At 41.7% G+C, this 72,089-nt stretch overlaps 1 protein-coding gene across 1 annotated transcript; it reads right to left on the reverse strand.

Moving 5' to 3' along the window:
- Nucleotides 1-3,783: 3,783 nt before the first annotated feature.
- On the reverse strand, nucleotides 3,784-48,689 carry PER2 (period circadian regulator 2). Its single transcript, XM_066620196.1, has 25 exons — nucleotides 48,543-48,689; nucleotides 36,952-37,005; nucleotides 35,630-35,791; nucleotides 33,518-33,726; nucleotides 28,785-29,208; nucleotides 25,758-25,912; nucleotides 24,794-24,912; nucleotides 23,116-23,317; nucleotides 22,066-22,117; nucleotides 21,156-21,298; nucleotides 20,412-20,490; nucleotides 19,122-19,228; nucleotides 17,607-17,760; nucleotides 16,570-16,675; nucleotides 15,125-15,259; nucleotides 14,813-14,921; nucleotides 14,344-14,509; nucleotides 14,116-14,243; nucleotides 11,344-11,547; nucleotides 10,855-11,115; nucleotides 9,328-10,184; nucleotides 6,966-7,152; nucleotides 6,629-6,818; nucleotides 5,013-5,163; nucleotides 3,784-4,768 (listed from the first exon to the last, which is right to left on the reverse strand). The coding sequence occupies exons 5-25, from the start codon at nucleotides 29,018-29,020 to the stop codon at nucleotides 4,622-4,624; spliced, it is 3,888 nt and encodes a 1,295-aa protein (XP_066476293.1). The 5' UTR covers nucleotides 29,021-29,208; nucleotides 33,518-33,726; nucleotides 35,630-35,791; nucleotides 36,952-37,005; nucleotides 48,543-48,689; the 3' UTR covers nucleotides 3,784-4,621.
- Nucleotides 48,690-72,089: the final 23,400 nt, after the last annotated feature.

Here is a 72,089-nt window from a genome sequence, read left to right on the forward strand (position 1 = left end):
AAATGGTGCCCTGAGCTCCTAAGGGGAAAGGTAGGATATAAATGCAATAGACGCATGACTCTTGATGTATAACTTTCCAAATGTTTTTTTGCTTTCTGAGTCCAGATTAGAGGGAATTTAGTTCTTGATGCAAATCCTGCATGCAAAACATGGCTCTACAGACAAGCACAGTTAAACTCCAGCTCTCAATGAAAAAACTCAAAGAAATTGAGGTACTTCCAAGTGTGCATAAATAGTGACACCTACAGGCCAAAAAGAGGTGAGGGACAAGTCTATGATCAGTGTTGTGGTAATCCAGGATGCCTGAAGTTAAATTTGGTACCTTAAAAAGGAATACATATATACATTTCTCAAAGTAAAATTTAAATCTGAATATAAATTTATTAAATGAATGCTAGAATGCGATAACCCGGGAGATCTGAGCTCAAATTCTTGCTCAGCTCCAAATTTCACTGGCTGACCTTGGTCAAGCCATTATCTTAGCCTAACCTCCCGACTATGGAGGACTAAAATAGGGCAAGGGAGGGCACAACCACAGACACTGTCCTAAACTACTTGGAAGAAGGGTAGGATAAAAGTCTAAAGCAGCACATTTTAAAAATAGCAGTAGGAGATGGATGTTTTATGGTAGATGGTAAGGTGATGCTAGCTATAACACATAAGAGTGTATTCTAAAATGAAGTATGTATTTCAGAATTTTTATCAATAAGCAAGTTTAAGTGTTTTTCAGTTGATTAAGGCCACAGTCCTATGCACTTACCTGGGAGAAAGCACTCTTGAACAGAATGAGACTTCTGAGCAAACAGGATAGGATTGTGCTGCAAACTCTTTTTAACCGAGTGATAACTGTCCTATATACATATAATAACCAGTCCTGACATTACATCAAGAAATTCTTCTTAGACTTGAAGAGGAGATTCCATGGCTTTTGTTCTATCAGAACAGGGGGACAAACATCCAAGACAGCCTTTCTTGCTTCTAAATTAGAGTCTACGCATTTGTTTTTCCTTTGGGAAACAATAATAAAATGGAAGAAAGCAAAGACAAATCTAAGTGTGATCCCTCCAGATATTTTTCTGTATTTCTCTTGTTGGGCCAAGGGTCAGTTTCCCCATTAGTCACAAGCAGGGAAAACAAAGTATTTTGCAATTGTCCCCACATCTATTACACTTGCAATGGGCTCATGGATCTCAACTTCATCAAACAAACACTAATCTTTCCTGGGCAGCACTCTCTTTCAATGCAGTCTCTTTCTTCCTTGTCTTTTTTTATAACTGGGAGGTGAAAATTAACATGCACATCATTCAACATGTGCCTCAGCCCTCCACTAAATGGGTCAGTTGCAAAAAGAGGGCAAAGTTTTCCTTTTGGGGGAGACAAGAGGGAAAGATTCAGAACTCAGGGCTGAAACAATTAGATAAATATTTCATTTAAAGTTATTGCGCTGAAAAATTTGTCTCATTACTAGGTTTCTTTGCACATTAGAATATATTTTAACCTAACATGACAAGGAAAAACAAGACAGCTAAAAATAAATTTGATTTATTTACCAATTTTCTAAAAAGCAAGTAAAAATTAGTCACAAGTGACAAAAGCCAATATATTGCACAGTATGCAGAAAACATTGTTTGCGGATGGGAAAGCCACATATTAACAAATTTCTCTCATATTGACAAAGTATCATCAAGCTATAACACTCTACAACAAATTTGAAGTTAGTTTTCAGAATATTGTCTACTAATAGAGGCTTGCAATTTTAAAAAAGTTACAGGAAAATATTTTAATACTACACTGTACATAAAAATACACTTTAAACAGATGTAGATATTTTTAGTAAAACATCCATTAAAGACTTTAAATTCAATTTTCCCTCTCTCAATTAAGCAGCTCTTATTGTGTGAGCAGTGACCTCACACAATATATCAATGTGGAAATGTCTACAAAAATAATTTACCTCTGTAAGATGCCACTCAAAACACTAAACCATGTGTCACAATCCAGCAAGCTTCAGAGGGGGACTTGGAGCCCAATCCTGAGCTCTTCAAGTGGCAGTGGTACAAAAAAATAGCCAGCGCAGACTTGAGAAGCCCCATTGCAGGGCTTGGGGCTTTCCCCAGGGGAAAGGGGACAAAAGTTTCCCTTACCTTAAAGCAACCTCTGGTGGCTGCCATGGGGCCGCAGGATGCAGTGGTGGTCTGGTGCCTCTGCACCCTGCGGCAGTGCCACCTTTAGGATTAGGTTGTCCATAGGCCTGATGAGACTTCCAACTTTATAGAGAGCAGACTCTCTATTTTACAAAACTGCTTTTGAAGTTTCCAAAGCTATTTCACCATGCAACATAGTACCTGGCTGTTTTGAAAACATAGCCTATAGGACTAAAGCTCTGCTGAGTGCAAAAATCATCATATTGATATTGGCATCATTTTTAGTATTGAATACTATCCATGTAATATAAAGCCTGTGCTTAAGTGATTGAAGAATCAGAGTTTAAGTGTACATCATCAGAAAAAAGTTTAAGTTGTCAGACTGGCTCTGGTTAACTTAAAATAACCATTTTATGTGTAACAGAATATACACCATGTACCTGTAATATCTATTTATATGCACATAATTATGAAGACTTAAAATACACCTAGGAAAAGTTACTTCAGGCTCATATTTACATGCATGCAAGTTTGATTCTTAAATTTCACAAGATGACGTGAGAGAAGGGTGCAGGACAAGTGCTCACTGAGGCATTCTTCACCCCTTTCCTACAATACAAAAGGGCACCTGAAGAAATTCACAGAAGCAATTTTAACACAAGGAAACTTATTCTGTACCACCCATAACTTGTGCAATTTACTGGCTTAGATACAGTGAAGATTCTTAGACAACCAGCCAATGGGATGCAGATTCAAGTTCAAGGTGCCTGTGAACTTCTGAGTAGCAGGAGTGAAAAACAAAAATGAATCAGTTATAATCCCGGAGCTTCTTTAGTGAAAGCATAGAATACAAGATGCCTTCAGACTGGATATTTGGGTCCCTGATCAGATTTTGCTTGGCAGTTCTTATATTTTGCTATCAAATAAGATGACATGAGAAGACCATTTGGAACGTGGACCAGAGCATGTACATCTACTGTATGTCATATTAGCGAAGGGTTACTTTTAAAGGAATGATTTGTGAAATTATAAAAAATAAGACATTTTTTTCTCTACAACACCACTACATCAACAAAAGACAAACTTGTAAATAAAGACAAGAAAACACCTGAAAGTGAAGTGAAAAAATACAGCTATATATTAAGTTATTAGACATATATTAAGGCTCAAGCTCCAACTCCAATTGTAGATGAACCCCTGAATATATTTTACTACTCTCCACATCACAAATATGCAGCACAGCTATCAGTAGAGAAGGTATAGAGAAAATGAGCAGAGAAAATAAGCACAGAGTTTGTAAGTGTAAATTACCTATATCCAACAGCTAAAAAATGTCAAGGCGGCAAACAAGCTGACACATGACCTATTCATATGAAGCCATGGGTTTTTTTTAGTGGTGGAATCCTTTGTTTGATAAATCAACATTTTAAAAAATATACCTCAATCTGTTCACTGTAGTCAGTGCTGGTATCTATTCTTTGTTATAAAATATATTACACTGCTAGCTTAGAGAGACTACATCAGGTTTAAGATTAGTTTCCTCCTATTGGGCAACAACAATTACCTCTGTACAAGCAGCTTGCAGAATGCCAACATTCAAAGTACCCTGTTATAAATACATATATGTTATATGATGTGTTATAAATACATATATGATATGTTGGGTGGGGCACTAGCAAATATTTGTGTGTTTCTCTGAAAGGCTGAATGAAGTGTTTCTGAAAGGACTAATGCTGACTAGACATGAGAGTTAGTGGGCACAAATGGCAAGTGCAATAGTTAAGAAACAAGTCACTTGCATATTTCATTGATATACTGATTAGACTCTAGATACGAAAATAACTGAAAAATATGTTATTTACTTTCTATATTTAAAATGGATGGAAATAAGATCACTGGAGCTCTCATGTATACAACTTTTTTTTGTTAACTTGAACAGATGCTTAGAAAGGCAGAACTATTTCAATTGCTTTTAACACCACTAACATAAATGTGATTAGATAAAGTTAAATTATTGAAAAACATTTGTAAAATATTAAAGCTTTAATCCACCATCCTGGAATTCGTTCAAGGTACTCCAAAAGGGGAATATCAATTTGTAAAATATGTGTTATTGTAATATTGAGGTCAAAACAAATTCTAGAGTGGCACAGTATTTAATAACATTTCTTATTCAGTCCACTCAGGCTCACATTATAATCTTGGATGTATAAAGAAAAAATATATTTCAGAATTTGAAAAATTTGGATTAAAAAGTGAAAATAAAATTGTAATCTTTAGCAATGACTAGTAGAGAGAGAAAAGAATTGCCCCATTCAAAGTGATTCATTACAAATGACCTTTTTCTAGAACAAAAAATCCATTTGTTTTATATAAAATGAGATTCATTTCACAAGAAACAAGCTTTAAAACCTTTAAGATCTAATGCTGCACTGCAATAATTAAAAGCAGGTGCTCTTGAAATGGATCTTCAAGAATCAGATATTTTCATAGCTGACTTGGCTCATGGTTACCAAACTAATTTCCCCACTTGCTTCACTTATTTCATTAAGCTCCATTTCATGCATTTCTTCATCTTGTGCATAAGATCTGCTTTCAACAGTTTCTTCACAATACATACATTCCTGTGAAGAACAAGAAAAGAGAGAGTAGGAAGCAATTCTTTCAATGGCATCCTGTGATCTGATGAATTATTGAGGGTACTTAACTTAGTCATTTAGGATGTGCCTAGCTGTGTACATTATTAAATATACTAAAAATGCATTTTGCAGTAAGTGTGTGTCCAAATCTGATATAATCATCATCTCAACATCAATCTAAGATAGAAGTTCGCTTTTAAGCATTATTTTTCTTTTAGTAATAACTTACAGAATTAACAACAGCTCCTGGAAGTCCACCCTTCTGAATCCATGGATGAACTTCAAGCAGTTCTTTCTTTTGTTCTTCTGTAAACTTTGGCTGGAACTGCTGCATTTGTTTCAGTTTCAGTTTATCTTCTTTTAAAACAGCTTCCAAATTTCTAAAGTTAAAATAAAACCGTTTATTTCAGCCAAACATTTAGACTTTATAAACAGCTGCAGGCAAAATATTACACAGAGACATAGGCTTAAAACTTTAAGTAGTGATACTCCAACCTAAGTGTGTAGGTTGTATTGAGCACAAGAAGCTGCCTTCTAATGAACAAGACCACTTGTCCATCTAGCTTAGTACTGACTTACTGCATGTGTTGGCAGTAGCTCTCTAGGCTTTCAGGTGGGCCTGTCCCAGCACTACCTGGCAGTGCTGACAGGGATTGAAGTGGGAGGCAGCCATTAGGGACCAATCTTTTTAGGTAATACACACCTAGTGTTCATGATCTGAAGGAAAAAAATGCATCACCTCATAACTGAAGTTTATTTGGGCTATTTATACATACATGCTGCTATCTATAACACAGATACTCCATAAGTTTTAATCAACCACTCAAGTAATGTAAGAACCATCTTTTTGCTTTGTTTTTAAAATAGGGCAACAGAGCTGGAGACACCAGTATTCAGCAGTACGCAATGTAGATGTTTATTTAACATGTCAGTGCATGAAATGCCCTTATAATGCAGAATGTATTCATTTCAGATGGGTCTTATTCTTTCATTATATGCTCAAAGCACAGTAAGAAAATTAATGAGAAATTGATTAGACTATCCCCTGAGCCCACAAATACTGTAAGAATCCAGATACTGCAATAATTACATGAATTCCTAATCTCCATTGGGGGAAAAAAAATCCACACACACACACACACACTTGCTGAGGTACTGCAGAACTGCTGAGAAATTAATCAAGGGCAGTTCAATTCTATCCAGTGCTGGCTTTGCCAACACTGCCCACCAACTAACACCTGATCCACCCCATGTTCTGCCCTCCCCCACCCCGTTAACCTCCTCCTCATCTGTGTTCTGCCCCCTCTCTGCCTTTGTGTCACACAGAGCAGCTCTTACCTGCTCTGGCGGCCATAGCTTGAGATACAGAGTTAGTGGGATGGCACAGAGTCCTTCCCAGCCCTCTGGGTGTCAAAAAGCGCTTTACAGCACTTTTATGATACTCAGTGCTGGTGCAGCAGCAGCTGCACTAGTACTACAACTCAATAGGACTGGGCCATTAAACTTAGTAATTAACAGCATTTGCTCGTTGAGAAGTGCACTATTCAGTGTTTCTTTTTATTGGGTTATAGCCCAAGTTCAGTTAGTCATGGCTGCAATCCTATACACAATTATCTAGGAGCAGGGCCCACTGAATTCAATGATACTTACTTCTGAGAAGACATGCCTAGGATTGGGTTGTTAGAATATAACCACTGTTAAGTAAAAGGGCCAACAGAAAAAGTTTAGAAAGGAAAATGATATTATTGCTCACTGTGATTTAGACCAGGCAATGTCTACATGGTGGTAGTGTATACTGCCTACTTAGATTTCATGTAGGTTACAAAGACAAAATTTCTTAGCTACCGGGAGGGTATCTGGTATGTCATCATAACAGTATCGTCTGTGTTTGCCATCAGCAACCAGATGGGATCTTGAAGGACATATTTAACGAACTGCTCGCTTTCTTCCATTTCTGTGCCTTTTGTTTTATGATTATTTTCTGAGGAGTCAATGCTCCCAAAATACTTGCTGGTATGACTGGTTTCACTACTGCCTGCAGAGACAAAAAAAGAAAGTACATTTAGAACTAGGCATCTGCTCTGACAGAAGAAAGGCAGGATATGAATGAATGAATAATTATGGAGTACTACTATTCCATTTTAAAACCCCTACCACTTATCTGTCACACACATGCCATTACCTGTTCCACTGCCTGACAGGCTACATCCATTTGATCCTGATCCTAAAGATTCAGTAGCTGCTGAACCACCACTTCCTGATGAAGCAGATCCTGTGCCTGAACGTGCATCTTCCTGAAGTAAAATATCAAGTATATCACTTGACACAGAGAAGGCATCACTATTTTGAGCTTCCATTGGTAGTCCAGCCTAGACAAAAACAAAAAACAAACAAACAATTGTCAACTGAAAGTTTAAGGAACAAATCATTGTCATTGTACAAAACGATTCTTTATAACTTTGTGCCAACACAAAGCAATATGAATAAAGTAATATTTCTATCTTAATTCCCAATTTCTGTTTCAACTGTAGTCTGTGTTCACAAACATAGTAGATATCTACAAGAGAATAAGCAATTAGTAATCTCTTTTATGTGTTTGCACTGGTATTTTTTCCAGCAGTATTTCTAACCGCAGGGACCCATGTGTTCTTTAAGTATCAAATAAGATTCAGCTACCAAAGGATGTTTCAAATATTTCATGAGAAAAAGATACCGCAGAGATAAGATGGTTTCTTTAGCTACATTTTGTGCATGGGTATAGATCAGGGGTGTCAAACATAAGGCCCGGGGGGCTGGATGTGGCCCGTGGAAGCTTTTATCCAGCCCTCAGGCTCTCAGCTGCGGAGCAGGGCTGAGGTATTACTGCTGTAAGGGCAGCCCACGTGAAAATTGGGCTCTCCCATATCTTGAAATATGATCAAGATGTGTATATTTTTTCTTCTGTCATTTGCAGCTAATGAGTTCCTAAGTGAGTAAAAGTGCTTATTTTTTGGTTATGACCTGTTTAATGACATCACTTCCTGCCTAATGACATCACTTATGGCCCTCAGCAGGCATCATTAATGATGTTTGGTCCTTGATATGAAACAAGTTTGACACTCCCGGTATAGATGATAGAGTATAAAATAGCATAGCTATGACATCGGTTGTGAAGGGTGGTGCACACAGAATGTTCCCATTATATATAAAAGGCATAAGAGAATGAAAAGAATCAGGCCCTTTCATTTGTATATTTTAAAAAGAGTCAGTGGTCATTTATACACAAGTGCACCCTTTGCAATTATCATATACCTATATTTTGTATATCTATCCAATAAAATCTCTGAACTATATACCATGGCATACTAATATGGTATAGTAAAACTGTTAGTGTGCCACAACAAATAAAAGTCTTCAGTGAACTCAAAGTAGCCATCCACAGGTTGCTTGCCCGTCGCATCTGCACAAAATTCATTGATTTGGCTTTGCCTACATGATCTATTTTTCTGGCCTTGCCTGGCAGTCTCTGCTGGGTAGTTAATCCTGCCCAATCTCTGCACTGGGTGCAAATAAATGTTTTCAATTACTCTGGAAACAAAGCTTCAGCTGAAGTACACAAAACACAGCCTTCTTCAAGGATGTCTGCAGGAGTTCCTGTTTTGAACTTGTCATCTTCCAGTCAGGAGGTACATCTAGAAAGAGGGCTCTTGCAGAAAAATGGGGGGGGGGGGATTCTTGTGATGAGTAGTAATTTTTACTCTTATGTACTATAAAATGCAAATCTTTGCATGCAAGAGGGAACTAGTCATCCAAGTTTAATTCAGAAAACAAGCACACCTCACTTATCACTAGTATTGGTATCACCGAAGTAGTCCATAGTGCAAATCACACTGTAATCAGCCACTCACCTGACAGTCAAGAATTGACTCCCTCCATGCAGGGAAGCTTTAAACTAAAAAAAGACTTGATTCTTTTTTGCTTTAGGACAGTCACAAATGACTACCAATGGCAAGTGTGAGCAGTTGACCTATTAGAAGTGTTTGTAGTCCATCAACTTCTGAAGGTATTATAAAATATATAAATATTTTTCTAAAAAGTTCATGAAGTGTATAGCTAAATACATAAAATTTATTTAAACCATCCACAAAGGGCTCACAGTTTAACAACTTGGATCACAAGTTGTACAACACTCCTCAGTAAAAACAGGATGTATTCAAGAGGTGCTCCAATAAAGGAAATGGGAAACTTTTATAAAAACAAGTAACAATGAAAGAATGGAGAATTTTCAACTTCTAGAGACATTTAACTGTAAAAATGTATTTGTGCAAAGTATACTTGAAGCTGGTGAAATTATAAGCTCACATGTAAACACACCTTACCTGTGCATCTGGTAATTACACTGCATAAATAGCTTCCTGTGACTTGTATTTTATGCACTTTACAAGTTAAATAATCTTAGCAATCCTAGTAAGCAACATCACAAAGGAGTTCGCTACATACAATATTTAGGTTAAAAAAGGGTTTGTTAAAAAAAATTTTTCTAGGAAAATACAGAGAATGCTTACAGGGGAAGATGCTTTCCTGTCACAGTCATCTGAGGTCACAGGTTTGCTAGTGGTCCCTCCATCTGTTAAAGTTCCATGGCTCCCCAAAGTACCAGCAGCTCCACTTTCAGTAACCTTTGGCATTTCTTCTAATTGCAGGAGGTTCAACTGTAGAGGAGAACTGCACCGTGACTGGAACAATGGAGGAGAGGCCTGATCTTGTGGACCAAGAGACTGTGGAGTGCAGGAACGGGAAGGTTCGTTTCGTGGTTCTGAGACAAGGGTCTTTTCATTATCTGCTGCAGGATTATAGTGGAATGGTTGTGTTGGAAACAATGTCTGAGGAGGGAACATGTTTGAGGTAGTGAACAGAGATGGTGCTGTAAACAGTGCTTGTGAAGGCTGAGCAGAAAAGTTAGGCTTATCAGGATAAAGTGTCTGAGGGATACCATTGTTCACTTGAGGATATATATAATTGGGGAGCACAAATGCTACCATTGGAGTCACTAACGGTGTAGAAAACTGTGATAATGGCAAAGAACGCTGATTGCTTGAATCCGGTAATTCATTAAAACCAGAAAGAGAAGCTTCAGGACCTGGTGGTGGCACAGTCCCAGCAGCAGTTGGAAAAACTGGAAGTGGATATGCAGGCATAACTGCAGGGAAAGGCATGGCTGGATAACTTGCTTGGGATGTGTCTGATGGAGACCAGGCTGTACTGTTCGGGCCAAGCAGAAATTTGTGTGGGGGTTTTGTACCAGAAGTTGTGCTGTCTGAAGATTCATGGGGCTTAGGTCGTTTTGACTTCGATTTCCTGTTCTTTCCACTTTTCTTCCAGGATTGATCTATTCCAGGACCATGTCGCAATCCAAGAACACCTAGAGAGAAAAGTTCACTCAGCCTATGTCTTTAGGTTTCTTTTTTAAATAAGATTTAGGATTCAATTCTAGAAGGCATATTCTTGTGGTCAGAAGCTCTTCCCTCTAGTTTTAAGTGCATGGGAACTGGCAGCCACTCACATATGAAACATGGCGAAGGAAACATGTATGCACAGGTATTCTTAATTTCTTCACGTTTTATAGGACTAAACCTCGATATTTAAAAACAGGTTCTAGTTGTAAATTCCACTGAGCTCAAGTGGTTCAAGTCAAGAATGCACATACACCCTTCCCTCCCCTCTTTTCCAGAAGCTACTGTACTCAAATAAAAAAAGCAGAATAAAAAAATCATCTTCATTCTTTTGCTTAGGAAGTCATTTCCTAAGCAAAGGAATGTTCCTTGTAGACATGGGGAAGAAGCAGCTATTTATCCCTGAAATGAAAATTCATGTTTCACAAAGCCAATGTATGAGCTTCTGGGAGAACATACAATGTAGCACAAGCAGACTACAATCTGGGTTTGATACTCAAATGAAGCTTAACTAAATACACAGATTTATTCATTAGAGACAATTCTACTTGTTTCAGGTTTAGTTTAAAATTATCCATTTAAAACAGATGTATTCAGAAACTGTTAATTATTTGTAGGTATAATTAACAAGAGGCTTACCACATTCATGTGAATGTCTTCTGGGTCTTTCTTGAAAGTAATAATTGCAATGGTGTTGAAAAATATTCAAACTTTTGATTTCTTTAAATTTGTTAAGAAAGCTTTGCTCTTCTTTTTGTGTATGTACTGCAAGGACTTCTTTTGTAAGTCCCAATTTCTTAAACTGCTCTTTTTCCTGGTTTTTCTGAGTAGCATTAGATTGTGGAGCAACAGATTGACAGTCTGTAGGTTCTGTTCCACTAGGGCCATCTTCGATTATTTCTAAAACAAAATAAAAAACATTCAGAGAAAATAAAAGAAAAAAGTTAATCTTACATTCATTTGCACCTGGTCAGAGCTGCTTTTCTGACATCATGACATTACATCTGTCTGTCCAAGTTTCTTCCACTTGTACAGGACGTAGTACACAGTAATTCTTACTTCAAGTTTAGATAAGTTACAAATGCCTTGTAGTAGCATATTCCACCCTATAATGAAGTTGTACTGTACCTAATTCAGGTTGTGCTTTTTTGTCTCCAACATGAACTATGGTGCTGCTGTAGCTGCACTGACTGGTAAAAGATACAACACTTTCTGGTTTGCCAGGCAAAGTCAGAGAGGTTAAGTGAGTACCAACAACAGGAGTAGCATTTGATTTGTCAGATGTCTCCAACACGGCAGGACCTATGTGCCTTTTGGACAGCACACATTCTTCTCAAAAAGCCAATCAAAAATCCAAAACACATACAAAGAAAAGAAAAAGAAAAAGAATAAATGCAAGGTTCTCAGACAAAGAAAAACATGTCAGGCAAAATACATTCTCACAATAATTAAGAACACAATGCAAACATCTAGATATACACAAGACAGAAGCTATTAGGGAGGGGGAAAATAGGCAAGAATAGTTGCCACTCATTTCATAAATGTCACAGGCACTTATCTGACATTGCTTATAATAAAAGCATGAGATAACTCCCTGCTATCAATTTCTAAGCAAAAGTCTTCACTGGATGAACATGAGAGAAATTTTCCATGCAATTTTTTTATGCTATAACTTCTGCATTTTAATGTTTATAAACATTGCTAATCCAACATTCATTGTTTTATGAAATCAGGGATGTGCTACAGCCACACTGACATAATGAAACAACTTTTAAGTCTGTTATTGGGAATGTTATTTCACCCATGGAGCTGCTGCAATGGTTAAACTATCAAAGGACTGCTAATTTGCAAACTAGGAAAAGGGGCACATTTTAAAGTGATGCCTCTCATATTGGGCAAGGCAAGAGCAACTCTCCCTGTTCATTCCAGCAATGTTCCTCTTTGTTGGTACTTGCTGTTGTCTTATTTTTTAAGATTTTGAGCTCCCTTGGGAAACCAATTTCTCAGTCTTTTTGCTGTGTAAACTCTTTGAGAACTTTATTATTATTTGAAGGGTTTCTATAAGGGCAGGAGGTCTGGTCTAGAGGGTAGAGCCTCCGTCTGCCTGAAGATAACATCCACAAGGTCGCCAGTTCGAGGCCACCGGCACCGTGCGACCTTGGAGCAGCTGACAAGCTGAAGCTGAGCAATTCCATCTGCTCTGAGCGTGGGAGGATGGAGGCCAGAATGTGAAGCCAGATCGGAATGAAACACCTTGAATGTAGTGGTTCTTGAAAGAAAGAACCTTCTTTGAAATTGTAAAAATCCCTATTTAATAGGGATTTAATAAAGCCTGCCTATGTAAACCGCCTTGAATAAAGTCTTGAATAAAGACCAAGAAAGGTGGTATATAAATACCTGTTATTGTTGTTATTGTTATTATTATTATTTATTATTATTATTATAATGCAAAATCATAAAATTGGTTTCTGAAACCTGCCAGAAGCAGCAGTCACATCTCCCTCTCTCCTCTGTTAGCAATGAGTAAAACAGGACGTATAATATAAAATGGTTGCATTGCAAGTTTCCTTGCTGACCACTTCATTGGCTACTACGTGTATGGATGGGAAAAGTTTCCATGCAATGGTGTCATGGCAGGCATTACATATAACTGGAAATTATCAGAGATGAGGAAAATTATACAGGCCTGCTACTTATGGTAGCAGAACACTTGTGTCAATGTCTCATTTTGGTCTAAGAAAGACAACTGCGCAAGGCAGCAGCATTTATAGCCTGATCTAACCAGAGGCAGTACCAGTCTTGTGTGCACTGCCCAGGAAATGACTGTAATGAAAGTGCTGTAAAGCACTTCAAGGCGGTCAGTAGGAGGGAGGCACTGGTGTGGAGGCCAGTGTGGGTGGATGCTGGGTGCCTGTGCTGGCTGGAGAAGCCCCGGGAGCCATCAGTGGTAAGTCTGCTGCCGAGCAGTGTGGGGGAGTTCCGGGGTGGGGAGAAGGTGTGGAGGGGGTGAAACTGGGCAATGGGAGCGTAGTTCAGATCTGGGAGTAGATGGTGGATGCCTCCACCAGATACTAAACCTCCTCCCAGCCCTTCGAGCCCTACATGGAGCTACTCAGTTCTGTAACAGCAATTAGGCTGACCAGTGTTTTTGTAAAAAAAAAAAAAAGGTGCAGGAACTCACAACTTGTTAATCTTTTATTTATTTATTTATAAACTGAACTTTGAGGAGTTTTGCAGCCTCAACTGGCCCCCCTTTTGGCAACTGGCAACCAACCTTTATATTTTGCAGCCATGGAGCACCTCCCCTCCTAAAAAAAAAAATTCTTCCTCATAGGAATTTGAACCCCTAGCCTCTGGCTCCATAGACCAGCACTTTAACACTTGAGCCATAAGAACCCTTAGACTCAAAGTGTTTGGAACTAATACTTGAGGTGCTGATGGCCACCAGCTGGGCTCAAGACCTTATATATTAGTTCTGAGCACTTTGACTATAGGCTTTCCTGTAGCCCAATGGAGAGAGTGCTGGGCTGTGGAGCATGAGGTCAGAGGTTCAAATCCCTCCTTAGCCCACAGTTTAAAAAAAAAAGGTGGAGCACAAGGTCAGAGTCGGGGGTGCCAAAAAAAAAAAAGGTGGAGCACGAGGTCAGAGGTTCGAATCCCTCCCTCAGTGAAAGGGAAAAATAAAAGGTGCTGGAACACCATTCCGGTGTGTTCTATTACAAAAAAAGCCCTGGAGCTGACCCAGATTCAGATCCAAGTAGCCCCATTGGGCAGGCTGGGGCTCAACATGAGGAGACCTCTGGCTGCCTCCCTGCCCCTCCCAGCAGCAGCTGTTTCAGCACCATAGTACCATGGCACAGACAGCCATGATCATCATTTAAGCAGTAAGCACAGAATTACCTGCAGGGGTGTTAACGGTATTCTCATTCAATTTCTCTCTGTGTATATTAGAATCCAGTGAAATAGCCTTTGGTGCAGGCTGAACATTTTTCTTTATTGGATCAGGTGCACTGCAACTCTCCAAATACCTACAAGCAAGAACAAATTTTTTAAAGCAAGTTTGACTTTAAACAATAGCATGCATAAAGTCACAAAGTCAGTGTTTTACTGAAGTAAGCTGCTACTTACCTGATCACACTATCTAAACAGCTAATCTGTTGATAAGAATATACAGGCTGCTCCCCCCAAGCCAATTCATCTGCAGCAATACTTCTTTGACAAGCAATTCCAATGGCATCACTTTTAGCTGACTGAGTCACACCTTTCAAGTGACCAAAGCGGTCATTGGGTTTTTCTGCATAACACAAAAACACAACACCCCATGTATTTTTAAACATGGATCATTTCCCATAATCAAATGTTCTAGAGCCAGAGAAGTGATAAAGCAGATGCTCATCTTTGGGTTTAACAGTGAACACACGGCAAGTTGTTTGTGTGAAACTTCTATATATGCAAGTCTGAATTTTATGCAACTGACTGTATACTGCAATTATAGGCAAGGTGTTCCCGGTTAAAGATAAACATTTAGAGCTTATCTGAATTAAGTCTAAAATGCGGTACTCCATTAATTTTTAAAAAATCAACCTTATTATCATACCTCCATAAGATTTTTTCTGATTTTCAAGCTTTGATTTGGAATCATTGAAGACATGCTCTCCATTATTTTTGGCCACACTACCATCTTTACAAATATCATGAGAAGAGTTCTAGAAGAAGGATTAAAAAACCAGATCACTTTAAAAACACTCACATGTTATAACATTAAGCTATACATGGTAAATGTTTATTGGGAAGAATGTGCAAGAGACCATGCTTAAGTGGGTCACCCTTTTAACACTACTGTTACAGAAGTAACCACAACCATTTTTCATTCGACTGAACCATTAATATAGCATAGTAAATATCTTACTGGTTTGGGTATCCTCTGGGTATCTTCATTATTATTCCCATTACTGTCACTGGATGATGCTACACTCATTAGGTGTTCATGTGATCCATTGCTGCCCAGGCTTCCATAGCCACTAGACCCACTGTTATGTACAGGCTAAAACAAACAAAATATATAGACTGAGTGAGAATGAAAATTGCTAGCCAGGACCTATACAGCTTCAAGAGCTCATATATTTTAGTATAAATCTCACAAAAATAAAGCAATGATTTCTATGCTTATTATTGAATTAAGGCACTTAGAGATTTCAATCTTAAGAAGAACACAATTAGAGTCCTTATACAAGCAGTAGATGATTCAGATCATAGGCACTTAATTTCAAAATAAAACAGTATTCAGATTAGGATGGATGTCATTCTGCAAGGCACCAACTGTATTAACTTGGCCAATAGTATGGGGTGACATGGTACAGCTGGGAATGGAAGTACCATTAGCAGTTCCACTGTTCCAGGATATTAACAAGGGGGAAACTAACTGAAGTAACAATTTGATATTTGCTCCAATTTAGAGTGATGTGATTCCACTGATCTCAATGAACACTCCAGATTTAGTGAACTGTAAGCCTTCAGTCTGTGAAGGAAGTGAATGAATGGAGTCTGGGTCTGCATAGCAAAACATATGGAACTAATACAAAAAATATTGACCATAACTGAAGAAACCAATAGAGATTTTTTTACTTTCCAAGTATATGAGTAAATATATGCGATGTTTTGCAGGCCCTCAACAACCTGGAACAGACTTATCTTAGTTCAGAGTTGGAGGGACTCCTTGTAGGCCAACTAACCTAAGCCTAGTGGCATAGCTGGAGGGGGTGCAGGGTAGCAACTGCACAACTGCAGGCTTCTTGGGACAACAGTCTGACCAACTGCCTGTCCGCACAATGGCCCCCCTTCTCAGCAATTGCCACAAGTGCCTCTTACAAAAAGTGCTGGGAAAACAGCACTCTTTGCAAGAGGGGCAGCGGGGATCGCAGTCTGGTTGCTTGCTCTGGAGGCTTGGGGGAAGATGGGAGGCTTGGGTGCAAGCAGGAGGGGGCTGGAGGTGGGGTGAGGCAGCAGAGCAAGGGGAGTGAGTGCCCAGAGATTCTAAGCGCCGCTTGTGCCCCTTGTGGGGAAAGCAGGAGGGGGGCTGGAGTGGAAGAGGAAGCGGATATTTTTAAATTTTTCTATGTTAAAAAACACAGGTGTGATACCACACCTGGAAGTGATGTCGTTTCTGGATGTGACTTGGGGGGCATCATTTTTAACTTTGCCACAGGGTAGCTAGCTTTGCCACTGCCGAAGCCATCTACTTAATGCATGGAAATCCAGAGCTACAGCATGTTTACCTTGTAACAGGTTTCCACTGGAGATTCCAGAAGTTTAGGTTAGTTCAGGACATTTCTTTTAAAAATTAAGCAAACGTACCTGTAGTAATAGCCGATGTATTTGCTCTGTGATTTCCTGAATACTAGGGTGAAGGATTTTATCCTCTGTACAGTGAGGTGCAAAAACATCTTCATTCAAGGGTCCTCTGTAAAAACCATCAAAATTCTCATGAATATGACAAGTCCATTTATTTCAGTTATATCAGCCCTTGTTTTCTATTGCATCTACAAACTTTTAAACTTATAAAATATTCAGGCTTACTCACTCCAAACATGATTTCTTCATTCTGAAGTAATTCTTGACAAGATTGGAAAGATCTGCAGCACTTACAAGTTTCTTGTTAAAAGCATTTACTATACAGCACATACTTACGCAAATACAATTTGAATTACTAATTTTTCCATATGCTTCCCACTCAACAAAAAAATGGTATGTTCAGAAAATTGAACGCAAATATATGCCATTTAGTTTGCATCCTCCACAAATTCCAAGGAAGTCTCAAGCATTACTGATACTATGATAAATATGCAGAAGCAAAAACACCAGAACTGTCTTAAATTCTAATTATATTTCAGAAAGATTTGAGATATTGTAAATTAATTTTATGATCCAAACCATGACTATCAAAAGCTTGCACTACAGGCTGTATGCCCTAGGGTGGTTAGACTGTCCATCTTATGTTAGACAACTAGGTTGCGTGCCAGACTTACAGCTCATGTATACACTATGGTTCCCATGTTGAGGTAACTGTAGCACAGCTTCTTGATAGAGTGGTTATAATGTCTAGTACTGCACACTTTGTGGATGTTCCGAAATGAGTGGAACATCATCTTGCCACCCCTGAACAAGGAAGGCAGTTAGTGAAGAAATTCTTCTTCTGATGTGGATCCATTATAAGAAGTAGTCATACATACTTGTTGCAGTGGCTTCCATGGAAAAGCTGAAGTATGTAGGTTCAGCTGAAGGGAAAGATCAGCATTCCCAATAGGCACAGCATGATAAACTACCTGTTTGGCTTCTTGCCAAAAATTCACAGTATACACAGTTTTCATTTTTATTACCACTCATCTACTTACGTTCTAACTTTGTGTCTTCCAATTATGAAAGAAACCTTCCGACTCCAGGGATTGATGAAACTGGACCAACTAGTATCCAGAGTTATGTATTCACCATTTCTAGTGCAGAACCTGATTGGTGAATAATCAAATGGCTGTCCACCACTCTGAAGTACTGTAACAAAAATTTGATACAAGTTTTAACTTTAAGGGCATTGTTAGTCAATTGACTTTTTAGCCATGGGAAGTGATGAACACCATACAAATACCAAGCAAAATTGATTTTAACAATGTTTACAAAGTTTCCTTTTAAAGAATCAAGTATTTTAAATTCCCAAAACTTATAAAATGGAACATTTTAAAAATAAAACACTGGCGACGACTAGATTTGAGAACTGTGGGTCACTGATATAGGTTACAGAGCTTTACACATGAATCATCCAAACACACAAAGAGTGGATCCAATGTTTCATGGGGCATCTTTTTGACCTGAATAAGTCACTCAGCTGTTTGAGACCCGAAGCATTATTTCGGACTCTAAGACAAGTGCGATGTTAGTGTCCGCAGCGTATGTTAAGAGACCGGTAATGTTAAGAGACTGGTAATGTTGCTTACCTGCAAAACCTGGGGAGTATCTTGTGTTACACAAGTGGCAAAATGATTCCTCTTATACTATCTGTAAGCATCTGCATAGTGGGACACTTTGGACACAGCTATGCAATAGTGTCAGAGGTTAAATATACTACTGACTCAGGTAAATTCAACTGAAATCAAGCAAATGCACAACTCATGCAGCACAAGGTTTTGTAAGGCAAAACTACCTCCTTGAATTGGGCACAGAACGCTACAGAAAATGTGGAAAAGCTGAAATACTGGTGCCGTGTGTTACCAATGAACATTTGGGTCTCATGGCACATATTCTGAACTAGCTAGTACCCAGTCACACGAAGCATATAATATTTAAGTGTTCACTGGTTCCAAATTGAGTTTTTGGTGTAATTTAAAAGTTAACCACAAACACTTTCAAGTTGGTCTGGGTCCAGGTTAACTAAAGGACTACCTGCTGCCATATAAACATGTCTGAATACTTAGGACTGCTTACTGTGAGGCTGTCCTGCATGTTCCTTATAAGATTAGACTGATGGCTATCAGGGACAGGAATGGATTAGTGGTGATGCCTAGATTATTAGGGAAGTCTGTCTGGCACCTCATCTTTCAAGAAACACGTTAACACTGACTTATTCTGTTGAGCTTTCAAGGAAGAACATTCTATATTCCTGTGGTTTATATTCTTATCTTCCTGCTGTGTGCTAGGATGCAGCGATGTATGTACTGAAGGTATGTCACTTCAAATTTCAGTATAGTCTTGCTCAAAAGATTCAGTTCAAAAGACTGCTCAAAGATACAATGAATAGTAAAAGTTGGGAGAGTGATTAATTTATAGTTTTTAAGGCAATAATCAAACGATGACACAGCTAGGAACTATCCAATTCTCTTAAATTCTAGGGTACACTATCCAAAATTAGAAGAACCTACTTTTTTTGTGAATTGCTATCATTAAAGGTCTGTCACTTGGATGAAGGTGCACTAAGACAGGAGTTCCAATTAAGTCCTGAGGTAAGTATCCCAACAGAGGCACCGCTCTTAAGAAAAAACAGCAGAAATAGTCATGAAGCAGAAAACATCTATACACAAGTTACATCTTAAAATCATTTCATTTACCAACTACCATGAAATAAGCACAAACTAAGTATTCTTAAAACTGTATCAAACTTAACTACACAAGTAAGAAACAGATCCAAAAAGTAAAACTATTTGCCTTTACAATAGTTTTGGTAACCTAAAACAACAGTTTTATGAATGGTAAAGAGGTTGGCAAGGGTTTAAAAACTAATAATCCAAGCTTAACACCTGCTTTTACATGTTACGACAATGTCCAACTTGCCTCTTTTCTAGATTGTTTCAGCATCCCAGGAGAAGGTCACCTTTTCTTTATTTTACCCAGAAAAATCGTACTGAATTGTTCCAATTTCACCCTACACCCTGCCCAATGCTGAATTCCTTGCTGTAGCTTAGATCCTTTTAGTCCATGAATCTCATCTATTTATTCCTCCAAATACTGATCTCCTTCCTTCATTCTTTGCCTGAATTCTCTAAAGAACTGCAGCATCTTAAAACTGTTAAAATATAGACCTACCCTTCCTGCATTCCTAACCTTAAGTGCCCTTAGTAACCAAGGCTGAAATACTGGTATTACGGAAGCAACTTAAGTATTCCCATGAAAATATTTCAAAGCTGGCATAACATCGATGACAATCTACTAGTTGAACATGGATATAAGGGGATTGGAAGATGTCCCCCATATCCACAGTTTCTGCATCTGCAGTGGGGGGATCCTTGAATGAATCCCCTGTGGATATGGGGGGAAGCCTGTAATTCCTTTGTACCAACTGGTCATGCCCAGCAACTTACAAAGTTAAACAGATTTTGCATTGCTCATATAAAACTCTTGTATTGAAGAGTTGCATCTTATGCAGGGGCTAGGTTCTATAGTAAATATGCAAGGCAGACATGCACAGTAAAAAATTACCCTTGAAAATCCTTTAAATCCCTTGTGTTTACAATCCATGTTGTACCAAAAATATATACTGTATCTTTAAAAACTAGAATTGTGCTATGAGGGTCATACCTGAACCAAGACTTTCAGATTCAGGTCTCCCATCTTGTGCTCACTCTAGGGCATACACTCACTGAGTGGAATGGGAGATGGAATACTTATGAATAATTTCATTAAAACAGTTGAATGTAGTAGCATCAGTAATTTACCTTTCATCTACATCTTGGAACAAACAACTTGGTGTATGTGTGGTTGTAAAAATTCTTTTATTAGGAGGAATTCTGGGTGCTGAAAAAAGGACAAATAGCTTATAAATACACATCTACTTCCACAATAAGATAGATTCATGAATTGGACAGATATTAATCATCACAGCCATCAAGTTGTTTACATCTACCTGTGCACATATCAACAGAAAAAATCAGCAATGCAGTTGGGTTTTTAGGTTTTAGTTCTGCAGAACTTCTATAGTTTTGGAATAGGTAGTATGGGGTGCAGTTGGTAAATTAAAAATAAACTATTGTTGCTGGAATTCATAACATTAAGTCGTACTGAGATCAAATTCATTCAAGTGCACACCTAAATCCTTAATCTCTGGTCATTTTATTGGAATTAGATATACCTTAGAGTGGGTTGCACCTAAAAAGAGAAAAATGGTAGCTAGCAGTCATCTGGATGGCTACAAAGAACACCACAAACTAAAGAGATCAGAAAGTGCCAGCATGCTTTTCTTCTAGAACAATATGATTCTGCCCATGCTTACTTGGAATAAGTCTCACTTCCAAGTTTTATTAGAATACTTTTTCAAATTTATATGTGATAAATAGTGCATTATCTCATTCAGAGATGTGTGTATTATATCACTGATGGTTTTCTCAACAGCAGTATGTTGGTTACTGTAAAACACTAAGCTCTTTTTAAAAAAACATTAAATAATGGTTGTAGGTTCTTACCTTCATAGCCAGAATGCACTTTTTCTGCAAGCAGCACACAGCAAGGCTGATCCACCACATTCTTTGCATCTTGTACTTTGATAAGGTATGGAGTCATACGAAATGGGTGGTAGCAGATCTCATTTACATGCTCTTTCCCTGCACTAAAAATTACAAGGCAGGACTGTTTAGTTCTTATATCCTGTTTAGTTAAGTATAGCAAGTTCTTTTTAGGAACTGAACTGAAGTGACAGGTTGTGAACTAAAGGGCTACATGCAGTTTTCCATGCTAACAGGGGGCTTTATAGGCTCTTTTCTTACCATCAGTGCCCCATGCCCTCCGAAAAGTCACCAGTAAAGGTCAGGAGACTTCTCAGAGTAGCACTCCAGGGGTTGCAAAGGACTGCCATGGGAGAACACAAGAAGAGCCTGACTGGATCAGGCTATCTAGTCCAGGCTCCAGTATCTCAGTGGCCCACCAGATGCCTCTGACAGCACACAAGACATCTGTATCTTGCTGTCACTTCCATGCACCTAGCAAACATCTCAAAATAACATAGAATGGGCACTTCCAGTTTCATGACAAAAGCCATACCCACCTAGGCAAAAGCTCCCCAGATCTCCACCCAACTCCTGTGCTGGCTGTAGGCAAGTATAAAAAACCCCTCCCTTCACTAACAGCAGTGCAATCCTGGGGGTCACTTTGCTGCCTTCTCCCTTCACCTGCCCCTTAAGCAGCCAGAGGCAGAGCTTCTCAGGCTGGTGCATCACGACACCCAGTTTGAGAACCTCTGTTTTAAACTGTAAAATTAGATACAGTCAGCCAATTCCTGAATTCAGCTATGTTCATTTGTTAAGCCATTGATCAGTGAACACAAATAGAGTCAAACATCCACACTACCTCCAATTGACTATTAACATTGTCTCTCACCTTATGCGGCAGAAAAAAGATTTTTCCTCCATGCACTCTTGAGTGGCAGACTCTATAAAAAGTTAGAAGAACTTTATAAGGTACAATTGTAACATTTGAACTATTCATGTGAGAAGCCATTTTGTAAAACTGTTCATTATGTCTAAGTGGATTGTAAACATCGTGTCGAGGGATAGTGGATTGTAAATACTGAAATCTTTAGGAAGGGTGTCTAGCAGGGGAAGAACAGGAAAAATGCTTTTCCTATATGGGAAGAGTGGTGGAAGCAACATGCAATCTTAACTACAGCTCAGATATTCCTACATTTTAGATGCACAATCTTATTTAATACATAAACATACAATTAAAATTTTAAATTCCAAATACCAAACGAACTGCCTGCACAGTCCCCTGGAACTGAACCCCATTTTCCCCATAGGCTCAATCAGTATCTGCTAATTTGGTATCCACTAGGTCCGTGTTTCTCAATCTTTGGGTCAGAACCCACTAGGTCAGTCAGGAGCCAATCCCAGGTGACTTCCTATTCATTTAATGTGTATTTTAAAATATGAGACTTAGTGCTACCACAGTATGCCACTGCATTTCGGGAAATGTTACAGATCAGTACTTTTGACAGGCTACTATGCATATACTTTCAACAATGATAGTCAACGGGGTTTACTCCTGGGTAAGTGTCAATAGGACTGCAGCCTTTGAGAAGTTTGGGGAATTTTTTTTAAACGGATCAGCAACTGCTTGGGGAGTTAGGAGGATTTTTTATTTTAAATAAATTTTTAAACTTATACTTATTGAAAACTTTTAATTTACTTAATTTGATTTTGTTGTTTGGGGGAGTGTTAAAAATTTTCCTGCTTGATAATGTCACTTCCAGCCATGACATCACTTGCAGGTTAATGACATCACTGCCGGTGGGTCCTAACAGATTGTCATTCTAAAAAATGGGTCCCGGCACTAAAATGTTTGACCCACTGCACTCGGTTTTCCAGGAACCTTAACCCTAGTTGATAAGGAGAACTTATTGTACATTGTTAAACAATTTAATAGACTTACCAACTCCATTGCAAATACTCCAAGATGGCAACCTGTATGGTGTAGTTGAGCTATAGAACACACTCACATCCTGAGGCGCTAGAAACTCCACAAATTTGGCATTTTTAAAGAAGTCCTTCTTACAGTGTAGAATAGAGGCAGCCTGATCTGAGATGTACAGAATTTTTCCAGTGGCCAAAGAAATAGCTACAGCAAACATATCCTAAAATAAAGAGCCCAACACACAGTTAGTAAAACAAATTTAGTCCGGCCAATTGCCTATAAGCCGGACCCAGGGTATGTGTGTCAACTACTATCATATCTTTGTGTATGTGGAGGGGAGGGGGGATGACAGAAGAATCTAGCTGTAATTTTTGGAAACTCTGGATCCCTACAAGATTAAAAGATAAATAGCCTTGCCTATCTCTTGGCATTCTTGGAGTTATTACCCCATTTCCAACATATCTCTGAAATGGCAAAAGTGTGAGTTCTGCAGTTGTGTAGGGATGGGGATTGGGACTATATCTAAAATTCTTTACTAATACTTCTTTACCGGCACAGTCAGAAAGTCGGCTCATGTAAGTGGGCAACTGAGACCACTTGCCAAGCTGACATGTCTGGAAAAATACGCAGCTCCCAGCATAGCTGGAAGTCAATAAATTGAGCACTGTCTAGAGCTGTAAATTGTCCTTCCATCCAATCTGTTGCTACCACCATTACTAATTCTGTTTTTCTTCACTTTCTTTGGTTCTTTTCCTACAGACCCGACTCTTATTCAGTTTTATTTTGGCATTTTATTTTTTGTCCTTGGCTGATTTTTATTGTTGTGAACTGCCCTGAGTTTTCCATTTGATTAGGAAAGACAGGATGTACATTTTATTGTAAAACACCATCTGAGCTTGGTAACTGGCCTGTTGCACACATTTTTTTTTAAACCATCTCTGAATGGAGGCAGTTTGTGACTCTCAATATCATCTGTTTAAGATTTTTGTTGTGATATTACCAGTAATGCCTACATATTAATAAACAATTTTGTGGCAAAAATGTAGTCTTGAAGTTGCAATCTTGATCATATTTCCTTGAACGCTGCTCACTACAGTAGTCAGGACAACTATGTTATGTTTGGCATGCAAAACAATCAGTTATCAGGACAGCCTTCTGGGTCTCTTCTCTTTGCAGGTTGCTCCTGCTCTTGCCTGCAAACTCAGGGTTTGTAGTTATCCAGAGAGAAAGATTGCAAATCTCTTCAATAATAGGCCCTTTCCCACTGAAAGCCTTTTTAAGGCCCCGTGACCATTAGATTAATAATCTTAACCAAGGGCCAAGGTACTGTTTTAAGTCCATTAACTTATGGATTCTCTCCAGACTCTTTCTTCTTATGTGTGAATTCCTTATTCTGGGCTTAATCAAGGCTAAGGTTATATCAACAACTTTAACCAAGTGCAATGCTAAGCAGGGACAGCTTTACCACCAGACAGCTTTAACCTACATGTGAAACCAGCCTACTCTGAAACTAGCCTCAGTTTCATAGCAAAGTTGCAAGTGCACTTGGTCCCTCTAGCCTAATCATTATACCACACTGGGTCTTCTTTAACATGGAGTCTGTCATTGTTCGGTTTAGGAATGAGATGCCATAGAAATCCTTGATTTTAAATAAATAAGAATTAATTTTGATGTATAAATGAGCAAGAATACGCACTGCATTGTTCATGATGTATTCTGTAGTAATATTCTCAATCTCTTCCACAGTATAGGACAATGCATCAAGACCACAAGGATAGCTCTCATTAATCATCAGCAACTGGTAATCTTCATTTGCTACATGAAAACAGCAAGCAATGTTTTTTAATTTCAAGTGGCATTGCATCGTGTTCAACAAGAACACAAGATCTTCCAAACAGAATAGATGAACAACTAAAAACTAGTTATATTCTAACTGGTGGCATACCAGACACAACCTATTAAGTTCCTATTCCAAAAAAATCTTGGTCCTTGGCAAGCTGATACTACAGGACAAGTAAGAAACCTTGGCTTGGTTGGGCAACCCACTCCTATCTCCCCCCCCCCCCCGATGCAATCGTGCCACTGGAGCATACACTGCATCCTGCAGGGAGGTCAGTTCCAGAGGTAAGCCTTTGCTGGACTGCTGAGTCTACTCAGACTGGCACCACCGATTGCTGGTGCAAGACCAAGCGGACTCAGGAAGGTAGATTGAGGTTGGGAAGCGGGATGAGATATTAGCAGCACTGCCACTACCAATATCATTCCCTTCCTAGCCTTAACACACACTCTCCCCGCATCAATCTCAGCACCATTCCTTACCCCTCCCAACCACTTCCCGTGCTGACTTACCAGCACCAGAACATCTTCAGAGGCTGCTGGTGTTTGGCTGTGGCCACGGTCGCTTACAGCAACAGCCTAGCTGCATGGAACAATGCCTTTCATTTCATGGCCACCACAAAGAAAGCTGCAGTGCAAGAACATGAATTCCAGTGGTGCAGCAGGCCTATAGTATTGTACTCCAGGAGTCACCTAGAGACTGACATGCACATACAAGGACTCAAGTATTTGTTCAAAATCTTCCCTTATTATGAACCTTGCTTCCTACTGGACAATGTAGCTTTAATTTCACTGATACAGATGGAAATTGCAGATATAATTACCTTTAACTTGCTTAATGCTTCTAAGTGCATACTTCAGAGTTGCCAAGATACTCGATTTGCCTTTTATCTTCTTATCAGGAGGAAGGTGCCCCTTTAGTTCTTGCAATGTTTTTATCAATTCCTTCTGGGTTTTGGACTTAGGTGATAGTTCACTGCTAGACAATATGAACAAAAACAATTCCAGCTGTTAAATCTGCTTTTTTCAATTTCAATGTTTTTGTACTTTGCACACTCCAACTTTATAACTTTAACAATGAAGGTAATTTAGCAAAAATATTGCAAATGTATTGCTCTTGAGATGTTTAAATTTGTCATTTCTGCATTACACAGACCCAGCGGCCATATCATAAAGGTCTCAAATATGCTGTACATCAGTATTTCATTTTCCTTGATCCATAAATAGATGGATTATATTTCAAGTTTGTAGTCATTACACTAAATATTTGTTTTAAGGATAATACCATTATTTGAAATGTTAGGTAAAGCCAATTAAAGTTAAAATTAGACACTGCTATTTAGTGGGATATGACAATCATACCAAGTGAAAGTCTGCCAAGAATACTGGTGATAATATACCAGAAGTTTTAAATACAGTAGAACTTCCAGAGTTGACCACCTCTCTATATTGACCACCTCCTTAAATTGACCTAATTTTCACAGTATGGACAGACACTGCATATACACTATGGGAGACCAACCTCTCTATATTGACCATGTCCATAAGTTGTATCTTGACCACTTTGACCATTGCAGAGAGTACTAATTTACCCTCTGTAAGTTGCCCACTGAACGCGATACTGTGGGCCTGTGCTTTGTCTGGTTTGTCCCATCTTGAAAAGCAAGAAGCCACGCGACAATCCCTCCCCTATGCCTGCTAGCGCACGTGCGAAAGGGTTTTTATAGGTGGGCACAATGCACATAGCTGACATACCTGCGCTAGCTGCCGACTGTACCTGACATGTACCAAGTTCTGAGGGACATGAGGTTGCTTGTGCATAGTGAAGCCACTGTCCTTTCACATTGGTTCCCATCACCAGTGCATTACTTTACACTTCTATTGAAACACAACTGCTATTTTGCTATTGCTATATTTGCTATTCTCCCGGTTTGGAGAGATCCTTCTGGAGCACTTCATAAACCCTTCTGGTCTTCACCACTCAGAAAAGTTTAGTGTCATCCACAAACTTGTCCACCTCCCTGCTTATCCCTGTTTCCAGGTCATTTATGAAGATGCTGAAAAGCACCAGTCCCAGGACAGATCCTTGAGGCACTCCACTTTCCACCTCTCTCCACTTTTTTTGTCAATTGCCCACTGACACCCACTCTCTGTTTCCTGGTCCTCAACCAGTTCCCAATCCATGAGAGGACCTGTCTTCTTATTCCCTGACTGTGGAGTTTTCTCAACGGCCTTTAGTGAGGGACCGTATCAAACACTTTCTGGTATTTAGTGAATCTGAGGAGACCCAGTGGAGGCCAGGCAGCCTAAGTAAAAAAAAGTGTTTTTTTTAAGCTGTTGGAGCTATGTAACATGCTACATGCTATGGGCTGGCAAGGGATAGCATTAGCCTGCCTGTCTGCTATGAAACCAAGTTTTTTTTAAGCTTATGAATTTTCAGGGTTTTTTTTTTAAACACTCATTGTGGGCTGTTTATTCTCTGTCTCTTGTTATAGATATATGTAGATGATATAAATAGTAAGCATCACAAGAGGAGCAATTCTCATTGATATTTGCAATAAAACTTTAAATTCAATCTACATAATAACTTGGCCTTGCATTTGTTGTCCTGGGAGCTAAACATATTTAAATGCCTTTTTCTTCCATATGTTGACCACCACCCTACGTTGACCAATTTCCTCCAGTCCTTTGAGTGGTCAACTTAAAAAGGTTCTACTGTACCTGTATTATGGACATCCGCAATATGAGTATTGCAATATAAGCACACTTGAAATACTATGGTGGGTTGGTAATGATTTGTAGCACTTTAGAGACAATTCATAAAAGACAAGATCACTTCTGAATGAAAAGCCAGTGCACATGAAATTATCTTAATCTCTACATATGGTTTTTCCTGTTTTTTTTTGGGGGGGGGGGGAAGACACCTGCCAGGTATACCTTCTGTTTTCTTTGCTATTTGCACTGTCCCTTAAATCAGTGGTTTTAGCTATATTGAGTGAGAGTATTTCAGGGCTCAGGTTTGAAAAGAAATTTAGGATACCCTTATATACTTCATTAATAAAAAAAATCCACAGATCTTCATTATAGCAATTATGCAATTGAAAGAAAACTTCCCATATTGTTCAGGATATAAGGGTAACTTAAATCAGTTTGAATGGGTTTTAATTTGTGCTCTTACTTTGTACCATGGATAATATACTCTATTAAATATATTGGGGCATACAACTGCAGGTATGTCTCAACCTACTACATGTCTCTCAATATAGATGTATTTATTAACAGGTTGATAGCATCAGTAATAGAAGTAAATGACAGAACTACCCTGTTGTAATACACAAGTAAATGAAACACGGTGGTGCTCAGTTTCAGCTGTTACAGCAAATAAACCTCAGTCCTCATACTTTTAGGAAAAATGAGAGCACATATGTACATATTTCTAAACAACTTGTCTTGCCATGAGATCTGATGGAAGTTTTGTTTTGCACTGACATAACATTAATATGATCTAGATCTGTTCATTTATGTGTTTTCCTGTTACCAGTATAGAAACATTGCCTAAAGCAATGCACCTAATTTATCCGTCTCCAGGAAGTGAAATAAACTAGTGGGTGCACAACTGGAGACTACTCACCTCTGTGACATTTTGAAGAATTTTTGGCCATCACAGAACCAACTACACAGGTATATAGTATATACTGATTGGTTATTTAAGAATTATTTTCAACTGGACAATAAGTGTTCTTCCTCATATCAGATGACTCTTAACCTATACTGATATAAGCTACAAATAACCTTACATAAACACATTGGCAGTATCAGAACAACTATCCAGTCTCAGGATAATACAGTACCTTTTACAATGGTCTAAAGATTCCACAATCATAGCCGTTTCTTTCCCATTTTCATCACCCTCATTGCTATGTGAATCATGCCCAGTAGTGTCATTTTCATTGGTATCATTTCCACTTGATCCACTAGTCATCTCAATATCTTCCTGAAGAACATTCATATCTTGTTCTTTCTTCATCTGGAAATCCATATTCTCTGCAATCATTTTATCATTTGCCATTTCCAAATATGCACTCATTTTGAGAAAAACCTTTAGGGTCAGTGACTGCTGAACAATATTTTCCACATATTTCAAAATGCTGTCTAGAGTTCAGATCCTCAGTGACATAATAAAATGCCAGTACTTGGAATAATCAGTTGTAAAGTTCTTCAAGTCATATTTGTGTACTGCCAGCATTCATAATTTTCAAATTTGACTTCAGAAACCTAAAAAGGAGCCAAAAAAGTTGAATAAAATGGTTTGTTTTTATTATGCAGGATTTTAGTTGGTTGAAACGTGGAACTTATTTAAAGCCTTCATCACATACTGAGGTAAACACAGGTTTTTTAAGGCAATAATTATAGTATACATTTAGTTATTTGATTTTTCTCTGTAAACTGCTTTGTGAACGTTCAGTTGAAAAGCGGTATATAAATACTGTTAATTAAATTAAATATACAAGCAAACGGACCATGAGATAATTCAGTAGTGTTCAATCAAATTGCAACCCACCCAACAGTGAACTGGAGGAGCAAAAATTCAACCACTTCAGTTTCCAAATATACATCAGTGTGAGAGACTGGTAGAAAGAAACAGAACCAAGAAGAGTCCAGGGTCCTTGCATGCATTTGTTTTGAAAGTGCACAAGTGGCCACTAATGAGATTGCAATCCTTTTCTGAGAAATGACAGCTGTAACATGCTGGAGTCAAGGAGAATGCATTTAATACCAAGTTTCTAGGGTACTGGTTCTCAAACTCTCTGGGAGTTTGAGGATTAGGGCAAGTCTTTCTAAGGGTGGGGTAGAGAGCAGTGATGTGATCCTCCAGAATGCACTTATTCTAGGGGCTTTTTTCCCCCCCCCCAAACATACCTGAATTTCTACTGATATCCTAGAGGGGAGCCCCGCAGAGTCCTCTGCAAGGCTCCCTGCACCTCTAAACACTTACAAAACATGATCACAACCCTTTTCCTAGTTGCAATCATGAAACCAGAAGTGGATTGTGACAGCATTTTGTTAGTGTTTAGAGGTGTGGGTAGTCTTGCAGAGGGCTCCATGGGGCTCCCCACAGCCCCTGGATGCCGGCACGGGCTCAGGTATGTTTTATAAAAGCCCCTAGATCCCCTGCAGCAGCATGATCCTAGGGATTGAGTCACTACCTTCTCCCTTTTCCCACTCCCTAAGGGGGCAATGGCATTTGTTCTTAGGCTGATGAGTCATGATCCACCAGTTTGAGAACCACTGAACCAGAGGGTATGCAGCTACATTGTGCTAACAATGATGAGGAAGATACATATTCCTCTTGCTGGGCATATGGGAACACTTTCATTAGGTCTAAGAGGTACCTTTTCTGCACCACCCACCTGGCTGTCAGGGACAGATTCAGTTTCAACATTATCCAACTGCTTCCCTCAAAGGCAAGCATGACAGAAGGCATGGTGATTTTCTAAATAGGATGAAGGGAATGAAGATCTGAAGCATATAGGCATTCTGAGGGGCTTTTCCTCCTACTCAAAGTCAAAATAGACGAAATGGTGTTTGGAGACCAATCTCACCCAACTTTCCAGGGCTGATGCAGCTGCAGCACGTTTCCTTATCTTGAGGAGGCCTCTGTGACTGCCCCCCACCACCACCACCATGCAGCGCACCCCTTGTTGGCACAGCTGCATTAGCAGTGGATAGGTCTGGGCCCTAACGTATCTATTTTTAGGGAAGAGAAGGACTGGGGTGTAACTGGGTGGGGAGGGAGGAGAAATGAGAGATGGGGTTGGGGGTGGCAAGAAGGGGTGGATCTGGCAGCAATGCTGTGTGCTGGATCCTATCCCCTCCACTGAACAGCTCTCTGCACCATTTCTCTCTGTGGACATACTCCACCAAAAGATAACCTATTTCCCATTTAGAATGAGTTGAATGTGTCATGTTCTACTGCAATGTACACATTTTAAAGTGCGGGATCTTGTCAAGACACCAACACCCCCATAGCCATGCCCCACTAAAACCATACAACAAAAATCAACTTCAGATTTTTCCACTGGAGTGTTTCTCCTCCTGTTCATTTATTTCTACTATGAAACATATTGTATTTCATTTGAAGATTTATCTCATTTCATCCTTAGCTCTTGGAGTGGTTTGCAAATATTTAAACAAAATGTATAAAAATTGAAATGATGGAAGAAAAAAACTCACATAAATCTAAAAGGGATATTGCAAGCCTATGTGTATTCAGCAAAAAGCAACACTGTCTTGAAACTTCCAGACAAGTTTGCATAGAACTGTAGCCTTGTAACATGAGCAACATACTGTTTCTCAGGCAGTCATCCAGAAAGATGGGAGTTCCCACTAAACATCAGTCTGATGTTGCTTCTTGGCTAACGTCCTCTGAAAGTTTGGTAAGGCAGCAACTGAGCTTTCTAGTGGATGACATTCCTGCTTTTGCTGTAGAAGTCCTAGATTTCCACTCCTATCTATCCCCCCCTTGACTATATTCACGATCTACTGTAAAGACAGGCAGCCCAATCCTGAGCTGCCTGGACTGCAGGGCTGCCACAATGCAAAAAATGGCTACCATGTTATCCAGCACACCCCAGGCAGCTACTGCCCGCTCCTCAAGAGAAGAGGATTTTCACTCCCTTCCCCCAGTAAGGGAAGTAGCCCTGCAATGGGGCTATTTGATTGTAAGGCGGCTCTTGAGCTGGCACAGAACTGAGGAGTCCTATGTCGGGCCATAAGGCCTGACACAGGGCTCAGGATTCAGCAGAGCTGAGCTCTCACACTCCACCCCCTCTCCCTGCCAAACCTCCTCCCTGCCTCCCCTCACTCACCTGTCTGCCACCTGTTGGTGGACTGCCAGCCTCCCACCAGTGCTGGCCTAGTGCGGTTTCACACTGGGCCAGCTCCAACACTTGGCCAGCGCTAACCCTTGCAAACATGCTTTACGGCACATTTGCAACGGTGTGTGCCAAAAGCAAGCTGGCATGCCGAGCTCAGGACTGGGTTTAGTTCTTAAATTGACCGTGCAGATCAAATAACCATACATTTTTAAATATAAATGTGCACAGTTCAGCCATACTTTGGCTTTGGTATTACTAATGAAACACAGTACTTAATATGCATTTCAGAAAGTGGGCATTCATACCTCTGGAGCCTAACCCACTACCAAAGACATGAAAAAGGGGTTTGTCATGTTTACTAGTTACTGAACTAGAAAGTCACAGTTCAGAATATTCATAAATTACTATTACAGGGAGCTCACAACTCCTTGAGCTGAACTCAAATGACAGGTCATCTGCATTTTGCAGACCTCACATTAATTGCAGAGGAACACAGCATAAAGGTGTATCCTGACACTTCTTGTGCTCACACAGAGCTCTAGCTCCCATATGAACCTAAAAGTATCTTGTGCATGCATACATATCCTCATTATAACCAGAGGGTGCATGTTCCCAATATGTCTCTGCCATCAGTCACCAATCAGTCACCCTGCTAATTGGGTAAGAGGCACTTTTTCAAGTGGGGGCTCCTTTTTTTTTTAGCAGGGGGAGAGTAACTGGCCCACCTCACCCCAGCACTGTCTGTTCTAGTGGCTGTCTGCTGGTATTCCCTGGCATCTTTTTAGATTGTGAGCCCTTTTGGGACAGGGAGCCATTTAATTATTTGATTTTTCTCTGTAAACCGCTTTGTGAACTTTTAGTTGAAAAGCGGTATATAAATACTGTTAATAATAATAATAATAATAATAATAATAATAATAATAATAATACTTGTTTTGGGGGGAGAACACCCTCTGATGCTGCCGCTTTACATGGCTGAGAGATCATATAAGAACTTTGGAAGAAATTCTTCTTGTCTGAAAGAACTGCTCCTAAGACTTGGAAAAAATGGGGGTTTGCAATCAAAGTGGAAAAAATATTTATTTGACAACAAATTCCTCTCATATACTTTCTGAAGAACACAACAGACAGTGTACCAGTCTGACAACTACTGTTCTAGGCAGAATCAAGCTTCCTATAACACATAGAAATTATGAAAAATAGAGCAGTCAAAACAGTATGGATGCAGGACAATGAGAGGTTATATAACGACAAAAAGTGTATGAAGGTGCATCAGAAGATATAAAGGAAGTAACATAAAACATACCATTCTTGTGGAAACTTGTGGTTCAAGAAAAGGATACAATATTAATTCAAAAGACACTCGTCTTCTTTTAGTCTCTGTGCCAATTCTGGTGCGATTGCTCACATCAAGAAAGGACAGCATATAATCTGCATGAGACCCTAATTTATAGCTCCTGTATTAGGCAATTCATTGAATGTGATTTGTTACATTGAATGTGATTTGTTAGATACCTACTGCAGACATAATATACATTTAATGAATTCCAAGAACTTTTATATCATCAATAGAAGACAGAAGCTGGTACTGAAATGAAATCCAATGCATTTGCTTGGGCGTAGGCATAATCAAACACAGTGGGACTTACTTCAAAGTAAATCTGCATAAGATTGAACTGCACAACTGCAATGGTATGCACACCTACCTGGGAGTATGTCCCAATGAAATTAGAGAATCTTATTTCGAAGAAAACATGTTCATGATTGCACTGCATATGTTACGAGGAACGGCCAAGTTCTAATAGCCTCCCAGGACACGGCCACACTTCAGAACACTTTGCCTAAATTCTTTGGCTTCTGACGCAAGCAGATAGCTTCATCATATCAAACATCTTGTAAGAATTGTCCCTTTTATCTTTGCATCATGAAGTAGCATAGTGAGAGCCATGCAGAAGTGAAATGGAAGACAAAAAACCAAACTTACATTAATATTTAACTAGCAAATGATCATGCAGGACAAAAATGCTGGGCAGTCCAATCCTACCTCTCCGCATTGCAATACAGCCACAACAACAGGGCATGTGCTGCATCCTGCCAGGGCAGTTTCAGGCTGTGACTGCCTCCCTGAAGTAAGGAAATATTTGTTCCTTTGCCGCCCTACTGGATCTACTCTGATCTGCACCAGTTATATAGCTGGCACAAGTCTGACTGGACCCAGGAACGCAGACCGAGGCCTGGGAGGGGGATAGGATAACAGCAGCGCTGCTGCCACCAACAGTCCCCTTCCTAGCCTTGATCAATTCTCTTCCCCACCCAGTGTCTCCTCCTCCTCCCCTTTCCATTTCAACCACCTCTTGCCTTCCTCCTCCCCTGAACTGACTTACTGGCTCAGGGGTTCTTTACGAACATAAGAACAGCCCCACTGGATCAGGCCATAGGCCCATCTAGTCCAGCTTCCTGTATCTTACAGCGGCCCACCAAATGCCCCAAGGAGCACACCAGATAACAAGAGACCTCATCCTGGTGCCCTCCCTTGCATCTGGCATTCTTTCTCCATCCTCTGGTGGGTGGACCCAGTTGCTTGCCACTTGTGGCAGCGGACATGCTGCGCTGCATGGCGTGTCGCACTTTGCAACAGCTGTAAAGTACCTTGTGCAGCTGAATCACTATGTAAGGCCCTGTTAGGATTGGGCCGTGAAGCATATAATTCGTAGCCTTGGAAAAATTGGCTTGTTATTCCAAAACTGTGAATAAGATACTTCTATTCACAGTGAGCATATCCAGGAGATTCTTTAACCCCAAAGCTAGGTAAAATTACTTTCTGTAATTTCATTTTAAAGTTCCCTTGCTTTCTTAACAGTTATTAGGCAGATTAACACAGAATATTTCTGTGCTAAATTTGCTTCAGGCTCAAATTTCAATTAAACTTGAATTAAGTTTGGAAGAATTAAAAAGTCTTCCAAAAGGTCCCAAAGTCTTGCCCTTTTAGCATTACTGCACTGCTGTTCATAGCTTCTATCGGTTACTGGTACATTGCTGAGGAGCAAAAACCATAGCTTTTATTAGAAACTACAAGGTAGTCATGCAGTCATTCAGATTTGGCTAACTGAGGACAACAATGAAGGCAAATAAAGCTATTGAGTGAGGATGTTACCCAGAAGCTTCATTTGCTTTCAGTGACTACAACAAAGTTATGTCACCAAATGACTATGTGACAACCTCACTGTTTCTAGGAAGGAGACAATTTTTATTTTTAAATTATGCAGAAGCAGCAGCCATTTGGGACTGTAACCATAATTTTAAAATGGGTGCCACACTGCTATGGGGAATACCTACGTTGGGGACTGGTACAACCACACAAACTTTTTTGCTCCCTTTGTGCACATCCCCGAAAAACTGGCAATACAGAGGAAGGAGTTGAAAAGGCTTCAGGGATGGGGAAACAAGTTGTGAAACACACACATACTTTGGCTCCACATTATGATAGAATCAATATTACATATTAAAATCAGCATTTCTTTTCAACCCTCAAATTTATGAACAAGGTTCTAAAAATATCTATGAATTGTTTTTCACAATTATGTAAATTTCAGAACTTACTGATGCAATTGCACACAATTACATAACTAGTGTCCATTTCTATGCTGATTTATCTAGGAATAAGACCTACTAAACATTACTACTGAGCAAACAAGCACAGGATCAGGCTGTTAAGAGTTCTTTTTAAAATAATGCATATATAAAATTACTATTTAATTTGAATAAGCTAGTTAATTGTTAGCTTAACTCAAACTAGAACAGTTATATACATGCCTTACCTTATATTTTAAAAGGAAAGGTTGGCATAAATGTACATCAGGGTCCCTCCCAGCTAGCATCAAAAATGACGAAGTACCTAGGTCCAGAATGTCCCACATGCACTTAAACTTTGTTTCTTCCTCTTCTAATAATAATCCTCAGCCATGAGGATCTGGGCAAACCTAGAACTATAAAATATAAGAGAAATACCTGGGCCCCCCAACAATGTTCTCTGCAAATATTTCTGAAGTTCAAGAATGACAAAGATGGTCACAGTTATGCCAACCATGCAACACACAAGTATTTAACCTCACACTTTCAAAAGAGAACTGAATTTTGGTGTCTTCACATATTTCAATTAGGTTTTCTGCTGATAAGTGGATTTTTCAAGTATTTATAAATGACTCTGAAACAGGAGATGTGGGAATGAAGTGTATTAAAACAATGTTTATGCCAGAATTCCTACAAAGTCCAAAACATGCTATATTACAAACACAAATTAATCAGAGATAAAAAAGATAGCATTTCAGAAATGACAATATTTGCTGGGAAAAAATACTAGTTTTCCCCATACACTGAAGAATTAGTTATTCTTCAGTTGCTGCAACAGTTTCATCAAACAAATTATTGTAGTGGATTGCAAAGTACTTTAAGTTTAAGTTTAGTCTGCAATGTGCTGCCTTGGGTGCCCCTGGGAGAGAAAAGTGGGGTACAAAACAAATAAATGTCTAAGAATACAAACTAGGAAGTAACATAGTAAGGCAGTGGTAGAAACCAAGGTACAACCAAAAATCAGCATTTTTTTAAATGGTCCTATCTGAAAATAGTTTCTCAGAAAATCTACCAATCCCGCTTCATTTCTGTGGCAGGCACTCTGCTTTCTAAAGCAAAAGAACCATAATACAAAAAACCCTATTTTAATGACTTTTTTTTTTTTAACACTGGAACACAATTTTCAGGTTTACTATTATATAAAGGGACTTCTTCATACTTAATCATTTCAAACAGAAATCTTTTCAGAAATCTTTACATTCTGGTTGTGAACATTTAACATTCTTTGGCAAGATTATATTTGCATGTGCAAGGAAGACATGATCAGTTTTAGTTTAAGAAAGACAGTAATAAGCTTAAGACAGGTTTATAGCCTGATCCTGTCCCTGCTTACTTAGATGTTCATACTTCCCAATACATGCACTTAGGATTGCAGCCTTAGTGTTCTGACTGTATGATAAAGGTCTCAGACTGGAAACCTACTAATTAATTTTCTACATTCTTACCACAGTATAATAAAAGAATTTTAAATCCTGAAAAAAATACACACAACCTGGTTTAGGTGACACACCTGTTTCAGGGGATTCCAGTCAAATGGCTCTTGAGACAGGAACAGGAGTCACAACTGTAGCATTAACAGAGAGAATTAAAAATTGGCATTAAAAAAATAAAGTCAAAGTTTATATTATAACAGACTTTCAAAAAATCTGATTATGTCATTCCATGATATAACTCGGGTCTCCAAACCCTGGCCCAGGGCCCAGATCTCTATCCAGCCCACAGCCAGGGTCTTGTCCCCTGAAAGCCTCTGGCCCACTCAACTGAGCACGACCAGAGCTGTGCTCTGGTTGCGCCTGGAGGGTGTTCTGAGGGCCAGAGAGGTTGAATGAATGAGCCCATTCATTCATTTATTCACTCATCTAAGTTCCATCTCTTTAAATGTTATATTTAAATTTTTTTTTCCGGCTCTCATCACCATGCCAGATATTTGATGCGGCCCTCTGGCCAAAAAGTTTGGAGACCCCTGATATAACTCAAGAATACAGAACTACAGACACACTATGCAACAACATCACTTCTTTTGGTTTAAAGGCTGTTAGGTATTGCCTATTGGGTAGTATTCTGGAACATCTAAACAATTTTGTCAATAGTTTATGGGCCTTTAATTTTTAATTAAAATTAACAAGTCTAATTTTTGTGGGCATCTGCAGATTCCCACCACAGCCTCAAGTATGGTAGAATATAAGTGGAGTTTAGAATAATCAAATAAAAACAGGTACATATCATAAAATTAAACTAAACCAGAAGTTCCTAAACTTTAGGTCCAAGACCATCCTGTGGGTCATTACCCAATTTTTGTTGGGTTGTGAAATTATATAACTTATACATTTATTAGTTTCCTGTGCATAGCCTCTCTGGCTTTCAGAATGCTTCTGGGAAGAGGCAGTGGGTGTGGGCGTCCCTCAGGGCAGCACGGCTGGGGCAAAACCCCCCCCCAGCCATGCCGCCCAGGGTCACTTGCACCCATGGACCCCTCCCTATGTATACCATTACACAGGAACATAAGAAGAGCTCTGCTGGATCCACAGCCCATCTAGTCCAGCTGCCTGTATCTCACAGCAGCCCACCAGATGCCTCAGGGAGCACATAAGACTACAAGATACTTGCATCTCACTGCCACTGCTGTGAGAAGGAAAAGAGCATTCCTCTATCCAACCCCTGTATAGTTTTGTATGTCTCAATCATGTCCCCCCTCAGGCACCTCTTTTCTAGATTGACAAGCCTCAAACGCTGTAGCCTTTTCTCATAAGAGAGATGTCTCAGCCCAGTAACCATTTTGGTCACTCTCTTCTGCACCTTTTCTAATTTCAATATGTCCTTTTAGAAATGTGGTGACCGGAACTGAACACAATACTCCAGATGTGGCCTTACCATCGATCTGAACAATGACATTATATTATTGGCTGTTTTATTCTCAATTGCCATTGCTTGACAATGTTCCCAGGCAAGGAATGGGCACATGGCAGTGGCCACATAGTTTGTCGAGTCTTCTTCCTACCTGCACTTGTCAAGTCTTGGAAAACACTGAGCAGTGTTTCAGGGTTAACTGGGGAGCCCAGTCTAATTGTTCCCCCCTTAAAATGTTTTCCTTTTCTTACTTTATTAATGGAGGTATAGATATATTAATAGTTTATTAGGCATAGTAGGCATACATTAAAAAGCCTAGTGATGCTACCAGTGAGCGTTAATGTAGATATCCCTGGATGGTGCTACACACCCACTGTGGCTATCTGGTGTTGCTCACTATTGAGTATGGGGCTCCCAACAGCTGAATGGGTATCCTATTATAAACAGCATAGGTGTAAACCTGTTGAGGAGGTGCTACACACACCACTTGTTGGAGTTTGCTTAAGGTACTTCGTCTTGGTGCTGTGAAATAGCAGAAGTGACCTAAGCCACAAGTATTATTCTGTTTGCCTATAAATCCTGCTTGTATCTTAGATTAATAAATCCTATTTCCTTTACCCATTGACGTTTTCCTTTGCTCCATATCAAAGAAGAATTGCCTCTGTTGCAGAGGGACAGATAAAGTAGGAACAGACAAACAGTACCTATGTATTGTCCTCATCTACAGGAACAGTGTCAGGAAGGTTAAAGTACAGAATGAGTTGAGGCTTGCAAGGGATGCCAAAAACATTTGAAAGAGAAAACTATGTCTGAACGAAGAAGGTACAAGGAAGGAGTAGGCCTGTTGCATGGAGAAACTGATGAAGTGTTTATGAACAATGAAGAAAAGATACAGCTGCTCTGTTCTTATCGTGTACCTTTCTTATCTCAAAAGCATAAGGTAGCACAACCTGACAACAGCTGCACTAAGAGGGGGGGAATCACAGGTACAGACATGGTAAGGGAATAGCTAGTTTCTTTAAGCCTCCTGAACCAGATTAACTAAGTGCCTAGGTGCTACAGAAGCTCACGGATGTGATCTTGGAGCCACTGTCTAATCTTGGAAAACTCCTAGAAAACAGGTGAGATGGAGATGAAAAATGAGAGACTGGAGATGAACAAATCTTCCCTCTTTAAAAAAAGGGAGGATCAAAGATCAGCTTGACATTAATACCTGGAAAGATCTGGAGTAGATTATTAACCAGGATGTCTATGAGTACCTAGAATACAACGGAGGATTTCTAAGAGCCAGCATAGATTTATCAGGAACAAGTCAGGTCAGACTAATCTCATTTTTTTCTGATAGATCGACTAGTAGATGGCAATGTCATGAATCTAACACACTTAAATTTCAGCAAAGCATTTGAAATAATCTCCCATGATATCTTTGCAGATAAAACAATAAATGTGGGTCAGACTGTGTTACTAGTAACTGAGTTCAAATGGATAGTAGGTATGTCAATACATGACTTCATCAATTGGGAGAAAGGTACTGAGCAGAATGACAAAGATTCTGTCTTGGGCTCTGTGCTATTCAACATCTTTATATACGGCCTGGATGAAAGGCTAGGGTGAATGCATAAAAAAATCTACAGATGGCATGTAGACGAGGGGGTAGGGTCACTAACACGCAGGAAGACTGAATTGGGATTCAAATCTATCTTGATAGAGTCTATTGTTGAGCTCATACCAACAAGATAAAGTTCAGTGGAGACAAGCAAGCTTCTGAATGTCAGTACAAAAAAAAAATAGGGACAAGAACTGGGTGGGGAAGACCTGGTTTGGCAGCAACATAGGAGATAGGTGCCCAGAGCCCAATCCTGTTCTTTGGAAATACTATTCTGAGTATTATAGAACACTTCTGAGTATATTCCCCTAAATGCTGGTGCAACTACAGCTGCATGGCCAGCAGCAGCAAAAACTTGCCACTGCAGCCTGAATTTCGAAAGCAGCCACACCATGGATGCTGATGCAACATTATCCTGATTATGTTAACTGCCAGTGCAAATACATTTGGTATAGGCCCCAAACAGGATGGATATGGACAGGATAGGCAGGAGTTGACATATGTCATACTCTGCCACTATCTTGATTAGTTCAGCCTCATGAAGCTTTCCTTGCCACCAGCATTGGGGGTGGTTAGGCCGAAATGATTGACTCTTTGCATGCTTGTCCAATGTGGGGCCAAAATGTAGTTGTCATCAGTCTACTGCCTCATGAATGGTGGATGATGTTGGGGTTTTCATTGATACAGACAGAGTTACTGGGAGGGCTGCATCACTGTGTTTCCCCTTCCCCTTTGTGCTGGACAGGCTTAAGTTATGGCAGACGTTGCACCAGTATTACTTTAGTGGACCCCACACTGAACCTGAGCCAGCAGTGTGATGTAGCTGAAAGAAAAAAAGCTGACAATGTTGGATTGCATTAACAGAGGGAGGATCCAGATCAGAAGGAGTAATGGTTCTGATCTATTCTGCGCTTATCAGAACTCATTTGGAATACCGCACATACATGGTTCTAGACACCATATTTTAAGAAGATTATTGCTGGAATCCCCCTGAAGGAGGATACAAAGATACTGAGGGATCTGAAAACCAACTCTAATGAGGAATGGTTAGAAAAAAAAGTTAGGTCAGGAACAAATGCCAGGTGGGTCATACCTGGGCCCTCCCACCCATTCTCACCTCCATTTGGCTTCAAATTGGAGCCATTCTAGAGGCATGGGGAGGCACCAGAGGTCTCAACTGGATGGCACCAGGTCAGTGACCCACTCTACAGGCCTCTGCAGGTATCAGAATGGCTTGCAGAAGCTTCTGAATGCTACTTCTGGGTTTCAGAAGGAAACTCCGCATTTGCTTCCAAAAGCCAGAAGTAATTTTCAGAGGCTTCTGCAGGCCATTCAGAGGCCTGCAAAGTGGGTCATTGGCCAGATGCAAATTGGACGAGGCCCCTGGGGCCTTCCCTTGCACAACCAGGATCATTGCCCAGATGAGGTAGGCTGAACGGTGAGCTAGACCAAATGAGTTAAAACTAAAGTAGATTTAGGATACATATGAAGAAGAATTTCCTAATGCTAAGAATAGTACTGGGCTCTCCTTTGTTGGAAGTCTGAAATATATACAGGGGATGAACTAGTATTCAAATGTGAAAGACAAACATGTGCTCTAAATACAGGCACCTCATTTCATTTAGACTCCTTCAGTGTTCAATTACATTGCTGTATTACAAACAGATAACAGAATATCAAATGGGTATGATAAGTTAATGGTATTACATCACATAACTGAATTTAAAAATTATGAAATATTAAAATATCAAACCTATGAAAGAGCATTAAGCCTAGATACAGTATTGCCGGAAGTATGCCTTACAATGTACATTTTAAGCTGGTCTATTTGACCAATAATCATTATGAAAGAGTACGGTATTTTACCCTTATGAAAACTGCACTAGTAAGTATATCTTCCCCCAAAAATAGCATTTAAACATACAGGTCAGTATAGTAAGAACATAAGAACAGCCCCACTGGATCAGGCTATAGGCCCATCTAGTCCAACTTCCTGTATCTCACAGCCCACCAAATGCCCCAAGGAGCACACCAGATAACAAGAGACCTCATCCTGGTGCCCTCCCTTGCATCTGGCATTCTGACATAGCCCATTTCTAAAATCAGGAGGTTGCACATACACCTCATGGCTTGTAACCCATAATGGATTTTTCCTCCAGAAACCTGTCCAATTCCATTTTAAAGGTGTCCAGGCCAGATGCCATCACCACATCCTGTGGTAAAGAGTTCCACAGACCAACCACACACTGAGTAAAAAATATTTTCTTTTGTCTGTCCTAACCCTCCCAACACTCAATTTTAGTGGATGTCCCCTGGTTCTGGTGTTATATGAGAGTGTGAAGAGCATCTCTCTATCCACTTTATCCTTCCCATGCATAATTTTGTATGTCTCATTCATGACCCCCCGCCCCAGCCATCTCTTTTCTATGCTGAGGCGGCCCAAACACTCACAGTAAGACCTCATAGTAAGTAAACCTCATAGTAAACCTCATAGTAAGAAACCATGCACCATGAACCATCGATATGTTAAACAATCAGGTTAACTCAGTGGTTCTCAAAATCTCTGGGAACTGCAGTACGTCTTTTAGCAGAGAGGGGAATACAGTGATATGATCATGCTGCTGTTAGGGGGCAATAGGGATTTCATTTTACTCACCACCAGAAGCAGCAACCTTCTAGAGGTGCAGAGAGCCTCGCAGAAGCCTCCATGGGGCTCCTCAAATCTAAAAATAAAGATTGCGACCCACTTCCAGTTTTCTATCGTGAAACTGGAAGTGGGTTGTGATCTTTATTTTTAAATTTTCTGAGGCTTGGGGAGCCCTGTGGAGGCTTCTGCAGGGCTCCCCACACCCCCAGGAGGGTGCTGCTGCTGGGGAGTAAAATGAAGCCCCTGGTAGCAGCATGAGACTGGGGATTGTTTTGCTGCATTCCCTCCTCCCTGCCCCTTAATGGGGCAGAGAAAGATGCTCAAGCATCCAATCAAGCGGGGGCATTGTGACATTCCAGTTTGAGAACCTCTGGGTTAACTCACTGAAAGTAAACTTTTCTCCATGATGAACAGCCAAGGTAATTTCACATAGCCCATTGAACATGGGCACATTCAACCCATCTAAAGTAGCGGTTTCCAAAGTAGAGACCGCTATGTGCCAGTAAAGCCGTCCCCGGCATGGATGGAGCTTAGTGTTCCATCTGGGGGCCTCTCTTCAGCATTGCAGATTGCCCCCAACCTTCACGCTGGCCAGCTGCACATGCCCAGAAATCCGGACGCAAAGCTAGTTGGGGCAAAAGACCTTGGAAGCAGCTGGCAAGTGCAACGGTTGGGGGGGCAATCTGTGGCGCAAACAGGAGGCTTTCCTGCAGAACAGTAAGCACTGTTCACAGGGCGAGAGATTAGGCTGGGCTGGAGTACAGCTCTTGGGCTGTAGTCTGGAGAGCCCTGACCTAGAGAAAATGAAGTAGGCCCATATCAGAAAGGAAACACAAGTTGTGCAAAGCCCTTTAACATATACTTTCTGTAGAATGGAAGCCACTTCAGCATGATGCAATTCCACAATGTAGGATGTGCACATGAACAATGTGACTCAGAGCCCAATCCTATTCATATTCAGAAGTAAGTCTCATTGTAGTCAATGAGGCTTATTCCCAGGTAAGTATAGATAGGAAAGTATAAATGCAGCACATGTGAGCTGGGTCAGACCCACACAATTGACTCTACCCACACAGCCATGCATCATTGCAGTGAAAGACTATAATGCAACATCCTGACATAGCTCCCTTACTGCAGGATAAGCATATGAAGGCAGCCCAATCAGCTGTTGGAGGGGAGCAGGATTAGTAGAACACTGTTCAATTACTCATTTTGGATAAAGTATATAGAATTCAAACATGGAAGAAAAAAGAATTGGGAACAAAAATAGTTTTCTACCTCGTTTCCATTCCACAAGCCTCTGAAATTCCATTCCTGGTTTTTACTGAAAACAGCAAAGTTCTTACTCACTGTACTCATAAGAATTCTAGGCCACAAGTACAATTACATAAATGACTATGTCATAACTGCATGAACAGTTAAAACAAAACACACTTGAAATATCATTTCTGCTAAGGCCAACTCATCTAGTTTCAGCTACTAATCTTAACTCCACCTATCAACTGTCTTATGAGAAATAAAATATATATAAAGACAGCAATGCTACACATTTTGACAGTAAACTCCACTGATCACAGATGGACTTACTTCTGCATACATATAGATAGGACTAGATTTTCAACACTTGTTGAATATCTATAAGCATATTGTGACTAATTTTTTCTCAAGTACCTACATATTACCTACAATATAATAATTAATTACTAATGTAATAATAAGAGTAATCCTTCTTGAAACTGTTCTATTGTTTAAATGATGTTGTGGAGATCTATCGCTGTGCTATTTATCACTGCTAATGCAATGCTGTAAATCACAATGTTAAAACATAGTATCAAACGTTTTATAAATTGTCTGTATGAATTTTTTCCAAAGGAAAAAAATGGAGGTAGGAGTTTTAAAAATAAACTGTTACTATTCTTATACACTGCTCAAAACAATAAAGGGAACACTTAAACAACACAATGTCACTCCAAGTCAATCACACTTCTGTGAAATCAAACTGTCCACCTAGGAAGCCACACCGATTGACAATCAAGTTCACATGCTGTTGCACAAATGGAGTAGACAACAGGTGGAAATCATAGGCAAGTAACAAGACACCCCCAATAAAGGAGTGGTTCTGCAGGTGGTGACCAAAGACCACTTCGCAGTCCCTATGCTTTTTGGCTGATGTTTGGGTGACCTTTGAATGATGTCACTCTAGTGACAGCATTGAATGCGGTGCTGTCACTCCAGTGGCAGCATGAGGCTGAGTCTGCAACCCACACAAGTGGCTCAAGTAGTGCAGCTCATCCAGGATGGCACATCAATGCGAGCTGTGGCAAGAAGGTTTGCTGTGTCTGTCAGTGTAGTGTCCAGAGCATGGAGGCGCTACCAGGAGACAGGCCAGTATACCAGGAGACGTGGAGGAGGCCGTAGGAGGTCCAGCATCAGGACCGCTACCTCCACCTTTGTGCCAGGAGGAACAGGAGGAGCACTGCCAGAGCCCTGCAAAATGACCTCCAGCAGGCCACAAATGTGCATATGTCTGCTCAAACGGTCAGAAACAGACTCCATGAGGGTGGTATGAGGGCCCGACGTCCACAGGTGGGGGTTATGCTGACAGCCCGACACCGTGCAGGACTTTGGCATTTGCCAGAGAACACCAATATTGGCAACCACGCCACTGGCGCCCTGTGCTCTTCACAGATGAAAGCAGGTTCACACTGAGAACATGTGACAGACGTGACAGAGTCTGGAGACGGCAGGGAGAACGTTCTGCTGCCTGCAACATCCTCCAGCATGATCGGTTTGGCAGTGGGTAGTAATGGTGCGGGGTGGCATTTCTTTGGGGGGCCGCACAGCCCTCCATGTGCTCGCCAGAGGTAGCCTGACTGCCATTAGGTACCGAGATGAGATCCTCAGATACCTTGTGAGACCATATGCTGGCGCGGTTGGCCCTGGGTTCCTCCTAATGCAGGACAATGCTAGACCTCATGTGGCTGGAGTGCGTCAGCAGTTCCTTCAAGATGAAGGCATTGATGCTATGGACTGGCCTGCCCGTTCCCCAGACCTGAATCCAATTGAGCACATCTGGGACATCATGTCTTGCTCCATCCACCAGCGCCATGTTGCACCACAGACTGTCCAGGAGTTGGCGGATGCTTTAGTCCAGGTCTGGAAGGCAATCCCTCAGGAGACTATCCGCCACCTCATCAGGAGCATGCCTAGGCATTGTAGGGAGGTCATACAGGCACGTGGAGGCCACACACACTACTGAGCCTCATTTTGACTTGCTTTATGGACATTACATCGAAGTTGGATCAGCCTGTAGTGTGTTTTTCCACTTCAATTTTGAGTATGACACCAAACCCAGACCTCCATGGGTTGATAAATGTGATTTCCATTGATGATTGTTGTGTGATTTTGTTGTCAGCGCATTCAACTATGTCAGGAACAAAGTATTTAATAGGCATATTTCGTTCATTCAGATCTCGGATGTGTTGTTTAAGTGTTCCCTTTATTGTTTTGAGCAGTGTAGTTTCAGGATCCTTTACATTATAAACATCTTAATGATTAAAGGAATGTCATTTTGGAGAAAGAACTGTAGCATCTTCAAATAAGCAAAAAACATAACTTGGCATCTATTCTAAACACTGCTCATTTAATTACAACGTTACTGATGTTGTCCATGCGTACTTATGAGAATATCATCACATACTATATATCCCCCAACATTTTGATCCTATATAAAGTTAGCTGGGAGTAAGCCCACTGAATAAAATGGAACTTATTTGTTTGGAGCAAAAGAATGATACAAATGTGATAAACAGTAGTTTATATCACAAGAAATGTTTTAAGTGTTGCCCAGTTTAACTTTTGGTGTTTAAACCTACACCAGTGCTCACTAAACACCAACAGACTCCTGTATAATCCTAAATCTACGGACTTGTTTCTCAACATACAACTAATCTCCATTACATCACTTTCCCTTTCTGCATATTAGAACACCACCACAACTGGGGGGGGGGAGAATGCAAAATTAAGATGTCACAAAGCTAGTTAACAGGGAAAGCTGATTGCAGGTAGATTTAAGGTCACATCTTGGATCACTGAAAATGCAGGTGCAGCACTAAGCATAAACAAACTGTTATTCTACCCGGCCACTAAACGCCAGGCTCAAAGGATTAGAGTACCACCTGGCAAGTCCTCTACAGCCTACCTGGGAGCTCACCCCCTCCCACTGTGCACAGCACACACAACCACCTTCCAAGTCAATGTGCAACTTCCCAGAGTAGCCGCTCTGTTAGTCTAGTTAGTTAGTTTAAAAAGGCTAGATGGAAATTAGTCCAGTGACCCAGTGCTGGCCTCAGCAGAACGAGCCAGGCTCTATTTGCTCAGCCTCTGCCTACAAACAAAATCTATGTGCTACTGCGCTCCCTTGCCCCGATTCCCATGCGCCTCTAACTTCCTCCACCGTGGCTTCCACCACAGGTTATGAAACGCCTCCTCCCCCCTACACAGAGATGCCTGCTTTCATAACACCTTCACATCTAACTTGGTTCCCTTGAATCCACACATTCATTATCAATAATGTTCATTGATTTTATTGATTATTATCAATCTTGATTGATAATGGCAAAAATATTTAAGATGTTGATTGACATTATAATAATTTTAAAAACCATAGCAATAATGTGTATGATCGGTGCTCAATGGCTGGGTTATAATTCACAAAGAGCATCAGAACTCACACTCTGGAGCTTCCTCTGTGCTCTCCTAAGCTCAGCCAAGGCAGCTCCTCTTCCCTCTGCTGCCCCACAAGAGACTCCCCCTCCCTATCCTGTTTGAAGTCCACAGCCCCACTGTCTGTCACTCTCCCCTCCACACACATCCCACACCCCACTGCTAGTCACCCTCCCCCCAAACACACCACACTGCCTGTCATCACCCCCCACTGCCTGTCACCCTCCTACACACCCCACTGCTTGTCACTGTCCCCCACACACTGCACTGCCTGTCACTGACGCACACACTGCCTGCCCCCTCCCCCCTCAACGCCACCCCACAGCCTGCCACTCGCCCCCACAGCCTCCCCCCACAGCCTATCACCCTCTCCTTACACACCCCACTGCCTGCCACCCTCCCCCACATCCCACTGCCTGCCACTCCCACCACAGCCTCCCCCACTGCCTGTCACGCTCTCTCCGTATGCAGCCCACTGCCTGCCACAGCCCCCACTGCCTGCCACCCTCCCCCACACCCTGCGACTCCCCCACTGCCCACCACCCTCCCCACACCCACTGCCTCCCCACACTGCCTGCCACTCCCCCCACAGCCTCCTCCCACTGCCTGTCACCTTCTCCTGCCACTCCCCCCACAGCCTCCCCACACTGCCTGTCACCCTCTCTCCGTACACATCCCACTGCCTGCCACTCTCCCCCCGCCTGCCACTCCCCCCACAGCCTCGGCACACTGCCTGTCACCCTCTCTGTAAACACCCCACTGCCTGCCACCCTCCCCCACTGCCTGCGACTCCCCCCACTGCCCACCACCCTCCCCCACACCCCACTGCCTCCCCCCACTGCCTGCGACTCCCCCACTGCCCGCCACCCTCCCCCACTGCCTGCCACTTCCCCCCACAGCCTCGGCACACTGCCTGTCACCCTCTCCGTAAACACCCCACTGCCTGCCACCCTCTCCCACTGCCTGAGACTCCCCCCACTGCCCACCACCCTCCCCCACACCCCACTGCCTCCCCCCACTACCTGCGACTCCCCCACTGCCCGCCACCCTCCCCCACTGCCCGCCACCCTCCCCCACTGCCCGCCACTTCCCCCTACAGCCTCCCCACACTGCCTGTCACCCTCTCTCCGTACACACCCCACTGCCCGCCACTCCCCCTCACTGCCCCCACTGCCTGCCACTCTCTCTCCCTACACACCCCACTGCCCGCCACTCCCCCCCCCACAGCCTCCTCACACTGCCTGTCACCCCCTTCTCGCCCCCGCCTACAGCTTACCTCACACTGGGAATGCGGACGGAGGCGCGCGGGAGCTCCTCGCCCGCGTCCGCCGACAGCCTCCCCAGCACGTTGGAGCCAAGCGTGGAGCGCGCGGCGACTGAGGCGGTCGGCGAGTTACACAACAGCGCACGCGCGCTGGCCGGCTGCTCACAGGAGACGAAGAAAGACGAACACGACTCCCGACCGGCCCCTCCCTTACAACTCAGGACTTCATACCGTCGGAAACGTGATCCCACCTGCAGGGCCCTCCTCTCGCCGCCGCCGATTGGCCGAGCGGGCGCCTCGTCCGCGGGCACAGTGGCGGCCCGCGGCTCGGAAAGCTTTGATTGGACGTGCCGCACGTCGCTCACGTTGTATAAGCCTCACGTGTGACTCCATGTTTCCTCGGGGGAGGCGGGGTTCGGCCCTCGAAGCCGCCGCGCTGCCCGTCTCTTCCTTCCTGCCAGTCCTCAGAAGCTGACACGTGACGCTCGCGCTCCTAGCCCCTACGAGGGGGCGGGAGCAGCCCTGGCAGGGAGCCGGGCTCGCCTGCGTCATCGCCTTGGCGGGCTGGGATAGGCGCGCGGTCCTCTCACTCACTCACAGAGTCAGTCCCATTATAGTCAATGGGGCTTAGTCGCACAGCCCAATCCTATGCCTGTCTACTCAGAAGTCAGTCCCATTATAGCCAATGGGGCTTACTCCCAGGAAAGTGTGGATAGGATTGCAACCTGACAGGGTTGGAAGGTTGCCTTTTCCTGAACCCTGGTTGGAAGCAGAGGTGTAACTAGGGTGGAAGGCATGCAAGGCAGTCACTTCTAAGTTCTCCCTGGAGGTGGAGAAGAAGGCAGTGGCGGCGTCACACCCCCCATTCCTGTGGCAAAGAGTTCCACAGACTACTTACACGCTGGGTGAAGAAATACTTTCTGTTGTCACACAATGTCATTTGCAATGACAGAAAATATTCCTTTACCTGGCGTGTAATTAGTCTGTGGTCTGTGGACCAAGATCCAGGTCTACAGAGCTTGCGTCCTGAGTACACTTCTGTACTGCAGCGAGTCATGGACTCTTCGCTCACAACAGGAGAGGAAACTGAACGCTTTCCACATGCGCTGCCTCTGACGCATTCTCGGCATCACCTGGCAGGACAAAGTTCCAAACAACACAGTCCTAGAACGAGCTGGAATCCCTAGCATGTATGCACTGCTGAAACAGAGACGCCTGCGTTGGCTCGGTCATGTTGTGAGAATGGATGATGGCCAGATCCCAAAGGATCTCCTCTATGGAGAACTCGTGCAAGGAAAGCACCCTACAGGTAGACCACAGCTGCGATACCAGGACATCTGCAAGAGGGATCTGAAGGCCTTAGGAGTGGACCTCAACAAGTGGGAAACCCTGGCCTCTGAGCGGCCCGCTTGGAGGCAGGCTATGCAGCATGGCCTTTCCCAGTTTGAAGAGACACTTGGCCAACAGTCTGAGGCAAAGAGGCAAAGAAGGAAGGCCCATAGCCAGGGAGACAGACCAGGGACAGACTGCACTTGCTTCCGGTGTGGAAGGGATTGTCACTCCCGAATCGGCCTTTTCAGTCACACTAGACACTGTTCCAGAACCACCTTTCAGAGTGTGATACCATAGTCTTTCTAGACTGAAGGTTGCCAACATTACATTACATTAGTGGGATACCGCAATCCCGGGCTATAAACTCTACAGGAGGGACAGGCAGGGGCGTGTTGGAGGTGGGGTGGCTGTTTCCATTAAGGAAGGGATAGAATCCAGCAAAGTAGAGATTGAAGGTGGGTCCGACTCCACCAGAGAATCTCTGTGGGTTAAATTACCAGGCCTGAGGAGTTATGTAATACTGGGGGTGTACTATCGTCCTCCAGACCAGAAACCGGAAGGGGACCTTGAAATGAGGAAACAGATCAGGAAGGTGGCAAGGAGGAACAGGGTTGTAATCATGGGGGACTTCAATTATTCTCATATTGACTGGGTCAATTTGTGTTCTGGTCACGAAAAGGAGACCGGATTCCTTGACATGTTAAATGACTGTGCCTTAGAGCAGCTAGTCATGGAGCCCACCAGAGGACAGGTGACTCTGGATTTAATATTGTGTGGTACTCAGGACCTGGTTAGAGATGTCAATGTTACGGAGCCGTTGGGGAACAGTGATCATGCTGCGATCCGTTTCGACATGCATGTCGGGGGAAGAATACCAGGCAAATCTCTCACAAAAACCCTTGACTTCCAATGAGCGGACTTCCCTCAAATGAGGAGGCTGGTTAGAAGGAGATTGAAAGGGAGGGTAAAAAGAGTCCAGTCTCTATAGAGAGCATGGGGGTTGCTCAGATCGACAGTAATAGAGGCCCAGCGGAAGTGTATACCGCAAAGGAAGAAGGGCTCGACTAAGTCCAGGAGGGCGCCCGCATGGCTAGCCAGCCAAGTTAGAGAGGCCGTAAAGGGCAAGGAAGCTTCCTTCCATAAATGGAACACTTGCTGTAATGAGGAGAATAAAAAGGAACATAAAGTGTGGCAAAAGAAATGTAAGAAGGTGATATGGGAGGCCAAGAGAGACTATGAGGAACACATGGCCAGCAGCATTAAGGGGAACAATGCTTTTATTGTTCTTCAAATATGTTAGAAGCAGGAAACCTGCCAGAGAAGCGGTTGGCCCTCTGGATGGTGAGGGAGGGAAAGGGGAGATAAAAGGAGACTTAGAGATGGCAGAGAAATTGAATGAGTTCTTTGCATCTGTCTTCACGGCAGAGGACCTCGAGCAGATACCGCTGCCCAAACGGCCCCTCCTGACCAAGGAATTAAGCCAGGCAGAGGTTAAAAGAGAAGATGTTTCAGACCTCATTGATAAATTAAAGATCAATAAGTCACCGGGCCCGGATGGCATCCACCCAAGAGTTATTCAGGAATTGAAGAATGAAGTTGCTGATCTTTTGACTAAAATATGCAACTTGTCCCTCAAAACGGCCAAAGTGCCAGAGGATTGGAGGATAGCGAATGTCACGCTGATCTTTAAAAAGGGAAAGAGGGGGGACCTGGGAAACTATAGGCTGGTTAGCCTAACATCTATACCGGGTAAGATGGTGGAATGCCTCATCAAAGATAGAATCTCAAAACACATAGACGAACAAGCCTTGCTGAGGGAGAATCAGCATGACTTCTGTAAGGGTAAGTCTTGCCTCACAAACCTTTTCAAATTCTTTGAAAAGGTCAACAGGCATGTAGATGTGGGAGAACCCGTGGACATTATATATCTGGACTTTCAGAAGGCGTTCGACACGGTCCCTCACCAAAGGCTACTAAAAAAACTCCACAGTCAGGGAATTAGAGGGCGGGTCCTCTACTGGATTGAGACCTGGTTGAAGACCAGGAAACAGCGAGTGGGTGTCAATGGGCAATTTTCACAATGGAGAGAGGTGAAAAGCAGTGTGCCCCAAGGATCTGTCCTGGGACCGGTGCTTTTCAACCTCTTCATAAATGACCTGGAGACAGGGTTGAGCAGTGAAGTGGCTAAGTTCGCAGATGACACCAAACCTTTCCGAGTGGTAAAGACCAGAAGTGATTGTGAGGAGCTCCAGAAGGATCTCTCCAAACTGGCAGAATGGGCAGCAAAATGGCAGATGCGTTTCAATGTTTGTAAGTGTAAAGTCATGCACATTGGGGCAAAAAATCAAAACTTCACATATAGGCTAATGGGTTCTGAGCTGTCTGTGACAGATCAGGAGAGAGATCTTGGGGTGGTGGTGGACAAGTCAATGAAAGTGTCAACCCAATGTGTGGCGGCAGTAAAGAAGGCCAATTCTATGCTTGGGATCATTAGAAAAGGTATTGAGAACAAAACATTAATAACATTAATATTATAATGCATTGCACAAATCAATGGTAAGGCCACACCTGGAGTATTGTGTCCAGTTCTGGTCGCCACATCTCAAAAAGGACATAGTGGAAATGGAAAAGGTGCAAAAGAGGGCAACTAAGCTGATTGCTGGGCTGGGGCACCTTCCTTATGAGGAAAGGCTATGGTGTTTTGGCCTCTTCAGCCTAGAAAAGAGGCACCTGAGGGGGGATATGATTGAGACATACAAAATTATGCATGGGAAGGATAAAGTGGATAGAGAGATGCTCTTTACACTCTCACATAACACCAGAACCAGGGGACATCCACTATAATTGAGTGGTGGGAGAGTTAGGACAGACAAAAGAAAATATTTCTTTACTCAGCATGTGGTTGGTCTGTGGAACTCCTTGTGTTGCAAGGTTCCAAAGCAAGACTCAGTAGGCAAGAGTGGTGATCGTCTGCAAGCTTTATTTCGTTGCCAGTAACTGGCATCTCAAGGGACTCCTGTCCAAAGCTTTGAGTGCCAATGTCAATCTTAACCAGACCCTTTATAGCATTTTGGGTCCTTTGTTTGAAGAGTTTTACACTTCTCATTGGATGGGGTTTGACATCATAGATGGGGCTTTACTTTTCATAGGCTGGAGATAGCCTTAGAGACATTTGATTGGTGAGTTTCAAGTTACAAGTTTCATATAAGGCAAAACCATATTTCAAACATATACAATACAAAGTTTTCAACAAGTAGAGTGCACTGTAACCTTATTTTTATTCAGAACTGGCCTTTTGGCAAGTATTTGGACCTTTATCTCTTGGCACGCTAATTGAAACAACCTCGTATTTGTTGCAAGAGCCATCTGTGCTATCTTCTCTTACGTCATTGCTCCTGTTCCCAGTAAACACTGGGGCTTTCTGCCAACCTTTGTTAAGCAAGGTCCCTTGGACCTTCTTCTATTCTATTTGTAACCTATTTCCTGGTACCTTTAAGGGATGTATAGTGGTGTACTTTCATGAATTTTGATACAAAACAAGCCAAACTCATTATAAGGAGACTTTTACTTTTACATTTAAACAAATTACAGCTTTCTCTGTCAGCTTTAGCTCAAACAGGGGCTTTCCCATGAATATTCTTGCTTATCTTACTTTCTCACTGTTTCTGCAGGTGTTTGTAGGAAATCCATTTCAGCCTGCCAACAGATAACACTTTCCCTGTAATGCTAATGCTTCTCACCACAATGTTGCGAGTCCGTGTATGTTCTCATCCACATAACCTTTCAGTTTTCTCACTTTCTGGTGCCAAAAAGAGCCTTATCTATCTTTGAGATGCAACTCTCTTTGCCATCAATGTAAGACTTTGTGACCTCAAGGTCTCAGCTAAGCAAAACTTCCTTTTATGCTTCTTTGTGAAACTGACAATGATTTTAACTTGAATGGCTTTTACTATGTGTTCCTATATGTTATGAAACCCTTTTAATGAAATCAGACAATTAAAACTTCTTATAAGAGCTCCTGTATGTCTATATATGTTAATTACACCTTTTAGGGACAAAACTATTCAAAGTATTGAATTGACTGGCAAGCAGACATGATGATTTCTTTAGCATTTCTATGAGATCTTGTGTAAATACCACTAAAATACCTCTCCTAGTATTTGTATGCATATAATTCTATCCTATGCTCTTAAAAAAGCCTGAAAGAATAATGATTTTAAACTGCAAACTGTTTTCCTAAGATGGACATTCTCTGTTCATTTGTTATCTGTTGTTCTGCTGCCAAGAGCTTCCTTGAGATTCTGCCAATTTTTAGCAAAGCTGTCAGCCTGCAGTTTCAAGCTTTTTCAAACAGAGACAGTGACATGGCTTTTAAGTTTTTTTAAGCATGTGAGCATCTTTCCTATTAAGCTACTTTACCCTAATGGCATAGCATAAATGGCTTTCATTCTGTGTTACCGTCTATCATTTGCCACAGGATGTGGTGACGGCATCTGGCCAGGATGCCTTTAAAAGGCGATTAGACAAGTTTCTGGAGGAAAAATCCATTACGGGTTACAAGCCATGATGTGTATGTGCAACCTCCTGATTTTAGAAATGGGCTATGTCAGAATGCCAGATGCAAGGGAGGGCACCAGGATGCAGGTCTCTTGTTATCAGGTGTGCTCCCTGGGGCATTTGGTGAGGCCGCTGTGAGATGCAGGAAGCTGGACTAGATGGGCCTATGGCCTGATCCAGTGGGGCTGTTCTTATGTTCTCATTTTCTGCCTGTGCTGGAGATGCTGAGGGGGTCTGGGGTCCTGAACAGTGGCTAAGGGCAATTTGTTCTTGCAGGGATGGGTAATTTTTGTAGATGTGGCCGTGCATTTTACAGAGAAAGAGGCAGCTCTGCTGGACCTAGACCAAAGAGCCTTATACAGGGAAGTCATGCTGGAGAATTATGGGAATGTGGCCTTGTTGGGTAAGGAGCTCCTTCCACCATGTGATCAGTGGCTTTTTCCCAACCTTTTCCTTTTCAGGAAGACATGTTGTGCTTGCTCTGAAACAGAAATTTGCAATAGGGACTGCAAATGTTGTGCTTGCTCTGAAATGGGGATTTGCTCTGAAACAGGAATTTGCAATAGGGCTCCTGGGATGGGTCCAGTTTGCAAAATGAAATCATTTACAAATTTATGTAATTTACAAAATTACATTTACAGAATTATGCATGGGAAGGATAAAGTGGATAGAGAGATGCTCTTTACACTCTCACATAACACCAGAACCAGGGTACATCCACTAAAATTGAATGTTGGGAGAGTTAGGACAGACAAAAGAAAATATTTCTTTGCTCAGCGTGTGGTTGGTCTGTGGAACTCCTTGCCGTAGGATGTGGTGATGGCATCTGGCCTGGATGCCTTTAAAAGGGGATTGGACAAGTTTCTGGAGGAAAAATCCATTACAGGTTACAAGCCATGATGTATATGTGCAACCTCCTGATTTTAGAAATGGGCTATGTCAGATGCAAGGGAGGGCACCACGATGAAGTCTCTTGTTTTCAGGTGTGTTCCCTGGGGCATTTGGTGGGGCTGCTGTAAGATACAGGAAGCTGGACTAGATGGGCCTATGGCCTGATCCAGTGGGGCTGTTCTTATGTTCACATGCACAGGACTTAAACCTAATAAAATAGGTCACTTTGTATATGCACCTAACCATATAGGGAAGCACCCCTGGTTTCTGCAATCAACCATGTTGTTCTGGTAAGATAGGAAAGTAGTCCAAAGTGGTTTTAGATGGTGGAAGAAGGTGGGCTACTGCCTTTTTATACTTTGACCTTTTTTGTTTTTCTTCTCAGCATTAAAATATGACATGCTGGAATTTAGCAGGTATGCAGGTATATACTAATTATGCCTCAAAATCAGTGGATGTTATGAATAGAATAGAATAAAATAAAATAGAAAATTTATTTGTCATTGTACCCGTGTACACAAGTACAATGAAATTAGATGCTTTCGCAAGGTAAAACAAGACAAGACCAAAACAAAACAACAATACAACAAGGTCAGGCAGACTACATATACAATCACCACATTACTAAACCTCTGTTCAACATATCACTGTACCCCCACATTCAATCTAGACACTGCACTAGGATAAAAACTGTTCTTTAATCTACTCGTTCTTGTTCTTATCACCCTATATCTTCTTCCTGATGGCAATAATTCAAAAAACTGGTAACCAGGATGTGAGGGATCTCTCAGAATTTTTGAGATTTTCGACATACACCTTATACTGTTAAGCTCCTCCAAAGAAGGAAGATAACAGCCAATAATCCTCTGAGCAGTGTTGATAACTGCTCAGATAACTGCTCAGTGTCTGAGCATGGTATCCTTCTGGGCCGATTGGCCAAGTTGGGAGATGGAGGCACTGTTTTGCGGTGGTTCCGCTCCTACTTGGAGGGTCAGTCCCAGATGGTGGTGCTGGGGGATGCCTGTTCGACACCCTGGCCCTTGAGATGCGGGTTGCCACAGGGCTCAATTCTGTCCCCCATGCTATTTAACATCTACATGAAACCGCTGGGAGAGGTCATCCAGGGGTTTGGAGTGGGGTGCCATCAATATGCTGATGACACCCAGCTCTATCTCTCCTTTCCTCCAGACTCCAGGGTGGCGGTTGAGGGCCTGGAGCGCTGTCTGGAGGCAGTGAGGATCTGGATGGGGGCTAACAAGCTGAAGTTAAATCCGGATAAGACAGAGGCTCTCCTGGTTCGGAAATCCTCGATGCAGGTGCTGGACTATCGGCTTGCGCTGAATGGGGTTGCACTCCCTCTGAAGGAGCAGGTCCGCAGCTTGGGGGTCCACCTGGACTCGCAGCTGCTCCTGGATTCCCAGGTGGCGGCTGTGGCTAGGGGGGCCTTCGCTCAGCTTCGGCTGGTGCGCCAGCTGCGGCCGTACTTGGATCGTGCAGACCTGGCCACGGTGATCCATGCCTCGGTGACATCGAGATTAGATTACTGTAACGCGCTCTATGTGGGGCTGCCCTTGAAGACGGTTCGGAAACTGCGACTAGTGCAGAATGCGGCGGCCCGCGTGGTTACTGGAGGTAGACGGTTCGACTCTGCCAGTCTGCTTCTCCAGCGGCTGCACTGGCTGCCCATTCGTTTCCGGGCCCAATTTAAGGTGCTGGTATTGACCTGTAAAGCCCTATACCGCTCTGGACCAGGGTATCTTAGAGATCGCCTGCTCCCGTACAATCCGGCTCGCCCTCTCAGGTCATCAGAGAAGGCCTTTTTACAAGTGCCGCCGCCTAGGGAGGTACGTGGGGCGGCTGCAAGAAATAGGGCCTTCTCAGTAGTGGCACCAACGCTATGGAACTCCCTTCCCCTTGACTTAAGAATGGCTCCCTCTCTTGAGACCTTTCGGCAAGGCCTGAAGACCCTTCTGTTTAAACAGGCCTTCTGAGTTCTCGGCCTTTTAACATCTTTTTAACATCTTTTAATATTTTTTACAGGCCTGATTCTTTTATGACTTGCTGCTGCTCTATGCTCTTTTTACCTATTTTTTTTTACTCTGACTGCTGTTTTTTATGATGTGTTAATATGTTTTTATCTGTTTTTAAATTGTTTTTAATATGTTGTAAGCCGCCTTGAGTCCCTTTGGGGAGAAAGGCGGGATAAAAATAAAGTTGTTATTATTATTATTATTATTATTATTATTATTATTATTATTATTATTATTATTGATAACCCTTTGGAGCGCTTTTCTCTCCACCTCTGCACAACTCGCAAACCAAACACAGAGACAATAAGATAAAATGCTCTCTATGTAGCTGCGATAAAAAGTTACCAACAATCTCTCAGACAATTTTTGCTTACTGAGGAGTCTCAAAAAGTACAATCGTTGTTGGGCCTTCTTGACCAGAGCAACGGTGTTTGCACTCCATGTCAAATCCTTCTTCATAATGGTCCCCAGAAACTTACCCTCGTCCACCTGCTCAACACAAACACCCTCAATACACAAGGGCCGAATGTCAGATTTTCTTTTCCGATAGTCCACAATAAACTCCTTAGTCTTATTGATGTTAAAAATAAGCTTATTATTTTTGCACCATAAAGACAACCGTAGTACCTCTTCATGATAGGCAGACTCATCATCTTCAGAGATGAGCCCCACTAACGTGGTGTCATCTGCAAATTTAATGATCTTATTACTAGGATAAATATTGGTGCAATCTGAAGTATAGATGGTAAACAATAGTGGACTCAACACACAGCCCTGTGTAGTACCCGTATTGAGAATCCTGGCAGAAGAAACAATGTTATGCCTCAAAGTCACCAGAAAGCACTGCTACTCTTATTTGTCATGATCTAACATAGTGGTTAAGCTTCCTTGAAAGATAAGAAGCCCATCCCCCCATTTTTTTCTTTTGATTTTTCTTATGGGTTTGTTCACTATTTTTGAACAGTGGTGGTGAAGCTCACTAGGCTCCAGTTGAAGTGAATTTGGCACCTAGAATGCTCCCCAGAATCTTCTGCAAGACAAAAGTAAACATGTGCTTGTAGAAAGGGTTCCCTGAAGCCAAGCCCATTTTCTAGTTCAACTCACTCCTGTGGCTGATTTTAGGGCAGTTGCAAGGAATCCACTTAGAGCTCAATCCTAGGCATGTAAGTCCTATTATAGTCGTTGGAGCTTAGGAAGGTGTGGATAGGATTGCAACCTTAATCAAAGACTACTATACTTTGAACGTAAATTACAATTATATAGTTAAGGTCTGGAAACAATGGAACTCCCCCCTGGTTTCTCTTCTGGGGTGAGGTGGGCAGAGAGAAAACAGCTGCTGTTGTTATTACTGCCACCAGGCGGTGGTTCTGCCAAATAGAGTTGTGGAAGAAGCACCCTGAGGAGGGTGCCTACATAGCAGAGGCTCACAGATGGGAGTTCCTGAGTCAACTAAAGCATATGGTTACTGTGTCCATAGTGGTGGCTTACAAGTGGACTGCTGGTGGAAGTGAACATGTGAGGGCAACAGGGGAAGTGGAGTGTCATCTTCCTCTGGATAGCATGCTTGACCCACTACTAGTGCCAATTTTCTACTTTTGCATTTTTGGTTAAAGAGGAGGGAGAATTTAAAGAGGATTTGTCTTTTGTAATGTGAATTAAAGCAAGGCATTGTTCTTAAATTCAGAGCAAACTATAAAGTAACCCAGGCTCTGTTTGGAAGTTGGTTCCTGTTGCTTGCTTTCAAGACCTGTCTACATTTGGCTTCCTTCACTTTTTTTTATTTTGGTCTCCAGCTGTGGAAGGCATTAGTCATCGATTTTCAGTGAGGCAGCAAGAACCGCCTGACCTCCTTACATAATTAGTAGTCTTTAAAAGACAGGCAAACGATTGATACAGACATGTTTACTCTGGTATTGCCATAGAGGCATCCTTTAGTGAATAAACCAGTTTTCTGCACTTATGATAGAACTATTGCACTATGGTAACACAGGTCAGAAAACAATGAACACAGAAAATACTCTTAAGAGCACTTCAGCGCAAACCACAAAAGCAACACGTTAGCTGGCTCTAGTGCAGGGGTGTCCAAAGTTTTTGGCAAGAGGGCCACATCATTTCTCTGACACTTTGTCAGGGGCCGGAGAAAAAAAGAATTAATTTACATTTAAAATTTGAATAAATTTACATAAGTTTACATAAATCAGTATATTAAAAATGAACTTATATGAATGAATGATGGTCTTGCAATAGCTCAAGGCCTATAAAAAGTCTTGCACAAAGCAAGGCTGACCTTTCCTTTGCTGCCGCTACTGCATCACAGACGTGAAACAACAAGCAGTGGAGGGAGCCCTCATCCCACAGCTCACGCAAGAGGTCAAACAGTCGCCCTCACGCTGAGAGCAGTTGCGTCGGGCCAGTGTGGGCTCCAACAAATCTCTAGGGGCCAGAGGCTCATTGGAGACTGGGGGCTCCCTGAGGGCCACATTGAGAGGTCTCAAGGGCCACAAGTGGCCCCAGGGCCGGAGTTTGGGCACCCCTACTCTAGTGGATTGTTTACGACAAGCTTTTTGTCTAACTCAATTGTCATCGCTAAATTAATTTAAGAATGGGTTTACAATGCATCATCCCTCTTGTGAAATATTTGAATGTTTGAATTTTCTTGGAAATCACTTTGGTGATCAAGGGGTGCCAGTTTTTACATTCAGAATCTGCTGTATCAGCTTGACTGCTGCTGAGCACATGCATTTCTGTAAGGGGAATGGAAAGGACCTAAGTACTCCTGAGCATATTCTGAGAGCCTGTGAACATCTGGATAAGAGAAGCCCTGCTAGATCTGACCAAAGACCCATTTAGTGGAGCATTCTGCTTTCTACAGTTCCCCTCTACACCATTGCCCTGGGAAGCTCACTCACAGGAGAGAAATGTCCTGTATACTGCTTACCTACCATTGCTTCCCTCCAACTGGTAGCAAAAGTACAGTGTATCGACACTGCAACTGGAGGTAGTGCATAGCCTTCGTAACTGGCAGTCATTAATACATCTGTATTCCATGGATTTTTCCAGTTTCCCTCCAATTGAAGGAAGTTGCATCAGTAGCAACTTTTAGATTGTGAGCCCTTTTGTGACAGGGAGCCATTAGTTATTTGATTATTCTCTGTAAACCACTTTGTGAACTTCTGTTGAAAAGCGGTATATAAATACTGTTAATAATAATAATAATAATAATAATAATAATAATAATAGGCAGGAGGTCTGGCTCAGTTGGTAGAGCTGCCACCTTGTATGTCTGAAGATCTGAGGCTGCCAGTTCGAAACAACCTGAAGTACCCGAGAACAGACAACACGCTGATATACTGATAAGCTGACCCTCGGTGGCAGAGAGGAGTTGCCCTCAAGTGGAGTGTGGGAGGCGAAGGGCCAGTGAGAGGCCAGACCGGGAAGGAATCCAGCTGGAACGAGGAGTTCTATGAAAGACTGGAACTATTCAATTGTAAAAATCCCTACGGGGGTTTAGAACAGCCTGCCTATGTAAACCACCTTGGATTAAAGTCTGAGGAGAAATCTGACGACCAAAGAAAGGCGGTATATAAATACCTGTATAAATAAATAAATAAATAAATAAATAATAATAGCAGATACAAATCTCTGAATGACCCCAGGATCTAGTATTGTGCGTGAGAGAGAAACTTTTATCTGTCCATACCATGCATAATGTTATGTCTCCATCATCCCCCTCCAATTGCTTTCCCCCCCCAAGTTAAAAAAAAACAAAACACCAGATGCTGTAGCTCCACCTCATAAGGAAGGTGTTCCAGCCCTCTGATTATTTTGATTTTCCTCTTTTGCAGCTTTTCACACTATACAATATTTTTCTGGAGGTGTAGCTACTAGAACTGGATACAGTATTCCAGATGTGGTAGCACTATAGATTTATGAATGGGAAATATTTTAGCACCTTATTCTAGATCCAATGACCTCTAGCATGAAATTTGCTTTCTTCACTACTGCCAGGCACTTAGTTAATGTTTTCATTATCCATCATAGCCCAGCATCTCTTTCCTGGTTCAGTACTGACAGCTCAGATCCCATCAATGTATATGTAAAGTTCCCTGCCCCAATATGCATCACCTTACACTTACTGAAATGCATTTGGCTACCCAGTCTGGAGAGCTCCTTCTGGAGCAATTTAGAATCTGTTTTGGTTTTAAGCATCCTGAATAGTTTGGCGTCTTCTCCAAACCTAACCATCTCAGAGCCCAATCCTATGCATGTCTACTCAGAAGTAAATCCCATTAGAGTCAATGGGGCTTACTCCCAGGAAAGCATGGATAGGATTGGGCTGTCACTGTTTACCACTAACTCCAGATCATTTAGGGGTAAATTGAAAAGGACCAACCCCCAGACAAATTCTTACTTCTTTCTACTGTGAAAATCGCCCATTTATTCTTACTCTCTGCTTCTGTGAATGAATTTGACGATTCACCAAGGAAAGTGCAAAAAAATGGAATGTTGACTGTTTGGAACAGCATAAATCAATGAATATTGATTGTACATAATGATTGATAATAATTTGTTCTGATCTCTCCCCCCCCCTTTCTTTTGCTTAGAAAAACTAGAGGAACAGAACAAGGTTCTGTTTTTGTGGCTGTGAAAACTACTTCACATAAAAAAACAAAATTCAGACCTCACTATGCTTCCCTATGGCCTGGAAATTCACAATGATTCTTCTGTGCTTCCAGCTGTGTGCTGTGACAGTGTTTTGTTAGTGAATTTTTATTATTTAAAGCACCTAGTTTCTCTTGTTGGTTTCATTCAAGAAAGACTGTAGAGACATTCTTGCTTCAAAAAGCTTATTATGTTTGTGTACACAATTCCTCCTACACCATGAAATCAGGACTGCAGGGCAAACAAATCTCAGTTACTCAAAGACTTTCTGGATCTTTAGGTGTTAATCATATTTGAATTAATATCAGTGGGGAAAGTGCATGGCAAACTTTCCCCCTTATTATTCAAAGGTATGATTGGCTTTTTGGGAGGTGGTTTATTTACACTCTACTTCATATGGCCTTCACACCTAAATTTATTTAATGACATAAATCTGGCATGAAGTGGTGGTGACTAATGTCAGCCTGATTTGGCACAACAAGCTTTGGAAAGCAAGGAAGAGTACAGCATGCATGTTAGCGTACAATGTCCAGAGGGCAATGCTTTTGCTTCTGGAAGTGGTTATGCAGGCACCTTAGGTTAGCAGTAGTTTTGTTTAGGGGGCCTCAGCTACAACACTGTTGACATTTATCTTTTGTTTCTGTTTCATAAGCTACTCCACACAATCACAACATTTTCATATTCCTACATGGAGAGCTAGTTCAGGGTAGCGGTTAAACTTAGGAGCACAGAGAACCAAGATAAAATCCATGCTCAACCATGAGGCTCACTGGATAACGCTTGACTAGTTACCATCTCTCAGACTAGCCTACTTCACAAGGTTGTTGTGAAGATAAAATGCCAGGTGGAAAACCCTTGTGCATCTTGAGCACCCTGAGCATCTTGGAGGAAGAATGGGATAGAAATGTAACCAGCTATATTACAACACACATGATATTTGCCATGCAAGAATGAAAGGATTCCGTTAGCTCTTTCCTTCGGTTCAGTCAGCCATACATGTTCAAAACAACTCATAAGAGTAGACCCTGTGTTGTAAAATACATCAGGTTCCTGCAAAACATAACAAATAACTTTCTTAGAGTGGAGTGTCAATAATTGTGCCTATAATACCTTTTGTAATAGAATCTATGAGTCTTATCAAGATGAAGTCACACTTGCAAATTAATTGTGCAGCCTTCACAACATAGAAGTCAGGTTTGCCTTATTTTACCTACATCTCCAGCACTGTCTCATCTAACAGACTTAGGCCATAGGTCTGCAGAGAGAGAATGAGAATGTGTGGGGAAGGAGAGTGCAGTAATATTATGGCTTGAATGTTTGCATTAGAGAGAGAAGCCTTGCACATAAAGTTGTTTATAGTCCTTATTGTCCATATTCATTGTTTGCTTCTCTGTTACTGTAGTAGGGATTTTATTCCTTCATTTATCATTAATACTAACACTAATACTAACTGTCAATTCTTCTGACAGGAAACATCATTTGACTCAGCACTGCTAATTATGTAGTTCAGGGGTGTCCAAAGTTTTTGGCAGGAGGGCCACATCATTTCTCTGACACTGTGTCGGAGGCCAGGGAAAAAAAGAATTAATTTATATTTAAAATTTGAATAAATTTACATAAGTTTATATGAATGAATATATTAAAGATGAACTTATATGAATGAATGATGGTCTTGCAATAGCTCATTGGCTATAAAAGGCCTTGCACAAAGCAAGGCTGGCCTTTCCTTTGCTGCCTCTGCTGCATCACAGATGTGAAACAACAAGCTGTGGAGGGAGCCCTCATCCCACAGCTCACGCAAGAGGTCAAACAGTCGCCCTCACGCTGAGAGCAGCTGTGTTGGGCCAGTGTGGGCTCCAACAAATCTCCAGAGGGCCAGAGGCTCATTGGAGACTGGGGACTCCCTGAGGGTCGCATTGAGAGGCCTTGACGGCCGCATGTGGCCCCAGGGCTGGAGTTTGGGCACCCCGATGTAGTTCAACGTTGCTGATTAGAAAATGGGATATTCTTCAGAATGAATCAATAGTTGTAATTTTCCCAATTTATAGTCAAGTAAAAGTCTTGTTTTCTGGCTAATTGATTGGTAGTGAAGGAAAGATCTGGAACTATCTTCTTACGCTAAAAGAAGAAAGAATTTTTTGGTCTTTAATACAGTGCTTTTGATTCACAATGTATCCTTATTCATACAAAATACAAATGGAGGACATCAATATGGACCATCATAGATTCACATATATTGAGTAATCTGTGCACTGACATGCAGCTACAGAGTGAATAGCATGAATGTTGAGATTTCTAACCCTTGGGATGAAGTAGAGCCTGAATCTTGATTATTAGCAAAGTTGTAATGAGGGTTGCCAGCTTGTTTTTGTTTTAACAGTAAAAGGAGTGTGAAACAGATAGGTGATATTTTTCATTGGCATGGGGAAAAAAATGTGATGAGAAAAACTTCACCTATTTAATTATTTCAGGCTCTTACTGAAGGCACAGAAGCACAGAAGGTAATAAGTTGACATCTTTCATTTTAACACCTGGGGACTCTGATGTGCTTTGTTTTGGAGAATAGCATAATGAGAGGTGTAAGTTGGAACTTTCCCAATTTGAATTTGCCTTTGCCACAAGCTTATTTTGGTCAGTGATTCCCAAACTCTTTAGCACCAGGACCCGTGTTTTAGACTGACTATCTGATGGGACCCACTGGAAGTGATGTCAATAACCTGGAAGTGATGTCATTAACCTGGAAGTGATGTCAGGGCTGGAAGTTACATAATCAATTTAGGTTTCAATCCTAAGCCACAATCAGCCAAAGGCCCCATTACACAGCGCACTCGTGCTGTTATTTTGCATAGCTCGGAATTTGAGCATTCCCGCTCAGAAGTCAATTAGAACACAGACTTAGATCCTTCTCCAACCACACAGGCCTCTCCCCTTTCCAACATACCATTTTCCCACCTATTCAGGGCAAAGCACCAGGCCTCTCTCCCATTGGGAGCCGGCCCTGCCCAACGGCTCTGTACCCTGCATTTTCCGCTCTACATTTTCAAGTGTGGCTGAGCTAGGTGCTACGCCACCCGCCTGAAAATGACTCCCGATCCACCTAGCAGGTCTTGACCCACAGTTTGAGTAACGCTGTGTGGTCTTGGGCAAGCCACTCCTTTCTGACGCCAACTACCTAATTCCAGTGTGGCGATATTACTAATTTCCTTGCAGTGTTATAAAGGCAGCATCAAAATAATACATGTGCAGTGCTTTACACACTGAGAAAAAGCTACACAAATTCTAAGTGGCCAGAGGTCCATCTAGTCCAGCGTTTTGTTTTCCACAGTGGCTCACCAGCTGCCTTTGGGAAACCAAATTCACAAACAGGAATTCCCACCCACTCCCCCACCCCCAGATTCAGAGGCATACTCCTGCTAGATCTGGTGGCACATAGTCAGCCATTAAAAGAGTACGGTAGAGTGCAGCAAATACACAGCAGGAATCAAAAACCAAAAGCAGAATGGGTCAAAAAAGGTTTTGCCGGTGCGCCGGAATTCAACCAAGGATGACAGTGACTTCACCTCCTATGGAAGGGAGTTGCACAAGTTGGGTACCATCATGGAGGAGGTCCTTTCACATGTCAGTGTCTGACAGTGGTGCATGGCAAAGAGCTCTCTTCTGTGTTTTCATATATTTTATTTTTCACCTTGTGTGTATTCTTAGGTCTCTCTCATACACTGCAAGTGCAACTTCTCCCCCCCCCCCCTTCTAGGCTAATGCCATGGTTGTTAGCAAAAGAGCATTCTGAACACTTAAGAGGATGAAAATTGTAAGTCTTCTCTCCCAAATCCCATTAGTTTAAACTGACATTTCTACCTCTTCTAGGTCAGATCTTGTAGTGGGATGAATCTGCCACTTGTGATGAAAGAGTTAACCCCTAGTCAACCATATGCAGAGTTGTAATCCTGAGTTTATAAATGTTCTATAGAAACTGAAGCAATGGCTGGCAAGGACTCAACCCTTAGAAAAGGTGGGCTATTTTACATAAGTAAAAAAATTAACCCCTGGCAATCTCTCATATTGTTGCTAACATTATATTTAAATTTTCTATTTTTAGGCTGCTTTTCTGCCAAAGGTTGTCAAAACAGCATATAATCTTAATGATGTGATCTTAAAAAAACGTTGTAAATATAATAAACTAAAAAGCAATGCAATAACCAAATTAAAATTGAAGAGAAAATTAGATCTGAGTAGCAACACCCCCTCCCCCCCAAAAAAAAAAATCAGGAGAAGATAATATCAAGGCAACAAACAAGGAGTGAAGCTATTTCAATGTTTGTTAAAAACAACATAGTTCCATTGGGCCTATTGGAATGGCTGCCAAGTGGGAACCAGAGAGATGTGGGGGGGGGAGGGGTCATGCCTAAGCACTACTAAAAGCCCTATCCTGTGTTCCCACCAACTTTATTGCTGAAAGTTGTGGGATATGAAGCAGGTCCTCTGGCAATTATCTCAATGGGTAAGCAAATTTATGCCTACCCATTGATGGGTGGCAGAACATGATCTTTATAGTCTGAAAATGCAGCAGAGGAAAAGAGCTTCAGGGCACAATCCTAACCAGGTCTACTCAGAAGTAAGTCCTATTTTGTTCAATGGGGCTACTCTCAGGAAAGTGTGGTTAGTATTGCAGCCTTGGTATGATAGGGAATCGATATGACATAATAAGGACATTATTATTAGCCGATCCCCACCTTCCTCTTTGCTTCTTTTATTTTTATTTTTTGAAAGTGTTCCCTCCTACTCTGTCCTACAGTACACTGTTCTCCCTTTTATCCTGATTTTTCCCATCAGTTGGAGTAATAACAGAGCCATAGATGAGGAGGACTTGGGGTCTGCAACTCAAAAAATATTTCAGGCTCCTTTCCTGAAGGGGAAGGGGTTCCCATGCACAACCCTCACATAGTCCACAATAAGTGGGGAAATAAGAACATAAGAACAGCCCCACTGGATCAGGCCATAGGCCCATCTAGTCCAGCTTCCTGTATCTCACAGCGGCCCACCAAATGCCCCAGGGAGCACACTAGATAACAAGAGACCTCATCCTGCTGCCCTCCCTTGCATCTAGCCTTCTGATATAGCCCATTTCTAAAATCAGGAGGTTGCGCATACACCTCATGGCTTGTACCCCGTAATGGATTTTTCCTCCAGAAACTTGTCCAATCCCCTTTTAAAGGCATCCAGGCCAGATGCCGTTACCACATCCTGTGGCAAGGAGTTCCACAGACCAACCACAGAAATGTCATTGAATTACAGCCAAATCCTATCCTGTGCTGGAACAGGCAGGCAGGCAAGCCTGTACTGTATCCAGCACAGGGTAGGAGGATCCCACGCAACTCAGAGTAAGGGGATTCATTTCACCTTACCCCATGTTGCGCAGCATCCACCTCAATGGGGCTATTCAGATCCATGCCAGTGAAATCTCTGGTGCAGATCTGAGCAGCCTGGTGTAATGCCTAAGTCCCAGAGGCCAGTCCCAACCCCTCCTGGACCCAGTCCACCCACTGGGCCACCTGCCACCCTCCCTGCCCTCCCCACTACCACCACCCCTGCACTGGCCTGCAGAGGCTGGCTCAAACGTCCCCATGCCTGGCAGGGATGTGGTGTGGGGAGGCCAGCTCACATCCTTGTGCTGGCCTCCCTGACTCCTAAAGAGGTGCAAACGTGCCTTGCAGCCCAAGCACTCTGGATTGCGTTCTTAGTCATACAGTCCTACACGTTTACAAGAGCTTGTCCGGTTGTTGATTTCAGGCTTTCTACACGTCCTTTCTACAAAAAACTCATTACTGTGAACTGGGACCCCAAGGAGCTACACATGGTGTACTGAACACACAAGGGCTTTTCAGCTTCCCTTCCTGGGTGGGGACCTTCTGGAAAGGCATTCTATGCGATGCAAGGACTACTGGGGCAAGGACCTTAACCCAAGTGATTCCTTCTCTAGATTCCAATCCTGAAGCTTCTGTAATAATGGTACTTCTTTATATTAGGTTTAATGAATCAGCTTCTGAATAATGGATCTAGGAATACTTAGTCTGAAAGTATTCTTTTACTTGACAAATGCCATAAATCAAACTGTAGTTCAAAAAAGGCAGTGATAGTCGCCTTCTTCAAGAAAAGTTTATTGGCACAAACATCCATATTATAAATGTGTACAATAGCCTTGGAAAATATACCACCACTTCAAAAGTTTACTATTCACAAAAAGTACAATAATATCAAGTTTTGTAAACAGTGCCACTAGTTTTCACATTAAAATAAAAGTCAAATGAAATTCTTTGCATGTGGCATTTCACTACTCAAAAGTGAAGTTTTGCTGATCTTCCTGAACAAATTTACTAGTTTCTGACAACTTCTTCCGGTGGCTATGTTAAGACATATTGGTTGGAATGCTTTGTAGAGGCATATAAATCACTGTTTGTTCCACATAATCTAGTATACAAAATGAGCAATGCTACCGTTAGCACAGAAATTGTTTCAGAAATACAGCACCAAATGGATAACAAATACTGGTCATTTTCATCCAGCTGAAGTGAAACATTTTCAATTTTAACTGATTTCAACATGGGTTAAGTATGTACAGTGGTTGCATCTCTTCCATTGAAATCAATGGGTCTTAAAAGTGTCTCACTCAGCTGGATTATGACCATTAGGCCTGGAGCATATGTACCAGTTTAGTGTACAGAGATGAAACAAATACCGTTTGGAGCAAATAGTGTGGGGGAGAGGGAGAATAGATGGGGACCAGGCACAAAACTGCTTTTACTGTTTGAGCTGTGTTGGGTAATAGGCATTGCAAATTGACCAGAGATTGCTAGAAAGACCTGTTTTCTTGGTTGATCTACTGTAAGATACTTGAAGAAAAAAGGTTTACAGTTAACTTCTCTAAGCTATAAAAGCACTGTCTTTCTCCTCCATGTATATAGAAGTCTTGCTAAATATAATATATTCATTGTTCTGGCAGAATAAATACATGCATAAGCACTAATTTCATGGAGTACAAAAATCAAGCCCTCCCTGTCCAGAGAGAGAGAGAGAGAGAGAGAGAGAGAGAGAGAGAGAGAGAGAGAGAGAGAGGGTGCCATCTAAGCCTAGGACTGGATTAATTGCTCAAGAGAGTGTCCTTTCACAATGCTGATTTTTTTTATAAAGTTGTCCATAGGTGATCATATTACATCTGTGTAGTACATGGTTTAATAATTTTTTTCCGATGCTCTTAAACAACCCATGTCTTCATTTTTAAAATTTTTTTGAGGTGGGCTAATTACTGCTCTTTTACAAAAGAATTGTTTCTTTATTGTATAGTTTGCAGTTGGACCAACAATGTGCTCCATTAAGATTGCCTTTGTTGATTGAACCAGGAAAATACATGATGGATCATTTGGCTTAAATAGCCATGAGTAATCATTTGAATTTAAAAAGATTTTTCCATTGCATTCGCCATAATCAAAATTCCAAAATAACTATATTAAAAAATAACTACGAATATGATGCCACTTGCTTTGAAGGGCACTTATTAGACCTTATTGATAGTCATTTTCAAATGGCGTCTTTCTCAACTAATTAACCCATTTCTGCCCAGCCCACGGATGGTCCCTGTTGTATATATGCATCTTTGGGCAGAAATGGTTGAAAACAAGACCGTATTTTATTTCAATATAAGTCAATTGCTGCTGGAAATCCTTAAGGCATTCTGTTTGTGCTAGTCTTGTAGTTTTGGCCATGGAATGCTTTGAAGATCAGCTGCCTATGCTGCTATAGAAGTTTACCATTTTACCAACAGTAAGAGAAGCTCTTGAGCAACACTTGATCAGTAGAACAGCTGATTGAGATTTTTGGAACCTAGATTTGCATGTGATTAGATATGGAGTTATAGACTGTTCTGGGTTTCTGAAACAATCATGTTGTTTTAAGAAAATATGTATGGGCAGTAAAAGATTCAATTCTAGTAGGTGCTCAACACAGATTTGTAACAAGTGTTTGTAAAGCTCATTACATGTGAAGAAGACATCAGTTTACAAAACTAAGGTTAAAATTGTATGACACAACTTTAGGGAGAGTTGGGATGTGCTGCAGCTTGCTCCATCCGTCAAGCTACCCATTGCTAGATTAAGGATGAGCTGCCCACATATGTCCAAAGATTATGGACAAACATCATTCTTTGTAACAGCTTGAAACATTGTACTTTTCTTGTTGTAAACGTGGCAACCCCAAGTTAATCATGGTATTCTGCTAATCCTTTCCATCAGACCAACAAAACAATCAATGACTAATTGAAAAAAGTAGTTTCCTCTTCTAATCAATGGTATTATCAGAAGTGAAAGCTACAGAATCAAAGCAGTGACATGCTTCTGTTCTGTGAATTCATACATGCATTGTCTCAGTATTGATCTCATGGAAAGATAATAGCAGTGTCCTGTTTCAGCAAAGCAATTTATGGTCTGCCACCTCTCTAGCTTCAAATCGATAAATCTGTCAAGATCTTCTGACCATACACACTTGAAAACATTTTATATATGTTTTCAATTGATTTGTCAGTATGCGGTATTATTTTTGGGGTTGCAATCATGCACAGAGAGAGAGAGAGAGAGAGAGAGAGAGAGAGAGAGAGAGAGAGAGAGATTAACCCATTTCTGCCTAGCCCACAGGTGTACACATTCAATCCCTGTTGCATATATGCAACATTGGGCAGAAATGGCTTAAGTATATTCACATTAACCAAGATGGGCCACAGCGGAGGCCAAGTGGTTTGAGAAAACAAAATTTACAGCGTAATCCTAATCTTACTGGATACCAGTGCAGCAGCTGCTATGCCAGCCAAGAATGTTGCAAATGTGTCATAAAGCACATTTTCGGCACCTGGTGAGTAGGCTGCTGGGCTCCCCGAGACTCCTTTTAGAAGTTTAAAGGGCTCCAGAAACCAAAAAGTTCAAGAACTGCTGCACTAGAATGTCTCTTGGGAGAAGATATGAGCCACTGTTCTTCTTTCCTCTCTCTTCTGCTCAGTCCTCTTACTCCTTAAATGCAGTCAGTGGAGCAGTGGTAGCACTGCTACCAAGTGGGACAACTGTGACAGGGGGTGCGAGATAATTCTCAGGACAGGGAGGGTAGCAGCAGGTGAGGGAGCAGATGGGTTTGCAGAGGTGGCATCTGGTGCTCAAAGTTCTTGAGCTGCTGCTGTAGAGAACTAATTTATTATCCTGCTACGTTGATCTAATGTCGCCAAAGCCCCACTGTTTATTTCACTTGAGTGCTGTATATAAACATAGCTGTTCATAACTGGTCTTCTTCTGACCAGCCCACCTTCCAAATACTAGATTTTCACTCCCTGTTGTTTAGAGAAATGGTGCATGTTAAAATGCATGACAGAATGAGGTTACTGCCTAAATGTCTCAGGGCTGCTGTAACCAGGTGTTTACATTCACAAAGCTGCATGTAATTGGACTGCCACAGTTCTCCCTTTCATTCACAGGCATTGCTTTTTAAACTTCCTGTCAATGGGAAGCTGTAACTACCCTGAATGATTTGAGTCCCTTTTGTTTGTACTTGTAGGTGTTTCATACAGTGATCTTCCGGTTCACAAAGGAAAAATAAAGTCCCTGTGATCAACTGCATTCAAGTGCTATAATGAATTACAGAAGACAAATTCATTGAAGAAAACTGTATCTATGGAAAAAAGGAAGCATTTTCAGAAAGAGCTGGAGAGAAGAGAAACTGTGACAAGGCTCTGGGTTTAAACGGAGGACTTTGGATGGCCGGATAATCCTATATGTAACTATAGTATTTCTGAATCAGTAATGTAGGGTGAGGTAATGGGAACACTGGACAGAAATGTAAAATAAGCACCAAAGATCAAGTGACACACGGATAGCTGGTAACATAATGTTAATTATTTTGTGACACACAGCAGCAGTGCCCTTCAAGCTCTACTCTTAACATATGTCATTCCCACTTGCAGGAGTGGGGCACAGAAGAGGAATCATGATTCTGATGTAGAAATGACAAATGTTGACGCCAGGCTGAATCACTTCTGTTTTGCGAGGATGCCAAAAAG

This window comes from Tiliqua scincoides, chromosome 3 (genome assembly GCF_035046505.1).
Source record: "Tiliqua scincoides isolate rTilSci1 chromosome 3, rTilSci1.hap2, whole genome shotgun sequence".
In the NCBI taxonomy this organism is placed as follows: Eukaryota; Metazoa; Chordata; class Lepidosauria; order Squamata; family Scincidae; genus Tiliqua; species Tiliqua scincoides.

Coding starts and splice junctions, on each gene's coding strand:
- PER2 (XM_066620196.1), bottom strand. CDS start 29,020: ATGAGTGCATATTTGGAAATGGCAAATGATAAAATGATTGCAGAGAAT. Junction 17,761..19,121: donor GATAGCAATTCACAAAAAAA/GTAGGTTCTTCT, acceptor TTTTTGTTACAG/TACTTCAGAGTGGTGGACAG. Junction 10,185..10,854: donor AAGACATTCACATGAATGTG/GTAAGCCTCTTG, acceptor TTTTCTCTCTAG/GTGTTCTTGGATTGCGACAT.